Source organism: Phaseolus vulgaris, chromosome 1 (genome assembly GCF_051622355.1).
Source record: "Phaseolus vulgaris cultivar YP4 chromosome 1, ASM5162235v1, whole genome shotgun sequence".
In the NCBI taxonomy this organism is placed as follows: Eukaryota; Viridiplantae; Streptophyta; class Magnoliopsida; order Fabales; family Fabaceae; genus Phaseolus; species Phaseolus vulgaris.
In genome coordinates this window covers 34,327,560-34,399,648 of record NC_143498.1, presented here as the reverse complement: position 1 = coordinate 34,399,648, position 72,089 = coordinate 34,327,560, and the positions used below count along the sequence as shown (strand labels likewise).

General features: G+C 35.9%; 1 protein-coding gene and 1 pseudogene across 1 annotated transcript; one reads left to right on the top strand and one right to left on the bottom strand.

Moving 5' to 3' along the window:
• Window positions 1–39,552: 39,552 nt before the first annotated feature.
• Window positions 39,553–40,032, bottom strand: LOC137815876 (uncharacterized). Its single transcript, XM_068618985.2, has one exon. The coding sequence runs from the start codon at window positions 40,030–40,032 to the stop codon at window positions 39,553–39,555; it is 480 nt and encodes a 159-aa protein (XP_068475086.2).
• A 982-nt stretch (window positions 40,033–41,014) lies between these two features.
• Window positions 41,015–41,120, top strand: LOC137816800 (small nucleolar RNA R71; annotated as a pseudogene).
• The last annotated feature ends 30,969 nt before the right edge of the window (window positions 41,121–72,089 follow it).

Genomic DNA, 72,089 nt, shown 5'->3' with positions numbered 1-72,089 from the left:
GTTATATTTCCCACTTCATTTTGACCATTCGTTTGAGGATGATAAGAAATTGAAAATTTCAACTTAGTTCTAAGTGTTTCCAAAAGAATCCTCAAAAAATGATCTTCAAATTTTGGATCTCTGTCTAAAACTATGCTTGGAGATAAACCATTAAGTCTTACCACTTCTCTATAGAAGAGCCTATCCACAACCATAAAAATTGAATCAAAACCTTTTGTTGTCCTAGGAAGTCCTAATATGAAATCTATGCTTATGTCTTCCCATGGAGCACTTGCAAAAGGTAAAGGAGTATAGAATCCAAGAGGCATTTCTTTAGACATAGCTTTTAAACATGATATACATCTAAAACAATGTCTTTGGACGTCTCTTCTCATATGTGGCCAAAAGAATTTCCCTTTAAAAAGCTCAAGAGTCTTATCAACTCCAAAATGGCCTATGAGACCTCCTTCTTGAGATTCCTTTACAAGGAATTTTCTATGTATTCCTTGAGGTATACGAACTTTTCCTTCTTTAAAAAGATACCCCTCTTGAAGGCCACCACACCTCTTGGGAGGGCCTTGTTCATCCTCAATTGTGCTTCCGCTGATCACCAACAAAATCTCCAAATCATGAAGGCCTCTTCATCATTAGAAGAGTGCCTTCATTCTTGGAGGATTGTTGGTGGAATTTGCGGAAGCTTAATGGAGGTTCACAGACAAGGCTCTCCTAGAAGATGTGGCTGCCTTGGAGGTGCAGGTTAGGTATGAAATTAAAGTGGTGAGGCCATCTCTCTTTGGTAGAATAAAAGTTGAAGATCAATAGTCTAACCTTGAGAGGTTTTTGACAAGTAATGATATTGGCTCAGATTTGGCAACATTTCACTATTATATTAATCTTCAAATTACATGAGCCAAACCCTCTTATTTATTGTGTTTAGAGGGTTGAAAATTCAAATGAAAGTGGAAGGACATTTGAATTTGGAGCCAATTCCTAGTCCACAAGGGAAGTGTGACTTATTTTCTTTTTTTGCCACCTCCTAAATCTACAGCTACACCTTCTTTTTATGTCACATGGGAGGTGTGACTTATCTTTATACATTTTCACCTCTTATATCTATATCTACACCTCCCTTTATGTTCTACTAACAACTACTCAAAAGTAATTTACAAAAAGAGACATCCAATGATGCTTAGTTGACCCAGATCTTCTATTCGTTGGGCTTGAGTTGAAGCTTGAACTTGTATTTGGACTTAGGCTTGGGCTTCTTCTATCATGGGCTTGGGCGTCTTCCATCATCCCTTCCCTCTTGAAAAGGATTTGTCCTCAAATCCAATGCTTCTTCTTCTCCATCATTTGGTATCATGAGTTATGGTCTTCAAGAGATAAGTGCCTTATCTTGATTTTAATTTTGTGTTCTTCTTAATTCCTTGTTGTTCATCACTTCCATATTGTCTTGTTGTTTTTTAATTTTCGTTTTGAATTAGTGTGCTGTTTGGAAATTCCAATCGGTGCATCTTGTTCAATTGTTCTTGAGCAATCCTTGGGCAATTTTGTGTAGGATTCCATAGAATTTTGTGTTGTTGTTCTGTTTTTGCTTTATTTGAGTTTTTGTTGCAATTTTAATTGGTTCATATGGTTTGTGTTTGAGTCATTTTGATTTTTGAATTCAATTGTGTTTTGTCAAGTCATGTTTCTCCGAAATTGTCATCAATTCCATGTAGTGTTGTTTTTGATAATTTTGGTTGCTTGATTTAAATTTGAGTCCAGATTTATAATTTTGTGTTTGATCCTTTGGTGCATTTTAATTTTTAGATTTGAGTTCACGCTTGAGTGCTAGATCCACATAAGTTCTTACATATCAATTCCATTGTGTTTTTTATGTTTCTCAAAACTGTTTTTAATTCCAAAATTAGGATTCCTCTATTTTTGATTCTGGGCTGGCTGTTTTTGCTTATGAAATTAAAATTAGTTAGAGAAAAATTATGAAATTCTAGATCTAAACAGGTTGATGTGTTAGAAAAAAAAGGAAGAAGTAAGTCAAAATGCAAAATGAAAAAAATGATAAATCAAATACAAAAGTTGTGCATTTTGGCGCGAACAGAAACGATGATTTGGAAACAGATTTGAAAATTTTATCACAATTAATTGGTGCATTGTTTTTTTGTGGTTTAAATTTCAAATTCAAAGTCAAAATATGTAGCTCAGCATAAATATTTTAAGTCACGCATTTTGTGCCTAAAAAAATCCAGTACTATTGTTTTGGTTTTATTAATCAATTCTAGTGTCATTCCTTAGGTTCAATTTGTGTGCTACCTTTTATTGAGTGTCTTATTTGTTTTCTTGTCAAAATTATTTAATACTCTTTCAAGTTGTGTCATACAATTACTCCATTTGTTGTTGTCCTATTTCTAAATTAAATTGTTTCTTTGCTTTAAATTTGTTGACCTTTATTGTTGGTGAAAGTTTTTCAAAGTGGTGCTTGTTAAGTTTGGAATTAACCTTTGTGTTGGGTCCATTACTACTTAGTACGTATTGTTTTGAAGATTTAAATTGACTAAACTTGAGAGGTTGAGCAAGGGTGCTGCAGCAAGTGAGTTTACAAAACATACAAAGAGTGGGTACCAAAAAGCAAAAGAAGTTCATAGAATAGGAATTCTAAATTTCCTTTTGTAATCCAATTTCCATTATATTTCTTTTAAATTGTAATTTCATTAAATCTTGATTAATTAGTGGAGTAATTACGCATTAGACGGTGAGTGTGTCTTCAATGGCTCTAAGTGTCTAGAAGCGTCACCTTAGGATACGCTTAGCTTTAAAGCTTTCTAGTTAGTAAACTTTAATTGTGATTTGTTAATTGCTTTGCATAGTTTACTGGCTTTGTATTGTTTAATTGCTTTGCATTCTTCTTGCATAAAATTGTGTTTTCATTCTTTGTTGTGATCTAAGTGAATTACTTAGAGAAAGTTTTGTGAAAGTCATGAAGGATATATTCTAGCTAGGAAAGGCTTGACACTTAAGTGGTCCTAGTGATTCACCTCCCTTTCCTGGGAATCTACCTTGATTATTACACCTATCTTTCTTGAGGTAAATTACTTCTAACACAAAACTTTAATCATGTCAGCTCATTCTTCTAAATCTAGTGAAAGTGATCTAAAGTCCATTAAAACTCTTTTAAATCAAAAGGACTTTCAATCACTCTCATATATTTATTTGGAACATGAGGAACAAATCAAAGAGCTGAAAATGGGTAAAGAAAGGGATGATAACTCTAATAAAACTTTAAAAAGTTCACATGCATCTAGTTCTAAAAATCATGAATCTTTTGGGGAAGAAAGTCTTAGGATAAATGAATATTATCAACCACCCCTAGGCGAACTAGAAGAGAAAGATAAGAAAAAGAGCCCAAAAGAGGTTAGGGTAGATCTACATCATTTCCATGGAAAAGAAAATGTTGAAACATATTTAGATTTGGAAATAAAGGTAGAACAAATTTTTTTCAGCCACCATGTGATTGAGAAAAGAAAAGTACCGTTAGCCACCCTCAGTTTTTAAGAATATGCTAGGTCTTGGTGGACACAGACGGAAACTAATGTTAAAATTGGCAGAAATCAGAAATACTTAATTGGGATGAATTGAAGATGTGTATGAGAAGAAAGTTCGTTCCTCTTCCATATGTGTAAAAGAAGAAGCTTAGAGAAGAAATGAAAGAGCTTATGGAAAAAGGAAGAAACTTTATAAACGGAGAAAAAGAGTTTAAAGAAAAATTTCAAGCTCTTTTTAGAAAGAAAGAAGAGAAGGAGAAAAGAGAAAGAGAGGAGGACGAATGGAAAGCTAGAGAAGAGAAAGAAAACAGAGAAAAAGTGATGATAGAAAAGGAAAATACAAAAAACTCTTTTTCTGGAGTTGAATCAGATATCGATAACATTTTATCTTCTCTAGAAAACCCTTGTGAGGATGTGCTTGTAGAGAAATCTATGTTTGGAGTTGAACCAGATATAGATATAAATGTTTCCTCCATAGAAAATACAAAAGAATGTTTGACTAAAAAGGAAGAAGAGGAAACCAACAAAGAAGAAGAGTCTTTTATGACACCCTCTGAAAGCATAGCTGAGAAAGAATCCTTAAAGAGGGATTGCAATACTTTGAACTCTTCTTTTCAATTATATAGTGCCCACTCTTCTTTACAAAAAACTCAAAAATCAAACTTTGTGATGTTGTTTCCTAGCTTGGGAAATAAACAACACAAAGTGAACACAAATATTTTTGAAAGGGGTTTTATGCTATTCTTTAAAAATAATTTTAAAGATAAAAGGCCTTATTTTTGTTTAGTTTTCTCTTGTTTTAGTTTTCTTTTAACAAAGAAATTTATCTCATGTTTGTTTGATGTTTACTGTAGATTGACATTTGATCCTGGAGGATGAGCATAGTTGTCAAAACAGGAATAAGGTTGCTGCTCGAGATCAACCCTATATATCTGAGGACAGAACCTCTCAAAAAGGAGGGGATGATGGAAACCATTCAGCCACATACATCAACATAATGATGAAGAAGAAGAAGCATTGGATTTGATGACAAATCCTTTTCAAGAGGGAGGGGATGATAGAAGAGGCCCAAGCTCATGATAAAAGAAGCTCAAGCCCAAGTCCAAATACAAGTTCAAGCTTCAGCTCAAGCCCAACAAATAGAAGATCTGGGCCAACTAAGCATCATTGGATGTCTCTTTTTGTAATTACTTTTGAGTATTTTTTTAGTAGAACATAAAGGGAGGTGTAGATATAGATATAAGAGGTGCAAATGTATAAAGATAAGTCACACCTTCCATGTGACGTAAAAAGAAGGTGTAGGTGTAGATTTAGAAGGTGCCAAAAAAAGAAATCAAGTCACACTTCCCTTGTGACTAGGAATTGGCTCCCAATTCAAATGCTTCTCATTTGAATTTCCCTCCACTTTCATTTGAATTTTCTGCCCTTTAAACACTATAAATAAGAGGGCCTGGCTCATGTAATTTGAAGATTAATATACTAGTGAATTGCTGCCAAATTTGAACCAATTTCACTTCTTGTCTAGAACCTCCCAAGGTTAGACTATTGATCTTCAATTCTCACCTTACCGAAGAGAGATGACCTCACCACTCTCATTCCCTACCTAGCATGCACCTCCAAGGCCACCACATCTCTTAGGAGGGCCTTGTTCGTCATCCTCCATTGTGCTTCCGTCGCTCACCAACAAAATCTCCAAATCATGAAGGCACTTCTCCATCATTTGGTATCAAAGAAGCCCAATTATTACCCTAACTAGTAACTTTTAACCCTAACTAGTCATATTTTACAATTGGCCCAAATACAAGCCCAAAAACTTATGCTACTTGGCCCAAATATTTGGTCCAATTACTTTATGATAGTAGGCTCAATACATGGCCCATGAAATTCTAAAAAACTTTATACAATTTATTTAAGCTAAAGCTTGGCCCACAAATAATATTGACTAGTCAGTAGAAACTCAGTCTTCTTTTGTTCTTTTGACCAAAGCTCTAGTTTATGTTTTGATGAGTTGGAGGTCTTCTTGGATATGTTTGTACATTCCTTCACCATAGAGTTGTCCTCTTGGTTGGGCCTACAAAAATAAACAAAAGCCCAATTAGATCCATATTTGCAATTAAATCAATAAACAACCTCTAGGTCTTCATCCTCCTTATTATGGGATTGTGTGTGGCTGGACGGTTTCCATCATGTATGGTCTTAAGCAAGCTCTAAGGCAGTGGTATGAGAGGTTAAGTAACTTCCTCTTGTCTCATGACTATGAAAGAGGGCAGGTTGACAAAACTCTCTTTATAAAAAAATCAAATTATGCCATTATTTTAGTCCAAATATATGTTGATGAAATTTTTGGTGTTACTAATGATAACTTGTGTAAAGAATTTGTGGCAGCCATACAAGGGGAATTTTAAATGTCAATGATAGGGGAGTTTTCCTTCTTCTTGGGACTACAGGTTCAGCAATCAAAGGATGAAATTTTTCTAAGTCAATCCAAGTATTGCAAGGAAATCCTCAAAAAGTTTGAAATTGAGCAGTGTAAAGAGGCATCTACACCAATGTCCACAAGCTGCTACATGGATGCTAATGCAGATGGAATTGTAGTAGATCAATCCTAATATAGGGGTTTGATTGGATCTTTGCTCTACCTTACAGCCAATAAACCAAATATGATGTTTGTAGTATGCCTATGTGCTAGATTCCATTCCAATCCGAAAGAATCGCACCTTAAAGTTGCTTAAAGAATTCTAAAGTATCTAAAAGGAACATGCACTGTTGGATTATGGTATCCCTCTCATTCTCCTGTACATTTAGTTGGATACTCTTATTCAGATTTTGCAGGATGCAAACTGGATAGAAAAAGCACAAGTGGAACTTGTCATTTACTTGGCTCAAGCCTTATCTCTTGGCATAGGAAGAAGCAAGTCTGTGTAGCACTCTTCATTGCTGAAGCAGAATACATTGTTGTAGGAAACTGGTGTTCTAAGATTTTGTGGATTAAACAACTGCTTGAAGACTTTGGAGTAAAATTCAGCAAAGTACCTCTACTGTGTGCCAACTCAAGTGCCATCAATCTCACAAAAAATCAAGTTCAGCACTCTAGGACAAAACATATTGAGATCCGACACCATTTCATAAGAGATCATGTGAGTAATGGAGATTGTGAGGTTAAGTTCATTGCAACCGAAAGGCAACTGACAGATTTTTTCACTAAACCTTTGCCAAAGGACAGGGTCTTCTTTCTCAAAAATGAGTTAGGAATTCTTGACTCACAAACTCTATTTTAAATGTTATTTTTTTCCCCTCCTTGAGTCTATTTGTGAAGACAAATAGGGGGAGAAATTTATGGTTTATATGGTATGTACTATGATTTATTTGCTTTCTTACTTTGCTTTGGTTGCTACATACATATCTGTTGCACAAACACTCTGATTTGCACTTTTTCTTCACTGGTTTTCACTCTTATTTGTTGATTTTCCTTGTGAAAAATGACTAAGTGAAAGCTGGTACTATCGTGCTATTGACATCTGGACAGGATTACCTCTGGTAAATGCACCTATTGTGATTTTGCAGGTATTATCAAATTCAACCAGAACATCCCAAGCAAACCAAGGTTTTGTCTTCATCAAATAGGGGGAGATTGTTGAACCTTGAAACTTTGATGATTCCAAATCCAAGAAGATTGCTTAAAGCTAGGTTGATGCTTATGGGGCTTGGGTTCTGGGTAGTTTAGAATTTGTTAATCCACTCTTAGCCTAATCCAAAGCTAAAACAATTAAGATCTTTTAAAGAAAAGTGTTTTTTCAAAGTAAGTGAAAAATAACCTGTTGTTTCTACGATTCAATCGGTAGTTCTACATTTGGTGGTTTTGAAAAGGATTTTAAAAAGTTAAAATTGGTTGACCTTACAATCAAAGCCAATTCAATCGATTGAATCAAGTTTTCAATCGATTGTTTTTTGAAAAACATAACACAATTGGTTAAATCTGTTAAATCTATTTTGGCTTAATTCAAATCTGTTTTGGGGCTCTATTTAACTGCTAAAATGACTATTTTTGTGGATCTATAACTGGTTTTTGAATCTTTATTTTCACACATTAATTAGATTACGAAAATAGTTCTTAAGAGTTTTCAAAAGGCGCAAGATTGCTATATGTTTTGCCTTGGTTGAAAGAGTGGAATAAGAAGTTGTTGTTTTCTTCTTGTATCAGATGTAATCTTTCCTATTCATTCTTGTGTTTTTGTATACATTTGTAAATCTGTAAAGTGCTTGTGTCTTAAGTCAGAGGGTGTTCTGACATGTGGTGGTGTGTCAAAGAGGGTGAGTGTTCCTGCCAGTTGACTCGAGGGCCTTCGTACGTCGCACGATACTACCACGCCCGATTCTATGTGCCTTCGTTTGTGCCTTTCTTTCGATCAAACACCTGAAATCACAAAGCAAAGGGCGCCCTAGAGGCCGTTTGCATTCCGACACTCAAGTTAGTGTAGGGCTAGGAAACACCAAAACTGTTAAGTGTAAAGCTCTGTGTAGACTGTGTGTGTGAAGCGGCGCAAATGAATAGCGTACCTTATTAAGTTTGTTAGTTCCCTTTATATAGCTTAGGGTTTCCACTGTTTCCGTTACCCAAAATAGGTTTCCTGAGGGGGTGGGCCCCAACGCCACTTTTAACTAGCCTCCTCGTGCACCTGATCTTTGGGGTCACCCGTCTTGGGAGCGCCCTATCCATTCACGTGCCATGAATGCAGCTCACCGCTGGAACATGACCCTCAAAGGTCGTATCTTTTCCAGTGGCTCTATACTTGTGTTACACCTGAACGCGTCATCCACTCCACACGCATGGACTCTCGTGACCTAAGCTTCTCCCTTACTGATAACTGGTGTGTGGTTTGGGATCCACCTCTCGTGGCCCAGCTCTGTTGTTCGAGTCCTCGATGTCCGACCTCTCTACACTGCCTAGTGGAACATCGGTACATCCTGGTGACCGATGTCTGACCATTCTTTGGTTCCTTGGCGCACGTGCCTCGTGAGACACTATCCAATGTCGCTCGTGGGACCTCACTTACGTAGCCCCAACATTACTAGTGGTCAACGACCCCCGAGGACTGGTCGGTACACAAGCCCCCCAGTCTCGAGCTATAACTTGTTCAGCGAAAAGACTAAGTTCTCACCCTTGGTGACCTACGTGGCTTTGTATGACAGGACGTGGATAGTACGCCGAAGTGACGCCTCTCTGAGCCTGTTTTAACTGTGCACACGTGTTTTGATCAACAGTCAGGGCTTAACGTCACTTGCGCTTCTTAGTTTATGTTAAGTATTCGAAAACGCGCGCTTCCAATCACTGTTCCATCATTCTCAGAAACACCCTTGATTGCTTCGTGTTCTTCCTCGAGCGCTCTCGTGTCTCCTTCTACAAAGTCCAGAACTTTCATCCTACCTTGATCATAAAGTACAAACTTTACCCATTGATCGTCTTTATTTATCGATTTCGATGCTTGATAAAAGTCCGAGGAAAAATCTTTGGGTGAGTTTCAATGGTGTGGCAGGGAGAGTTCTCCTCACGTTGTTCCAACAATCTTATAAGGCCTTCAAAGGGAAGTTCTTCAGAGTGTGATATGATTCCAATAACAAGATATAGATGATTCTTTGACATTTTATGGAATCAACTTGAGTTGGAGATTGAATAGGCACTTTTATAGAAATGGATCAATGTTCTATGTTTCAAGAACTCACCAAAACTTGCGCCAATACACCAAAACTCACATGGAAGTCCATTTCTTGCCAATTGAATCGATTAAATTTCTTAAGAATGTAAATGAACCGATTAAATTGCTTGACAATTGAAATACATCGAACAAAAGCTAGTGATCCTGCCTGTTGACCGAAACGCTGGAGCTTTGCCTCGTCAAACTTGGATCGACTTCTGCGCCGTGTTAGCCTCCGTCCTTCACCACGATCCACCTCAAGAACCTGCAAAAGACGAAACGGCGCCGCTGCGGCCGATCACGCTCCGACGCCCAAGTCAGCAACTGAACCACCAATTACTTAAGAGTAAAACTCAAGAACTCTAAGGAACCGTGACCAGTTCTCTCTCAGTGTACTCAAGACTCGCAAGCGTAAAGAAAACAATCTGAACGTGCGTACCTCAGAAGTTCGTTGGAAACTCTTATATACCTGGGCACTTTCTCTCTCCTGGCAGTTACACATCTGGACACGTGGCTCGCATCCAGCTGTACACGTGCCATCATCTGGAGCATCCTTGACTTGGGCGCTACTTCTGACTCTTCTTTGGCTAAGTTACTTATGCATGATATACTCAGTGCATAGTTGCCTTGGAGCGTGATCTCTTCTGGGTGGCGAGTTTGGGTGCCTTCGTACACACCTTCCCTGTGGTCTCGCCGGCCGCCTTCATGATCTGCCCTACCTGCTTCACCATGTATGTTCAAGTGTGCTATCTCCTGAGCTTCCTCCTCTGGCCAGCTGGGAAATGACCATCTGCCTTCATCTTCGGCGATGTCCTCGTTTCGGCGATCTCTAATCACTTGGTCGCCTGGGTTCACATCTGGCGACTTCATTTTCAACCCGGTGACCGCCGGTTTAGGTATGCTGGAGATCGGAGCACGCCAACTTAATAACTGGCGACTACACGAACCCCCCGACTTCCTTCCCTTCTGCCCGCCAGGTGTCCCATCCAACACGCCTATATAATAGCTTGATGCCACGTCATCACTTCCGACTACCAGGGCGGTACAGCTAGTAAGAATGAAGATGAACCGATTAAACTCAGTAAGAAAGAAGATGAACCGAACAAAATAGCAAAAGGAGCTAAAACACCGAATAGAATTGCAAGAAAAGGCCTAAGACATGTTTAAGGAGTTCAAATGGACATGAAAATGGAAGAAATAGATGGAGAAGAAGGAAGACTTATGTGGTTGTAGCTCTTGGTTGATGAACACGCCACTTGAAGTGTGAATGCTCCAAGATAAGTGTGAAATGCCGCCACTTGAGGAACCAAGGCACTCAAGATGAGACTAGGAAGAGGAGAAGGCAAGTTCTCACTCACTCAATCACCAATTTGGGAGAGTTTTGTTACTTCAAAATTCAATTCTATTATTTGAAGGACCTAAGCCCTCCTTTTATAGGAGCAAGGGTCGGTCATGAAGCTTACAAAGCTTGCACCACAAGCTAACCAAAAGTCCCCTAAGCTAACGCCTATAGTAACTCATGAAGAGTCACCTTCTAGAAAATTATAAACTAAAGCCTAAAGATGCTTTACAAAAGAGGTATCTAATGTTTCCCTCTAAGCACCTTCCTAAAAATCTATATATTTAAACATTCTACTTTTTATACAAAAGACACTATAAAAAGAGAAAACAATCTACCACTACTTCCTAATTCTTTAAACTTGCTCCTTGTAAGCCTTTGAGGTAAGTTAATGTCTCCTTGAGCTTCTTCAACTTCGGCCTCTACCTCCTCTTGACCTTGATCTTCGGCCTCTATTTCTTCTTGATCTTGATCTCCATCAGAGTGTGTTGCACCGACCACGACCGCACCCTCCTAGATGACTTCCCACTCTACTGGGTGAGGAAATTAGGGTTCAAGAAACCTAGGACTCTTGAGGAACTAACTCCTCATGATCGCAAATTATGTCAAGTCCTTGCTAGCCTGGGAGCGGTGTTCAACACTGTCCAACTGATCAAGCATGAGTATGATGCTGAGGCCCTCAAGGGCTACATTGGTATCGTCTTCACCCTGTCTCGCTTGGTTGTGCCTATTACCATACTATTATGCTTGTACATTCTTCCTCTTTACATTCGTATGTTTACCCCCATGTTCTGGATTGCTTCCTAACCTCTTGTATTCTGAAATTTGGACATAGGTATGGTGCTGAATGAGGAGAAACGGGCCAAGCTGGCTAACGCCCTTACTCGTCGTCAAGGGGTGTCTGGGGTTGTGGGCACCTCTGCTCCTCACGCCCTTGTCTCTGTTGCTGCTACGCCCTCCCCTACTCCTTCCATTCCTATTGCCGCGGTCCCTCTTGCCGCCGCCCAAGCATCACCCACTCCGCCTCCCCGTGAGAGAAGGGTAGTGGAGATCAAATCTGATGAGGACTCCGCTGAAGGGCCAGTCTTTAAGAGGCTTAGGCCTACGATAGCGACGACCTCCCACTCCTCCACTGTTGGTCACCCGACATCGCTCCGAGACCAAACGCCAAACGCTTCCTCGCCCCCTGGCCTCCTCGCGCTTGAAAGTGGTGGTGAGAGCGCCCTTGCAGCCCCATCCGCCCCCGAACTGCCCGTTGTCCTGCAACATGCCCTCAAAAACTTCCAACTAGGGGTGACGGAGGACCCGGATGAGACCGCGGCGAGGGAAAGGCTGGGTCTCAACTTTGGCGCTCTCCTTGCTCAATCCAACGCCCTCATAACTAAGACTGAGGTGAAGGTGGCATTGGTAGAGGCCAAAGCTAAGGAGGAAATGACCTTGCTAGCCCGTGCATTCACTACCCGTGAGATTGCCCAGAAGCAGAAGTTGACTAGCCTCCGCCAAGCTAAAAAGGACCTCTCCAAACGACTTCATGACAAGGGCAAAGAGGCTGTCGAGCTAGAGGCCAAAATCCTGCCCCTGCGAACCTGGGCCATCGAGTTGGAAGAGGCGGCTGAGGCATCTAAAGTCAAGATGGCGAGGCTTGAAGAAAGGTCCACCAATCAAGAAGTGCAGCTGGGTCATGTAGAGGCTAAGCTCCTTCAACAAGCCGAGAGGTTCAAAAAGTTGAGGCTGAGCTGACCGAGGATGTTGTTGATCCCTATGTCGCGGGGTTCGAGGACGCCCTTGCTTAGGTTGCCTGCGCGCACCCCGAGATGGACGCCTCACCCTTCGCAGCATCAAACCGTGTTGTAGACGGGAAGATCATGCCAAGGGCTCCTCCCTCTTAGCTTGTACTAGGTTACCAACCGAAGAATTTCTATTATTTGTTTGTAACTTACTTGCTCGGATGCTTAGCTGCTTTAACTTCCTTGATCTTGATTTGACAAAAAACTGCTTTTTTATCTTACTCAACTAGTAACTTGTGGTGCCTGGTGTTGAACAAGATGTTTTGATGTCTCCAAATCCAAGAGGAAAGCTTGAAAACCTTGCTGCTGGGTGTGTGTGTGTGTGTTGCCTAGTTGTTTAAAACTTGTTAATTCACTCCTTAAGATGATCCAAGTTCATTTGAATCTTTAACCTTTTGAAAAGATGTATTTTCTAAAATGTTGTAAAAAATTCAACAGGTTGTTTTTCAAAACAACATGTTGTTTTACCTTAGCAGTTTTTTGAAAAACTTGGTTGACTTTGCTGTAAAACCAAAACAATTGATTGTTTCGACAAAACAACCGATTGTTTTCCTGAAAACCTTAACAGAATTCTATTAAGCAGTTTTAATATGTTTTAAATGATCCTAACTAACTTGGCTCCTTTATTAAATGCTTCTGACCACTTGGATGGTCTATATAAAGGTGGTTTTACGCTCTTAATCTTGGAGTAACAGAAAGAGTTTATCAAAACATTTTTTCAAGATTTGAAAGAGCTTTGGATTATTCTTAAGTGTGTGGAATAGGATTGGGTTGTATTCTGAACTTTAAGCTTTCTAATACCCAGGTGTATTCTATTCCCTTCTTCCTTGATTACTGTATTTCTGTAGTTGTGGTGCCAAGGAGTGTTGTGTGTTCTTGAGGTGTTCAAGATCAACATTCTTGAGGTGTTCAAGATCAACATTCTTGGTGTGGTTTTTCTTGAGGGGTTCAAGGTCACTACTTTGGTGTAGGGTGTTTGTAATCTGGTTTTGATTGCATAGTGGAATACCCAGTGGTTTCTGGGGACTGGATGTAGCTCTTGGTGTAAGAGTGAACCAGTATAAATTGCTTGCGTGCTTATCTCTTACCCTTAACTCTTTAAATTTTTTTTTTAAGTTGTTTTTATTAACTGCTGATAAAAACAACCGATTGTTTCGACAAAACAACCGATTGTTTTTCTGATATCATCTTAAAACAGTTTTGGGTATTTGTTTCCTTGGTTCTTTTCTCTGTAATTCAGCATTGATTTTCATTATAGCTTCAAATTTTGCGAAAATCCCTCTTAAACAATTCACCCCCCCCCCCCCCCTCTTGTTTAAGGCCATATATTCTAACAATTGGTATCAGAGCTTGGTTTTTGAAAGATATTCAAGTTTTGATCCTAAATATTTTTTAAATGGCTGAAAAGTTTTCTTTTGGGGAAGGTGCCTGTTTAAGCAAACCACCTTTGTTCTGTGGTATGAAATATGAATTGTGGTGCATAAGAATGAAATTCTTTGTTGAATCTATAGATAGAAAAATATGGAATGTTATTACAAATCTGAAAATGTTTTTTCTGAACGAGAATATCTTGATTGTGTAGCTATGAACATCATTGCATTTGCACTTGATTCTAATGAATTGCTCAAGGTTTCAGAATGTAGTTCTTCCAAAGAAATGTGGAATACCCTTGAAGAGTATCACAAGAATCCAAGGAGTGCCTTGATGGACAAAGAAGAATCTTCTGCTGAATCTTTCTCTTCAGAATCCAGAAAGAAGGTTTGTCCTATGACAAAAGAAGAATCTGGATCAAGTCAAGCTGCTGGGAACAAAAACTGTCAATACTCAAGTGATGAGAGTGAAGAGGAAACATTTAGGTTGTTGTTTAAGAAATTCAACAAGTTCCTAAAGAAGAGAAACAACAAAAGTGACTCATCCAACAGGTATGATAACAAGAAACCTATTGAGTTTAACACTAACAAATATACATGCTTTGGATGTTGTGAACAAGGTCATGTTAAAACTGAATGTCCCAACAAAGAGAGGAAAAACTTCAAGAAGCATGAGAAGAAAGAAAAATCAAGAAGAGCTTATAATGATGACTCATCAAGCTCCTCTTCAAGTGATGAAGAAGAAGCAAATTTATGTCTAATGACAAGACAAGAAAGTGACACAAGCAGTGTAAGTTCAAGTACTTCTATTAATTTTGAGAATTATAGTCAACTTCTTGAGGCCTTCAATGAGACTCATGAAGAAGCTAATAGGTTGGCCCTTTTGAACAAACGGTTGAAAGGTTTAAACAACTCGTTGGAAAATAGAGTCAAGATATTGGAAGAAGAGTTGAACAATTCAAAAACTGATTTTGAAAATTTGGAAATGATTTACCATAACTCTTCTTGTAAGTGTGTTGATTCAAGTTCTTGTGAAAATTGTGAATCTCTTCAAAAGAAGGTTCACTATCTTTTAAAAACCATGGACAAGTTTTCCAAAGGCCAATCCAATCTTGAAACTGTTCTTGCTTCTCAAAAATGTGTTCTTGGCAAGGCTGGGTTGGGGTTTAATCCAAACAGCAATAACAGATCTGTTTCAAAACCCTTTTCAAGTTTCTTTGAAAAAGAACCTGTTGTTTTATCGACACAACCGGTTGAAATTTGTCATTACTGCATGAAAAAGGGCCACACTATTAGATTCTGCAGAGTAAGAAGGTTTTTTGTTCCTAAAGGTATTTTGAAATGGGTTCCTAAGGTTTCTAAGGTTCCTACTAACATCATTGGACCCAAATTCATAAGGGGACCAAATCTTGCTTCTTAATCTTTTCTTGTAGGTATCCTTGACAGCCAAGAATTATCCTTGGACTTGAAGAATGACTGCTAAAGGGAAGTATATCAAGAGCAAAGACAATCTCTGTACCTACACTTTTCAATTGGATATGTCTTGTAGAGTTCTTTGAATGTTAAGAGACATCCTTGGCACATGCATAGTGTTGATCAAAAGAAACTTCAAAGAGAGTATGTGTGTTTTCATTTCTCAATTTATGTAAGTGTGCCTTGTGACCATATGAACATCTCAAAGTCTTCTTCTTGAGTGAATCTATTGGGGTTCTCTGTGCAAATATATGAACAGATTGCATACTGCATTTTCATCAATTTAAAAGGTATTTTTTGGTTATGAAAAATGTTCTTTTTTCTGTCACAGTAAAACAACCGATTGTTTTTCCTCTGGCACCTTTGTATAATGCTGCCAAGTTTGCTTATGCCTGATTAAACCATTTCTCCTTTTCAAATCTTGCTTTTGGTACATTGAATGTGCCTCAGAATCTGATAATAAAAGATTATATCCACTTGTTTTCTTGAAAGCTCTATGACATGTTCTATTCTTGAAATGTCAACACTGTTTGTACTGTTGGTCTACTATATTATCATTATGATTTCTGCTTTGTACAATCCTTCTCATTTTCTATTTGTGAGAGCAAATAGGGGGAACTGTTTATGCTTAATTTGGTTGTATAAGATAGTTTTAAAACTGATGTATTATGTTGTTGCTTCTCTGCACTTGAAAGCACTTGATTACTTCAATTTTTCTGGTTTTTCTGCTAATGTTGTATATGCAGAAAACTGGTTTGTGTGTGTCTTGTTATTTTGCTGCTATACTTGCTTTGTATATGCATCAACTCTGTGTTACAGGACCTTTCAAGTACAGGTGCTATGATGAAGAATGATCAAAGTAATGTTTATGGTTCAAGAGCATACACCTTACTCAAATTCTTGACAAGTTCAAATTCATGACCTATATAAAGTAAGTTGTATATGTTCATCCTATGCTTTTGGCTTCATAAGACCAAATGAGATTCTAAACATGCTTGAGGTAATGCAAAGGTATGAATGTATTTCATTATGCATTTCCCATCACTTTGAAAGATGATTTGCTTTGAAAAATAACTTTTTCTTGTTGTCTCAGAAAAACAACCGATTGTTTTCACGAAACAACCGATTGTTTTACCTCTAGCACATTTAAATAAAGTTTTTATGATTTCTTATGCATGATTACAACTCTTTCTTTTCTTTCATAACCCATTATGAGTCAAATATGCATTCTTTGTGCCTCTGAACTAGATCATAAAGAGATATACTCTTTGTTTTCCTTGAAATTCAAAGCTTTTTATGAATGGCAACCACATTGGTGGTCATGGGATTGATGAATATTTGTGAATGTATATTTGGAATGTCTGGAAAGTTTGCTCTTAATAGAAGAAAGAATATTTCTACCAAATCCACCTCTTGAGAAATCATTTAACCAACTTGAATTGCTGGATGAAGAAAAGATAGGGGGAGAAACTGTAGTCTCCTAGCTGAAATTGTTGGGGTCTATGGTACTTTGATTATGTTGCTGTCATAGCTCTGATACACCATAGATTTTTGCTGCAATTTTGATATGGTATCACAGGTTTGTTGTTGCAACAGTGCTGCTACACACACTGGTTTTCTAGTTTATTATGTTGCTGCTATATGCTGATTTTCAGTGCTCGGAATTCTGCTGTTTTTATCCCTTCTTTCATTCTATTTGAGAAGACAAATAGGGGGAGAATGGTGTGGTTTTATGTGTTGTAGTGCTGCTGATACACTCTGTTGTTATCTGGTTTTATCATGGTTTAAATTTTGTTGCTGCCATGCTATTATTCACCATAGTTCTGTTGCACACAAGTCTCTTTTTGGCATTGGTTTTTATGGTTATTTGACTGGTTTTTCTGCTTAAAAGCTTATGCAGAAAACTGGTTTTGTGTGCCTTGGTATCCTGCTGGTATGCTTGCTTTGTATATGCACAAATTCTGCTTTGCAGGACCTTTCAAGTTCAAAAACAACAACACAAACAAACCAGAGATTTGTCTTCATCAAATAGGGGGAGATTCTTGAACAAGATGTTTTGATGTCTCCAAATCCAAGAGGAAAGCTTGAAGACCTTGTTGTTGGGTGTGTGTGTGTGTTGTCTAGTTGTTTGAAACTTGTTAATTCACTCCTTAAGATGATCCAAGTTCATTTGAATCTTTAACCTTTTGAAAAGATTTGTTTTCTAAAAAGCTGTCAAAAATTCAACAGGTTGTTTTACCTTAGCATTTTTTTGAAAAACTTGGTTGACTTTGCTGTCAAACCAAAACAATCGATTGTTTCGACAAAACAACCGATTGTTTTCCTGAAAACCTTAACAGAATTCTGTTAAGCGGTTTTAATATGTTTTAAATGATCTTAACTAACTTGACTCCTTTATTAAATGCTTCTGACCACTTGGATGGTCTATATAAAGGTGGTTTTACGCTCCTAATCTTGGAGTAACAGAAAGAGTTTATCAAAACAATTTTTCCAATATTTGAAAGAGCTTTGGATCATTCTTAAGTGTTTGGAATAGGATTGGGTTGTATTCTGAACTTTAAGCTTTGTAATACCCAGGTGTATTCTATTCCCTGCTTCCTTGATTACTGTATTTCTGTAGTTGTGGTGCCAAGGAGTGTTGTGTGTTCTTGAGGTGTTCAAGATCAACATTCTTGGTGTGGTTTGCCAAAGGTAGTGTGTTTTTTGAGGGGTTCAAGGTCACTACTTTGGTGTGTGGTGTTTGTAATCTGGTTTTGATTGCATAGTGGAATACCCAGTGGTTTCTGGGGACTGGATGTAGCTCTTGGTGTAAAAGTAAACCAGTATAAATTGCTTGCGTGCTTATCTCTTACCCTTAACTCTTTAAATTTTGTTTTTAAGTTTTTTTTGTTGGGTCTATTAGTGTCTAAGTTCAAGAGGGGAGGGGTGAATTGAGCTTATAAAATTTTCGCAAGAACACACAATTTTTCAGTATTCCAGAGGCAAAAAGAACAGATTGTTTTTACATGAAACAGATTGATTCTTCAGAGCAGTCTTGGCACAATTTGAATTTTGTTCAATGTAAAATTGTGTTCAACAAGAAATATAACAGAACCAGATCAGCTTAATATTGTGAGGATGAAGGATATAGCTATGCTTAGAAATCAATCAAAAGTTACACAACACAAGGTTTCAAGAAGTATGATCCTTTCTCAGGTTTTAATGAATGATCAGTTTGTTTACAATTCACTTAAACCATTATATGCAGCAACCTTGTTTATGATCAGAAAACTTTAACAAATCAGGAAGAACAGTTTTCACTTAACCCAGAATTAACAGATTCAATTTAAAAAGAACAGATTTAGTTCTTAACAGAATTAAGCAAAAACCAAAAAAGAGTGCAGGGATGAGAATACAAGATACACACGTTTTTATACTGGTTCACTCATACAGAGCTACATCCAGTCTCACCTTACCCCAAGGTGGAATTCACTAAAACCAGTGCCAATCACTTACAAAACCAGCAGTTCTTGAACACTACAAGAACAACACACACAATGCTGAAAAACCCTATTTCAGCACACCTTGCACTCCAAGAAACCCTATCAAGGAGTGACTAACACTTACACCTTTACAAAACAGAATAAAGGAAAGATTACACCTGAAAAGAAGATGCAAGAACTCAAAACCAGTAGTTCAATTTGCTGCAGAACTGCACCAGCACCTTCACCAAGATTCAAGGTTTCCTAGAACAAGCACACTTGAAAATCTCTTTGGAAAACCTTTCAAAAAACTCTTTCAATCCTTCTTCTCACATGGAAGTTGTTTGATCTCTGTCAAAAGCGTAATTCCTCAGCCCTAATTCATGTGAGAGAGACTTTTTTTTATATAGAAAACAGTTTCTAACTTCTTTTCAAAAAACAGTTGAAAAGCAGTTAAGAAAACAACAGATTCAGTTTTGAACTTAACAGATTTATTTGTGAAAACTGCCAACTCAGCTTAACAGAAATAACTGTCTGAGTGGTACCTTTGGTGCCCTAACTAACTTGTGAAAAACCTTTCAGCACACCAAAGAATAAACCTGTTCTTTCACAGTAAAACAGATTAAAGTATAACACACAAGCCAGCTCATCTTAACTGAAATAACGAACTGAGCTTTCCCTTGGTGCCTTAACAGAAATTTAGAAAAGCCTTTTAACAGAGAAGAAATAAACAGATTCTTTCTCCATAAAATAGATTTATTTGTGTACTGTTTTAAAACTGTTAAAACCATTTTAAAAAGCTTTTCAAAAACCATTAAACGAAAGCCTTTTTAACAGAGAAGAAATAAACAGATTCTTTCTCCATAAAACAGATTTATTTGTGTACTGTTTTAAAACTGTTAAAAACATTTTAAAAAGCTTTTCAAAAACCATTTAACCACATCATGTGCTTGATCTAGACTTGGTTAGGCATCTAGGATAGGTTACACAGCAAAAGGCAATCATACACACTTACAAGCCTAATTACAAATGAATCTAAAAACCTATTACAATCTTCAAAGCACTCAAGCCATTTTCTTCATCAAACACACATCAAGCCTTGGTAGGGAAGAAGCTTCCTCCAGCTTCAACAGTTTTTATTAATTGCTGATAAAAACAACCAATTGTTTCGATAAAACAACCGATTGTTTTTCTGGTATCATCTTAAAACAGTTTTGGGTATTTGTTTCCCTGGTTCTTTTCTCTGTAATTCAACATTGATTTTCATTATACCTTCAAAGTTTGTGAAAATCCCTCTTAACCAATTCACCCCCCTCTTGTTTAAGGCCATATATTCTAACACCTGGCACCGCAATGCTTCTACTAGCGCCTTTGGTACACTGCCCTTGCTGTATAAAGCTAAAGGGGGGGTTTAACTGTGAACTAGGTCGTTCAACCTTGGCGTTCTCACTCGAGGGGGGAGGGAACCTGCCCTTCCACTCACGTGACCTTTAATGCAAGGGAAACAAGTTCTTAACTGACCTCAGCTTCGCTGAAAGGCGAGGAGGATTTATCTGGTGAACTATTTCGTTCAACCTTGGCGTTCTCACTCGAGGGGGGAGGCGTTCTCTACAAACCTGCCCTTCCACTCATGAGACCTCTAACGCAAGGGAAACAAGTTCTTAACTGCATTGTACAAAACTCGAGAAAATATTTCAATCGAAATTTATTGGGTGACCTCATTAAAAAACCCTTATAAAGGAAAAAGAGTGTCCCCTAATACAATGTACAATGTTATTGCTTAACTAAAATAAAACTTGAAGTTGACCGCATTCCATGTGCGAGGAATCGCGCCTCCTTCCAGTGTCTCAAGTCTGTATGCTTTGTCCCCAAGGATATCTGTCACTCTGAAAGGACCAGTCCACATGGGGGAGAGCTGACGTGGGACTATCAGGGCCGCCTTCTCCAGTACCTGGTATCTTTCCTCAGGCCCTTGCTATACTTTACTCACAAAGCATATGAGTTTCTGAAACTGGTCCTGTTCTTGAACAATGATTGAACTGATCGCCTGGTCGGTCAAATACAGGCGAAGTGGTGTGCTTGGCTGTACTTTGCACAAGACTGAAGGGTTGTCCAGGTACTCCTTCAGCCTGATGAACGCCTCTTTACACTGGATCCATACACATTGGGAGTAAGGGTGGCCCTTGCCTTCTCCAGATGACATGAATCCGGACAGGGCAACCATGCGCCTTTCTGGGTTCGCTTCTATCCCACGCTCGGTGAGCAAGAAACCCAAAAACTTCCCTGCTTCTATTCCAGACATGCACTTCTCGGGGTCCAGCTTCAGCCTATACTTAGCTATCGTTGTAAATAGCTCTTCTAACGCCAAATGTTCCTTTGCCCTCTGGTGGACAAGTCGAACCTTGGCAATCTGATCCTCTGCCGTTTGTTTGGGAGCGTTGCCAAGCTTGGAGACCTTTCCTCCAATCTCTCTTTCCCCTGCATCGCCGATCGGCTCAGGTGGCAACAGTGGGTTATGTTCTTTGCGCTCGCTCCCCCGGACGACTTCTTCGTGATTGATCTCGGGATGGGCGACCTCTTCCGTGCGCGGCGGTGCGCGCGTAGTGACCATGACTACCCCTCTCTTCGTTTTGAGGCTGCTTTCATAACACCTCTTGGCCTTCTTCTGGTCTGACTTGATGGTAATCACTTTTCCCGCCAAGTCAAGAAGCTTCATCTTCATGTGCCTCGTCGACGGCACCGCCCCCAGCCTATTCAGTGTAGGTCTACTCAGTAGCACATTATAAGCGGAGGGGGCATTGACGACGAGATACCTAATGTTCTCCGTACGGGACGCGATACCATCCGTGAAGATGGTCCTCAGTTCTAAGTGCCCAGGCACCTCCACCTGGTCTCCGCGAAACCGTAAAGGCAGCCAATGTAAGGCCTTAACATGTCAGGGGACAGCTCCAACTTGTTGAAAGTCGTCCAGAACATTACATCTGTCGAGCTTCCTTGATCCACCAGTACACGGTGCACCTTCCTCCCATTGGTTACTACTGAGATTACCACCGGGTTGTTGTCATGGGGAACAATGTCTTGGAGGTCGGCCTTGGTAAAGACAAGGTCGACATCAAAAGCATCGTCTGCCCTTTGTGCTTCTACCGTCATCACCGCTCGCGCGTCCCTCTTTCGTTGAGAAGCGGTGCAACCTCCTCCCGAAAAACCTCCCACAATGGTGTGAATCTCACCATGCACTGGGACTTCATGCCCCTGGTCACCCCCTGTCACCGCCACGTCCTCGGAGCCCTGCTTTCCCTGCAAGTAATCACCTCCACAAAAATCACACCTGATTGGTTGACTCTGACTTTGAGATGAATGAACAACATGTAATTGTTGGGGCAATTTAGCCATCTGTGCGATTAGTTGCTCAATCTGCTGCGTCAAAATTTTGATCCAAGAGTGCATCTTCTAACAACCTTTTTTTTCGAATACCTTGTCTATCATGTTGAACTTGATAATCAGTTGATGACAATGTATCAATAATCCTTATCGCTTCTTCTACGTCTAGAGCCACCATTGTGCCACCAGCTACGGCATCTAAGAGCATCTTTGTGTTATCTGAGACCATTAAGGAATATGCTCAGTTGATAAATATCTTCAAACCTATGATTTGGGACTTTTCTAAGCATCATTTTGAATCTCTCAAATGTCTCACAAAAAGATTCATTTACTCCTTGTCTGAACATAGAAATTTCAGACTTTGCTTGATGTAGCAAGAGATTGGAAAAAATCTTTGCAGAAATTTTTCCTCTACATCCTTCGAGCTAGTGAGGCTCTAATTTGGAAGTGATTTGAGTCATTCATTAGCTTTACTTGCCAATGAAAAAAGAAACAAACGCATATAAACATTTTCAATATCACCTGATTGAAAGCCCATTGTTCTCACTAATTCTTAAAATGTAGATAAATGTGAATATGGATCCTCATGATCCATTGTTGTAAATTGATAGGTACTGATGAGAGTGAGAAAAGCGGGTTTTATTTTCAAGGCCTTGGTGGTAGCTTGCATTGCAATACTAGAAAAATGCCTTGGCCCTTGGTACATGACATAATCTCCCAGTGTCCTCCTAGGAGGTGGTGCTTGCTCTTCTACCATGTTACTTTCCTCCTGAAAAATATTGTTAGTAGGAAAAGAAGAAGTGATTGAGGATTCCTCTCTAGTGTCTCCTTCCCTTTCTTTTGTCTTTGTCTTTCTATTTCTTTTAGCTGCCTTTTCAATATCTGATTCAAATAATAATTGGTTTTTGGCAATTTGACCTCTCAATATCATATAAAACAGTTAATTCAAGAGTTAGCACAAGGATTCATTAGCAGTAACATAATAATTTTTTTCTTTAAAAATTTAAAACAAAAAAAATGAAATCTGCAAATAAAATATGAAAATAAAACAAATCTTCAATTAAGAAAAATAAAAACAATAAACAAATATAAACACAATCAATCAATATAAACAAAAATTAATAACCATTAACAAAAAATAAAATCAGTTAGACTATTCACAAACTGTTCCTCGACAACGGTGCCAAAAACTTGATGACTTTTTACGGCAAGTGCACCGCGTTGTCAGAAATAATAATGTGTCCCTAAGAACGGATATTGAACCCACAAAGAACAATTGAATATTCAAGTAAAAGATTCGCTAAATATCTTTTGATTGATATTGAGGACCGTATAAAAATCATATATATCAATTTCTCGCATATAAAATTATTAAGGTGTTTTCTAAATATTAATTCCAAACAATTTTACAAGTAAACTGCAGCAGCCAGGATTCGAACCCAATTCTTTCCAGTGACCAGGGAAAGCATTGACCATTAGACCAGACAAGTTCTTTGGTCATGTTATCATTTTTATTATACTTATACATATTAATATAATTAATAATAATAATAATAAAATAAATTATATTTATATTATTAATATTTATTAATATTATTCATATTATTAATATTTATTAATGTTATAATTAATATTATTATTAACATTATATTCATATTATTAATATTATTATTAATATTATTCATATTATTAATATTTATTAATGTTATAATTAATATTATTATTAACATTATATTCATATTATTAATATTAATTTTGATATAAATATACATTTAGATATTTATTGTGTGTGTATAGTAGTTTTATTTGACTTGAGTAATATTACTTTTATTCGGATATAGATAGATAGAGAGAAAAAGGAAGAAATTATATAATATTAATATAACTTTAATACTATAAATACATATATATTGATTAATATATTTCTTTATTTAATCATTAATTTTTTAAAACTCATGGTTAAATTTAAATTTACTTTCATATTATATATATATATATATATATTAATATAAAATTATTTGATATCTTATTTTCAAATATAGGTTATTATAGGTAGTTGTGAAGTTTTTGTTAGATGGCTATATAGGTGCTTGTATCTTACACTTCTTTTCTGATTTGAGATTCTTGTATAAGGATTGAAATATCCTTAAAATGTTTTGTTTAATTTTTTTTATTCTTTGTCGATAAAAAAAATCTTATTTTCAAATATTTACTTACATAGATTAAAATTGATATAATGTATAATTTTTAAAATATTTTAAATTATAAATTATTTAATCACTTTGTCATTATGATTTATATTATATATTAGTAGAAAGGGTTATTTAGTAACAACCTTTTACATAGATTTATGGAATAATTAATATAGTTTAAACTATAATGATATGCTAACTAGTAATCTGTATTAGAGATTTAATTAATAGTTAATGTAAAAGTCATCATTTTATGTTAAAATATAATATTGTTTGTTGACAATATTCTTTACTATAACACACAAGTAAAACCAACTACCTATAATGAACTTAATTAAGTCAATATGATCGTAAAATAATAATTAATATGATAGTTGATTTTAATGTAATAGGTAATATGATGACTATGAGTATGACATATATTAAATTTGATTCATACTAATAGATAATATAATAAATTATGTTTAGATTCAAGTAGATTGTAGATAAATTAAATGTGATTCATATGTTAATATTGTTAGTATCATTAATATTGTTAGTATTATTATTATTGTTAGTATTATTAATATTGTTAGTATTGTTAGTATTATTAATATTGTTAGTATTGTTAATATTGTTAGTATTATTAATATTATTAATATTGTTAGTATTATTAATATTATTAATATTGTTAGTATTATTAATATTATTAATATTATTAATATTGTTAGTATTATTAGTATTGTTAGTATTATTAATAATAATAAGTATAATAAAAATCATAATTAAACTAAAGAATTTGCTTTGTGTAGTGGTTAAATTTTACTTGGTTGCTGAAGAAATCTGGCTTCGAATCTCATTCACTGCTAATTTTATTTTATGGTGCTAATATTTACATACGGAATTTAATCTGTATGTAATTCGCGTTTTTCTTGTAGTGACATAAAAAGGCCCAAGGTCTCTAGCGTTATCTCACTCAAGCGAGATATATCTCCCTTGAGCGAGATGCTCTGCTACTGATTTGGAATTTTTGTGCACTTGTGCGTTTCAGGGCCTTCCAACTTTCTTCTTTTAGCTTATATTATTCTTCTTTAGCCCATACATCTCCATTCTTCCCTAAAAACCTGAAATTAACACCAAATTTGGAATAAAATGCCCGTATTCAAATAAAGATCATAAAATACGTAAAAAGGTATAAATTCATAAATTAAGGGTTACTTTATATTTATTTTAACAATTAATACTCATAAGTGCCTATATTTTAATATGAAATATTACTTAAATTAGGCACTTCTCAATTTTCCATATCAGGTGCCTTATCAACAACAACTTATGTTCTGTGATAGTTGATAGGGGTAGTTGTGTTAATGTGACAAGTACAAAAGTAGTGGAGAAACCTGGCTTACCCACTATCTCTCGTACAAATCCCTATAAATTACAATGGCTTGGTGAAAAGGGTGAATTGATTGTTAATAAACATGTCCTCATAGCTTTCTCCATTGGAAAATATAAAGATGAGGTATTATGTGATGTTGTGCCCATGGAAACAACACATGTTCTTTTAAGAAAGCCTTGGCTATATGATAGAAATTTTTTACAATATGGCCTTACTAACAAAATTTATTTTCACTTCCGAGGGCATAAGGTCGTACTAAAATCTCTTTCTCCAAAAGAGGTAAATGAACCAACTTAAAATGAAACGAAAGAGAGGAAATGAAAAAAAAATTAGAGAAAAATAATGTTATCAAAACAAACCTTCTCATCTCTCTCAGGGAAATAAAAAAGGTAATGATGGCTCGAAAAGAGGTATTTATAGCTTATCCACAAAAACATTTAAAATTAAATTCTACTCTAGATAGTTCTAAGTGTTTGGATTCTTTGTCAAAGGAATTCCAGGATGTGTTCCAAGATCCTCCTAAAGGTTTACCACCTCTAAGAGGTATTGAACATCAAAATGATTTTATTCTTGGAGCTTCTTTACCAAATCGACCTACATATAGAACCAATCTGGATTAAACCAACGAGATCCAAAAACAAGTCGAAGGTTATTAGAAAAGGGTTGGATCCAAGATATCATGAGTTCTTATGCTATGCCTGTCATTATTGTCCCTAAAAAGGATGAGAGTTAGTGTATGTGTACAGACTGTTGCGCCATAGACAATATAACCCTCTGAGTCTTATCTTTGCAGATAATGTTGCAAGTGATGACTCACTTCCTCACTCATCTTGGAGCTTTCTTTCCCCAAGTGGCGTGATTCCTCCCATCTCTTCACCTCCATGATTGCTTCATACACATAAGAACTCCTTTCCTCTTATCTCTTTCAGTTCTATTCCATTTTTTTTTGTCTTTCATTCTCTTTTATCATGCTTAATTTCGTGTTCTATTCATCATCGAGTGTGTCTTTTCTTTTTGCTCTTTGATGAAAACCTTCGCACTTACTTAACCACTTGGTTATGTTTGTATCTAGTGGCAATCCTCACTGAGTTATAATCTTATCTTACTAATCAAAATCTTAATCCAAGTAAAATCTATAAAAAAACATGAGTAATTGCAAATAAACTCATATCAGTTACTCTGAGAGATTGGAGTTATGTTTATAAAGAAAAACATGAATTTGATAGAGTCTTGTATGAATATGAAGCCATAGTTGTGTGGTGTGAAAATATTGATAAAAAGTCTTTTTGTGCTTCTTCATTTTATGATTACAATAGTGAATTCCCTCATATTCAGCAAGGAAGAACGTTTGAAGATCAACTATCTTTTCTAAGGCTAGTGTAATAGTACTCCCTAGATGACTTCACCACCATGTTTCATCAGGAATCTGAATTTTTTTTATGGAAAATGGTTCAACACATTCTTCATGGTGTCACTAGACATTACAATTTATGCCAGTCTTCCTTTGCTGAGATCAAGCCTTTACTAGACCTAGATGTTGAAGAAGTTGTTGCTCATAGATGCTTAAGGGAGGAGCTATTAAAGGGAAATGTCATCTTTGTTCTTGAATGACATCTTGCTACTACGAATACATTTCCATAATGAAGAACTAAGTTAAAAGCTATTATAAATGAGGCTGAGAAAATTCTTGATATGGGTAAGAATGCTTCAACCGAGGTACCTATTATTGTTAATGTTCATTATCAGTTGGAAAAAAGATGATGTGTAGATTCCATAAGTTGTTCAGGATCATGTAGATGTTGAAGACCATGAAGAAACTGGGGATCTTAAAGATGTGTAACAAGATTTTGAAACACTTGAAGAGGTCTCTTAACTTTTGGAAGTGGTACCTTCTCCTTGACCATCTACATCTGATGCAGTTTTTCAAGAACTGTTGGAAAACATGTCCAACAAAATCAAGTTGATCATCTAATAGGCTTTCCAAAGTGAGAGAGACATTGTTCAAGAGTTTCTAGGATGGAGGAAAGACAGAACCAGAGGCTTCAACAAGTTGTTGCCTCTTTTGCTACACAGATTAAAAAAATCCTTTGTTGAAATCCCCAATCAACTAAGAACCTAGTTTGCCCCTCCTCCACCATCTTAGCAGCCACTTCAACCACCATCACTGTATTGATTATTTCTGTTCTAGGAACCTTTTTTCATGATGTGAAAAAGGGGAGAAATGATTCTTTGATTTTGTAGTTCTTTTGGTCTTTCTATGTTGTTCTTTGTTTTTTTTTCTTGCTTTTTAAGTTTATTAAAATTATTTGTTTAATTTCATTTTCTAAGTACTTGCTTGTTTATTTCTGTACACATAACACATGAATATAATACATCTTGCTTCTTTATGTTGTACACTATTAAGTGTTTTCACTCACTACGAGAAAAGTGGGTATTAACTAAAAAAAAAATCGTATTCCTAATGGATGTTATTATAGTGAGAACAAAGAAGAAAAATAAATTTTAAGGATAGTGTCGGCCAAAGAAATGGTACACCTACACTAATAATTATAAAATTAAATATTAAACGTAGATTTAGCCCACGCTACTATTTTTGTGAAATTATAAAAAGAATAAAATAACAATAATAAAAGTTAGCATCCAAAACATGAACCCAAGTAAGGAAGGCCACGGATTAAAAAAAATTAAATTTATGAAGGCTTAGCAAATGCAAAAAAAAAATTATATTTTATTTATCTTGTGGGTCTGGGTAACACAAGACTGAGGTGGAATATTTATTATCTTAACCATTTATTTAATGTGAAAAAAACATAATGGTCCTACATATATAAAAAAAATATCTCTATATAAGTTGAAATTTTTTTCTCAAACCCACAATCCGCACATCCTCCTTCTTCTCCCCTAAATCCCCTCTCAAAATTTTGGAAACCCTAATAACCCTTCTTGTATGTTTGACTCGGCGAGAGTTTGAAGGTGAAAAGAAGTTGCAAGACCCTAATAACCCTTCTTGTAAGACCCTAATAACCCTAATTTTGGAAACCCTAATAACCCTTCTTGTATGTATGACTTGCAAGACGGGCATGCTTCGTCGTTCTTGGTGACAAAGAAGTTGCGCAACCAGGTTTCACCCTCGTTTTTCATTGTTTTTCACTGTACATATCTCTCGAAATTGTGATAACTTATGATCCTCAAATTTCTAGTATCTATTTCCACATTGATATTCTAAATTGCAGCTCAGGGAAGGTTGAAGAAATTCGAAGGCACATCTTCAATTTAAGAAAATCATGTGTGTGAAAATATTGTTATGGAAAAAATAATTTTATCTCCATTGTGTTGTCATTGATGGTCTAAACAAAATAGACAGGGAACTTTGTTACTCTAACCATTCTGGAATCCTGACAAACAAAACATGGTTGTTACTCTTCGATTATGTAAGTTTTTGATCTAGAATCTCCATGGAGAGAATCAAAGTCTGCAGTTATATTATTTTCTTCAGCCCATTATTCAATTGTTGGCTTGTTAATGTTAACAACAACTAGGTATGTCTCAAAACTATTTCCATAAATCCATATATAAAATAAAGTCTCAAAAGAAATAATATGAATATAATTCTATACACGTAATGAAAAGAAATTGAAATTAAAACTTTCATTTCTATATTTGCACTAAAATAAACCTTTTGATATCATTCACAAATGTAGATGCTACAACATTTTTCAACATAATGTAGGCCAAATAATTTAACAAAAGCTTGAACATAAACATTCTCTAGGTGTTCAATAGCAACATATTTTTTCTTCTTCTTCTTCTTTTTTTTTTTTTTTTTTTTTTTTTTTTGGTTTAGGGTTTTCAGGATGTTTATTTTTTTCCAAAAATTGAAGCAAAAATCATGTTAAAAATAAAGAAAATATTTTTGAATTTTTTTTATTTGGGCCTAACAAGGATTAACATTGATCATATATATTCTACTCATTGGAAAATAAGGAATCACGTAGTTTTTAATGATAAAAATTGTTTGATTGTGTGTTTGATATTTTTAAGTTTTGGAAATTTTATGTTTTTTTATGATTCACGCTTATGGGAGTATAAGACACGCTTATGGGAGTATAAGACGGTGCGAGCAACTATACTTAATACCCTTTACAGATCTTATAATAAATGGAGATTATCTTTGCACCCATACTATTGATTATTTGCGTGAATCTAATTTGAAGATTTTTCTTTTAATTTTTCGAAAAAAGTATCAGTAGAAGATGATGCATATGATAATTCAAATAATCGTATTAATATTGTTCAAATGCAAGGCTAAAACAAGAAGGGGTTAAATTGTTTTTGCAACATTATCGCAAAGACTGAAATTAGATTGAAAAGATCAGTTAAATCAATCAATTGATTTATCTGTTCAAACAATTTTGAAAAAGTATAAACCAGTTGTTTTGTCGGAACAACTAATTGTTTAATGCATTAGAATACACAAAAACAATTTATATAGCAGATTATCAAAGTAAGTAAATAGAGATTTATACTGGTTCACTCTTAACCAAGAGCTACATCTAGTCCTCAGCTCACCACTAAGAATTCACTAGGTCATTAAAACCAGATTACAAATCATAACCAAGAGTGTTGATCTTGAACCCCTCAAGAACACACAACATTTTCAGCCAAAACCACAGTTTCTAGAAACACTATCTAGAACTATTTTATACCACAATACATAATTGAAAGAAAGAATTAGAATACACCCGGGTTTTACAAAGCTGTAGAATAATAGAATAGAAAACCCAGATTCTTAGTTCACACATAAGCAATGATCCAAGACTCCAAAATGATTACAAAACTCTTTGATCTTTCTCTTGAAAACATTTTCAATAAAACTTTTTTCTTCTTTTTGAAATGATCATAAACCAGTATTTATATAGACTTCAAAAAATGGTTAAAATTGTTTGATCATTTTGAAATCTGTTAGAAGCATTTAAAAACAGTTTTGAAAATCATAACAAAATTCTGTTAAAAACACTTCATTGATTTTTAAAACAAACTAATTGATTTCTTTTTCTGTTAAAACAAACGAATGCAGAAAATGCATATAACACCGGTTCTAGGAGACATATAACATTGGTTCCCTCAAAGATGTAGATCTTAGCAACGTAAAATGCCAATCACATATAAAACTGGTTGTAAAAACCAGTGTAATATGTACCAAAATCTGAATATCTGATAATATGTCACAATCGATGTAATATGTAACAATTTTTTTTTATAAATTTATTATAATGTGCTTTTTCCCAAACCTATAAATTTTATAAAACTAGAATACCAGTCAGATTGATTTGTATGTACAAAAATATGAAAACATGCAATTGAAACTAAAAAAAATTGTATAATTACATCTAATGAAAATGTATACATATGTACAAATTTACAAATCTTTACATGTTTTGATTCCTAATTTGTAGGAAATATTTGGACCATTCTTGACGAATTTGTTCAAGAGTTTGTGTGCTTAGTGGCTCGAATGCATAAAAAAGCAGAGAAATGTAATAGTATATGTAGCGCTTGGGCAAGATTACTCCAGAAAGCACCCCTTGTTTATTTTCCTAACTCGCCTAGGCGAGATATACTATGCCAAGGCGAGGTTCCCTACATAAAAAATGATTTTTTACGTCGTCAAACACACCCAGGCAAGACATATGATGCCTAGGAGAATTTCTCTGCATAAAAACATGGTTTTGTTTAGGAGTAAAAATCAAAACAAAGACAACAAATCTTCATAAAACTCAAATATGTACTGGGTTGCCTTCTAGTAAGCACTTGTTTAACGTCTTATAGCTTGACGCATGTTTCTCTAGAGTTCGTTTGAAAGAATCAGCATAGTGAGGTTCTCCTTCTCATTACCCAAGTATGGCTTTACCCTTTGACCATTTACTACCCAACTTCTATGTGATATTGGGTTTTTAACTCTATTGTTGATGGAGTATGCCTTCATTCGATTTGTGTTTTCTTTGGAGGAATAGCGGAAGCATCAATGAAGGAAGATGAACAAGGAACTCACGCAGAGTTTTGGTTTCCTTAGAGGTGCATGCTAGGTGTGGAGAGTAAGTGGTGAGGCCATCTCACTTGGAATAGGTGAAAAATGAAGACTAAGTGTCTATCCTAGGGAGGTAGGAGACAATGAGTGAAATTGGCACAATTTTGGCAGAAATTCACTCTTCATTAATCTTTTATTTACATGAATCAAGCACCTCTATATATAGCAAGAGAGGGCTGGATTTGAATAAGAGAAAGTAGAGGGAAATTCAAACTATTCTAGTTGCAATTGGCGCCAAAAAGAGAGCACATGGAAGGTGTGACTAAGGTGGATGTTCACTTCCTTAATGGGCTTTCTCATGACCGGCCTAGATTAAATTAGGTGTTTTAGAAACCCTAATTTTAATCTAGGTTGGTAATTAGGACCTAATATTCAATCTAAATATCTTACAATTAAAGTTCCTAGTCTAATTTTGACAAGAAAATAAAATCTTCTCTACACTATTTAAACTAGAATCTAGGCTTCTTCAAACATGTAGAGACTGCCATCAGTAGCAGCATCCCAGTCCTCTTGTATCTCCTTTACCATAGACCTACTTGTGGGCTCTGATCTTCTAGTTGTTGGGCTTGTACTTGGGCTTGTGATTGGGCCTCTTCTAGTAGTTGTTTATGTTTTGATGAGTTGGAGGTCTTCTTGAATATGTTTGTACATTTCTTCAACCTAGAGTTGTCCTCTTGATTGGGCCTACAAAAATAAACAAAAGCCCAATTAGACCCATATTTGAAATTAAATCAATAAATAACCTCTAGGTCTTCATTTTCCTTATTATATGGTTGTGTGAGGTTGGACGATTTCCATCAATTGCTCCATAAGGTTTAACCCCCTTCACAATATAAGGACTAGACCATTTAGATTTTAACTTTCTAGGGAAAAGTCTCAATCTGGAGTTGAATAATAACACAAATTTACCAATATGAAAAATTCTTTCCACAATCTTCTTGTCATGATATTTCTTTGTATGTTCTTTATAGAGATTTGAGGAACTATAGGCATTTAATCTCATCTCTTCAAGTTCCTATATTTGATGTTTTCTCTTTTCACCAGCAACTTTAGCATCTAAATTTAAAGTTTTTAATGCCCAATATGCTTTGTATTCTAATTCCACTGGAAGATGGCATGCTTTCCCATAGATCAACTAAAATGGAGTAAGAGCAATAGGAGTTTTATATGCAGTCTTATAGGCCTACAGAGGTTCATCAAGCTTGATTGATCAATCTTTTCTGAATGAAGCACTACTACAAAAAAGCCCATTTACGACACCAAATACACATCGCTTTTATTGCCAAACGTTGTCCATCAAAACACGATGGCATTTTTGAAATTACAATGACTGTAAAATGGTGGTTGTGGGTGAAACCGCCATTTAAGACCAAAGTACTTTAGTCTAAAACGACGATTTTACCTAAGAACCACCATTTTACACTCATTTTATTACCCTAATTCGAAGCGTGTCACTTACGCTTTTCTTTTTCGTTTGTCTTTTCCCTTGTTCTTACTCTCGTACTCTGGTTCTTCATCTCCGTTGTGACATTTCCATACTATAGGCCTATAGAGGTTCATCAAGCTTGATTGATCAATCTTTTCTGGATGAAGCACTAGTACAAAAAAGCCCATTTACGACACCAAATACACATCGCTTTTATTATCAAATGTTGTCCATCAAAACACGATGGCATTTTTGAAATTACAATGACTGTAAAATGGTGGTTGTGGGTGAAACCGCCATTTAAGACCGAAGTACTTTGGTCTAAAACGACGATTTTACCTAAGAACCACCATTTTACACTCATTTTATTACCCTAATTCGAAGCGTGTCACTTACGCTTTTCTTTTTCGTTTGTCTTTTCCCTTGTTCTTACTCTCGTACTCTGGTTCTTCGTCTCCGTTGTGACATTTCCATACTGTAAGTTCTTTATCCTTCACATTCACTCATTGCATTTTCCTCCATTGCTTATTATTTTTTGTTTCTCTTATTGGTTTCTCTCCTCCACTGGTGAAGGTTTTCTTGGTTGTCATCACTGTTTCATTAGGTGGCACCACTGTTTTCATTGGTTTCTCTACTGCCACCACTAGTTTTGTTGTTGCTGCCCTTCACCACCGTTTCGCCCTTCACGCACAAGGTTGGTGGTGTTTTTTTATTTTTTTTTAATATTGTTTTTTAGTATTATTAATTTGTATATTTAGTATTCATTATAATTTTTATTTATTATTAATTTATCTTATGTTAGATTTTAGGTTATTATAGTTATTAATTTGTTATATTGTAATTAAAGTAAGATTATTTCGTATTTATTAATTAATTTACATGGTAATTATAGTGATATTTTGTAATTATATTATTTAGTATTTATAATTAATTTAATGATTTTTAATTAGATTATATATAATTTATTGCTTTTTAATTGATATTCTTTATTATTTATAACTGTAATTAAATTTTTCATTTGTATATAGCATGTATATTTATAATTCTTTTATACTATTGGTATTGAATCCGGGGGTGTTCGACCCTCGGCAATTAATACATGTTAGTATTGAGTGCAGGGTGTTCGACCCTTGACCAACGTGAGGTTTCACACGCATTAGTGAACACGTGAATGACCTTTACAGAATATAATGGATCGAGATTGAATTAACTTCGTTCACATAAGTGATAAGTACGAAAGAGGAGTAAAAGAAGTTATACAATTTGCGCAACGTAACGCCAACAGTAGTGGTCATGATGGAGTAAAGTTTAGGTGTTCGTGTGTTAATTGTTTGAACGGAAGGAGATTGTATGTTAACAAAATCAGGGAGCACATACTCAAAGGTGACATGTTGAACCTAATGGTTTGTAATTTTTGTCTTTCTCTTTTCATTGTTTATCAATATTAACTTTTAATTTCTATTTAATTATAGTGTAATAGACAACTAAAAGGCTACGAATGTGGCTATTACATTATGCAATGGATGGTTACCATTGTAGGAGCAGACATTAAAACAGATTGGGAATAGGTAATAATATTTAAATTATTCTTTATAATTCTTTAACATATATGTATCTTAACACTAATTAATGTAAACCTTATTTTGTGATGCAATTCTTTACGGATGAGAACCCATTGCCTTTGTTCTCCATAGATTATGTGAGACATGTTTGGTCCACATTTCCTTAATTTCTATAACTCTAGGATAGCTAATCATAGTATAGGAATTAGATAGATAGATAGGAATATGTATTAGTGTTTGTAATACATTTTTTCAGTATATATAATTTGATTCTCTGAATTTATGTATATGGCTGGCAGGATTTTAATTTAACGGGTTAATTTAGATGGGAAAATGCATTAAACATACTGAACTAAAAAACAAAATTCCCATAATACACGACAGTTACAACCATAACTGTCGTTTATACCTCTCGGGGCACCATTTTAGACCCCCATCTTTGTTGAGCCTAAGGATGGTATAAAACGGTGGTTATTACCATAACTGCCATTTTATACCTCTTGCATGTATTGTATTTGGCAGTGCAGGGAAGGGTAAAAAACGACAGTTATGATAATAATCGTCGTTTATGTATGCCATTAACACAATGGTCAAATAGTCGTCGTTTATGCCTTAAGAGAATAGACTACGTGTTTAAACAAAACAATTCAAGAGTCGTCGTATTAATGCTAAAATAACCGTCATTTTTCACCTTTTCTGAATCAGTGAGGCCACTGTTTTCTCGAATATTTTATTTATTTCTCTATTGGAAACTTATGCTTGCCCATTTGTTTGAGGATGATAAGCCAAAGATACCTTATGACTAATCCCGTAATGTTCTAAGACCTTCTACCATTAGGTATTACAAAAGTGAGAACCAACATCACTTATTAACACTTTAGGAGTACCAAATATGCAGAAAATAATCCTTTTAAGAAATTTAATGACTGTCTTGGAATCTGCATTTTGCGATGGAATTGCTTCAACCCATCTAGAGACATACTAAACTGCCAATAATATATATTCATTTGAAAAATAAGATGACAAAGGTCCTATGAAATCAATGCCCTAACAATCAAAAACTTCAATTTCTTGAATGTTTTTTAATGGCATCTCATGTCTTATAGAAATTCTTCATGTTCTTTGGCACCTATTACATCTTTGTACTAAAGCATGAGTATCTTTGAATAATGAAGGCCAAAATAAACCTGATTGAAGAATTTTTTGCAACTATGCTTTCCCCATTAAAATGTCCTTCATATGATGAATTATGGCATTGCCATATAATTGTCTTGCCTTCATCTAATGGGACACATCTTCTCAATATATTATCTCTACCAAGTTTAAACAAATGAGGGTCATCCCATGCATAATGATTAGCATATTTAAAAAAATCTTCTTTTGTGTTAGTCCAAATTCTCCGGGATTGCTGTAGTAGCTTTAAAAATGGTCATGTCTGCAAACCATGGCCTCTCCTTGATTACCAACAACTTCTCATATGTGACTTTAATGAGAATTTCGGGTTCCAATGTTGTTACCTCTTCATTTGTTAACCTTGACAAATGATCAGCTACATTGTTCTCACATCCCTTCTTATCTCTCATTTCTAAATCAAATTCTTGCAACAAAAGTATCCATCGTATAAGGCTTGATTTAGAATCTGATTTATTCAATAAATATTTAATTGTAGCATGATCAGTAGAAACAATAACTTTAGAGCCTATCAAATAAGATCAAAAAATTTCAAGTACATACACTATATCAAGTAATTCTTTTTTTTTGTAGTGTAATCACTTTTAGTTTCATTTAAAACCTTGCTTGCATAATGTATAACTTGAAAAAATCTTTATTTCCTTTATCCTAAAACTGATACTGCATAATCACTAGTATCACACATTATCTTAAAATTAAATTTCCAATCAAGAGCAATTATGATAGGTGCGGTAATGACTTTTTCTTTCAAAATGTTAAAAGCAATTATGCAATCTTGGAGATGTCCTTAATAAATCTTCTGTAGAATCCATAATGCCCTAGGAAACTTCTGATTCCTTTAATGTTAACTAGTGGAGGTAGCTTCTCAATGACTTCAACTTTTGCTTTATCTACCTCAATCCCTCTATGAGAAATTTTATGGCCTAAGACAATTCCTTATGTGATCACAAAATGACATTTCTCCCAATTTAGCACAAGATTTGTCTCCACACATTGCTTCAGCACGATGTCAAGATTTGTTAGGCAAGAGTCAAAAGAAGACCCAAACACAAAAAAAATCATCCATAAATACTTCAATGCATTTCTCGATCATATATGAAAAAATAACAAACATATACCTTTGGAAAGTTGTCGGAGCATTACATAACCCAAATGGCATTTTTCGGTAAGCAAAAACTTCAAATGGGCAAGTAAATGTTGTCTTCTCTTGATTTTTTTGATTCACCACAATTTGATTATAACCTAAATAACCATCCAAAAAACAATATTATGTCTTATCTACCAATCTTTCCAAAATTTGATCCATTAAAGGTAATGGATAATGATCCTTCTGTGTAGTTTGATTTAGTTTACTATAATCAATGCACATTCTCCATCCTGTAACAGTTCTTGTAGGAATTAATTCATTCTTTTCATTATGAATAATTGGCATACCTCCTTTCTTAGGCACCACCTGTATAGGAATAACCCAAGTGTTTTCTGAAATGGGATAAATCATCCCTGCCTCTAAAAGCTCTTGCACCTTCTTTCTAACAACTTCCTTCATAGGATGATTCAAGCGCTTTGTAGGTTGAGCTATAGGTTTAAAATCATGCTCCATATGGATTTTATACTTACAATATGATGGGCTTATTCCTTTCAAGTCAATAAAAGTCCATCCAATAGCTTCTTTATTTACCTTCGGCACTTATATTACTTGTTGCTCTTCTTTTTCTGATAAAAGATTGCTTATGATAATTGGTTTCTCTCCATTCTCATCAATAAAAACATACTTCATATGAGATGGCAACTGTTTTAATTTTATTTTTCGAGGAGGACTGACTTTATTTAACTCTTGATCTTCTGGATTCACTACAATTTGATTATAACCTGAATAACCATCCAAAAAACAATAGTATGTTTTACCTTCCAATCTTTCTAACATTTGCTCCATAAAAGGTAATAGATAATGATCCTTCGCGTAGCTTGATTTAGTTTACCATAAACAACTCACATTTTCCATCCTGTAATAGTTCTTGTAGGAATTAATTCATTCTTTTAACTATGAATAATTGTCATACCTCCTTTCTTAGGAACCACCTAATGAGAACCTAGGAGAGAGTGCGCATACTGATCAAGCTCAGCGTCCTAGGAGGATGACTAGGAGCATGCCTCAAGACACAGGGCTAGGTCAGGATTCTCCGGCCACTACCTCAGCACCTAGCTTGCCCCAGAGGATCACAAGGAGTATAGAACAGGCTTTGGGTGCTAAGCATCAATTGGTTTCATTATTTTTAATTTCAATAGAATTAGGTGTCATTAGCATAATAGGGAGAGTGTGCTTATCACATGGCCTTTTAGGGTAGGATTTTGACCTACTTTCTAGAACATTTGGCTTATAGGTGTGACATTGACTTAGTCAATGATCTAGCCGCACCTTTATATGGTCTTACCATCCTATCCCTTGCTCCTTGTGTTTCCAAGGCACCTTCACCTATAAATAGGATGCCTACCTCATTGTATTTCACATGTTAATTTTGAATAGAAAATTTACTCTGCACAAATTGTGTAAGGTGTTTGTGAGATTTGAATCCTCTTAGATAGGACTTATCTTGAGTAGTGTGAGACTCTCAAGTGGCGGCCCTTCACTCATCTTGGTGGCTACCACACCTCAAGTGGTGTGAATCATTCTTACAATCACTCCATAAGCTACTCTTTTTCCACTCTTTTCAATTCATTTCCATTTCCGCCTTTCTTATATGTCTTTATCTTGAATTCTTTCTCTTGGTTTTGCTATTGTTATATGCTTATGGTTCATCATTTGGTTTGGCCATGACCACCATTGATATTTACCTTATTGCCATTTCCATTCCACATTGCATTCCATCTATCACTTTACATTGATTTTTCATCTTTGCCTTTTGTAAGTGAACCTTCACACTTACTTAACCATTTGGTTAAGTTCGTATCCTATGGGAATCTTCCTTAGGTCTCACCATTAAATTTCTAAAATCCCAACTCTAAGTAAAGAGTCGCCATAAAATGGAATCATCTAAAAATCAACTCATATCACCACCTGTACAAGAATAACCCAAGCGTTGTCTGAAATGGGATAAATTATCCCTGCCTCTAAAAGATTTTGCACTTTTTTCTAACAACTTCCTTAATAGAATTATTCAAGCGCCTTGTAGGTAGAGCTATAGGTTTAAAATCTTGCTCCATATGGATTTTATGCATACAATATGATGGGTTTATTCCTTTCAAGTAAATAAAAGTCCATCCAATAGCTTATTTATTTACCTTCAACACTTCTATTACTTATTGCTCTTCTTTTTCTGATAAAAGATTTCTTATGATAATATGTTTCTCTCCATTCTCTTCTATAAAAACATACTTCAAATGAGATGGCAGTTGCTTTAATTCTATTTTTCGAGGAGGACTGGCTTTATTTAACTCTGATTCATGAAAAACCTCTTTATACACTTCTTTTGCCTTCTCCAGATCTTTCAAACATTCCTTGATTTCCTTTTCTTCCCATACTTCTAGATCTTTGTTATTATTGATGATTGCTTTCATCAAAGAATCATCCACATATATTTGCATTTGATTTTCCAAATATAGTTCATCAAGTGTATCCATTCTAAAACAATCTATTTGGTCAATCATATGTTTCATAGCTTCAAATACATCAAAGCTAACTTCTTCATCTTGTACTCAGACTTTCAACTTTCTTTCATCCACATCAATCATAATATTTTTAGTTTTCATAAATGGACGTCCAAGAATGAGAGGTACTTCAACATCTTCCTCTATGTCGATGATTACAAAGTCAACTCGAAAATAAAATTTGTCTACCTTCACCAAAAGATCTTCAACTATTCCATGTGGATACTTTATTGTTCTGTCAGGTAATTGCAATGTCATCCTTGTAGGCAAGATTTCCACATCTCCAATTTTCTTCAACATAGATGGAGGCTTGAGATTAATGCTTGCACCAAGAAATAGTAATGCTTTACCCACAGTAAAATTCCCTATTGTGACTGGCAAGGTAAAACTTCCAGGATCTCTAGATTTTTGTCGCAAAGATTTTTTAATGATGGCTATGCATCTTGCTTCTAATTCCACAATCCCTTGCTCCTTTAATATTCTCTTTTTTGTCAACGGATCCTTCATAAATTTGGCATAAGTAGGCATTTATTCCAAAGCTTTAGTAAAAGGAATATTTATCTCCAGTTGTTTCAGAATTTCACAATATCTAATAAAATGTCCCTATATATTCTTCCTTGAGAGAGCATGTGGGTAAGGTAAATCTAGTATTTTTTTATATTCTTCTTTTTTCTTTTCTTCATGTACACTCTCTTTTTATTTCTCCTTTTCTTTTTCCTCTTCACTCTCAATTTTTCTTTCCTCAATTTTTTTCTCTTCATCAACAATCAAATTATCATCAATCCCCTTTCCTATAAATATTCCACTTCTAGTAGTGACTGACTTACATTGCTTCTTGGATTTCTTCAATTGTTATGCAATATGTCCCATTTGTGTCTCCAAAATTTGAACAACGACATCAAAGCTCTTTTGGTTGGACAATGATGTTTGCATAAATTTCTCCAAGGTATTCTCCAATATGCTTATTCTCTCTTGGGATGAAGGATATAGTGGTTGTTGTTATTGAAAGGAGCCTTGCTTAAAACTTTGAATTTGATTGCTTCTCCAACCTTGAGAATTATTGTTGGAGAACCCACCTGGCCTTCCTTGATTTTCCATGTAATTTACTTCTGCTTCAGATGATTTTTTTTTTACAAGAACAATGACCATTGGGATTATCACTTCCACAAAAATCACACCTTATTATTGACTCTCACCCTGAGAAGATTGCAAAGCTTGTAATTATTGGGGTAATTTAGTTATTTGTGCAGTTAATGTTTCAATTTGTTGTGTCAGAATTTTATTCTGATCCAAGAATGCATCTGAAGTATTCAACTCTAACAACCCTTTCTTTTGAATACCTTGTCTGTCATGTTAGACTTGATAATTTGTTGATGTCAATGCATCAATAATTTTTTTCGCTTGTTCCAAATCAAACACCATCATTGTGACACTAGCTGCAGCATCTGGGAGCATCGTGGTATCAGATCTGACACCATTATAAAAAATGCTCAGTTGAGCAATGTCTTCAAACCCATGGTTTGGGCATTTTCTCAACATCATTTTAAATCTCTCCCATGTATCACAAAAGGCTTCATCTGCTCCTTGTCTGAACATAGAAATATCAGACTTTGCCTTGATGTAGCGAGATATTGGAAAAATATTTGTAAATTTTTTTTCTTTGTATCCTCCCAGCTAGTGAGGCTCTGACTTGGATGTGATTTGAGTCATGCTTTTCCTTTCCTGCCAATGAAAAAGGAAATAAATTCATATAAACATTTTCAATATCACTTAATTGAAAGCTTGTTGTTCCCACAAATTCAACAAATGTGTCCATTGTTGTAAATTGATAGATACTGATAAGACTAAGGAAAACAGGTTTCCTCTCCAAGGCATTGGTGGTAGTAGGTATTGCAAGACTAGAAAAATGCTTTGGTCCCTACTGAATGGCGTAATCTCCAAGTGTTCTCCTAGGAGGTGGTGCTTTCTCTTATTCCATGTTGCTCTCCTCCTAAAAAATATTAATGGGAAAAGAAGTGGTTGAGGATTCTTCTCTAGTGTCTCATTGTCTTCCTTTTGTCCTTGTCTTCTTGTTTGTTTTACCTGCCCTTTCAATCTCTAATTCGGATAATAATTGGTCTTTGGGAATTTGACCTTTTAATATAAAATAAGACAACTAAATCAAGTGTTAGCACTGTTGGATATCTCAACTAAATATGTTTGATCAAGCCACAATCCTTGAAGAGAAAACTTGTTGCCTCATGAAGATTCTGGGAAGCTTAGTCTAGTCTTTGGGTGTCTTGATTTATCTTCTACCTCGAGAATATGATGAAGGGTTCAAGCACAAGACTTTTTTTCAATTAGTTAAATTGTTTTCATTAACTAAAAGATTTTTCAATCAATTGAAAATGCTTTCAACTGGTTAAAATTTCGTTTTCTGAAATTCTGCAGTTTTTCAATAGATCAAATATGTTTTTCAATTGGTTAATTTTATTTTTATATGAAAAGTACAATTTTTCAATGATTATTTATAGAAATAATCAATTGAAATTTATCTGATGATTTTATCTCTAAAACTAGTTTTGTTTCCAAACTTTCAGTTTCAACTATTTCATTTTATTAAAAATCTGTGTGAAACTAACTAAGTGTTTTTAGAAAAATCAACCTGTTATTTTCTTTTTTTAACATGTTGTTTTCTTAAGAGAATTCAAAACTGTTTTAAAATCTATTGTCGTTTTGAATCTATAAAAAGGAGGGTTTGATTTCTGAATGGATATCTCTTCACTACACACATACATACTTGTTTTCAAGCTTGAGAGAATTCTAAGTGAATTATTTTTTGGAGAGAATTAAGTCTTTGAAAGATCTTGGTGCTTTTACTTTCATCACTTCTTGAGGTAAAGGATTCTTCAAAGTATGTTGTTGTTTGGAGGTCCCTTTTGAGTCTTCTAAATCTGTATAAATGAGTTTTCATTCCATGCTCTTTATTGCCTTTTAGTTTTTGTAGTTCTGCTTCTAAGGAAGTGTTTCTTAAAAGAGGTGCTTTCCTGTAATAGAGTTTTACAGGGTGTATTTTAGTTCTTGTAGAGTTAAAGAGTTGTTCTTGAGTGATCTTTTGTAAAAAGATTTTTGTGATTTAGTGAAATCCATCTTAGTGTGAGATGGGATTGGATGTAACTCAATTTTGAGTCAACTAGTATAAATCTTTGTGTGTTTTAAAGCCTTCCTACTTACTACTTTCATTTTCTACGTAACTATGAAAACTGGTATGAAAATTTAACCTATTGTTTCGAGAATTAATCAATTATATTTTCTACCGTTTATGTTTTCCAATTTCTGAACCGATTTATTTCTACATTGTAACCATTACTTGTGTGACTGGTTTTCTGAAACAGGTTCTCAAATATTCAAATATTTTAGCCTTATTAAATCATAATTTTAATAGGTTATCTTGTATTTGTAATTTGTTAAAACTTCTATTTGATAGTTGAGAATTAAATTTTCTATTTTCTAGGTTAATATGTAGTTTTGGTTAGATAACTAAAGTTAGAAATATAATCTGTTGATTTCAAAATTAATTTGTTAATTTTTCTTCTTGAGTGAATATCTTAAAAAAATCAAATATTTTTTAAGAGAATATTTCAATCAGTTGTTTTTTATAATAACCAATTGATTTTCTGAATTTGCTTTCTGCTAAGAAAAATTCAATATGTTAAAACAATCAATTTTTTTCAGTCAGAATTGTATAAATTTTCTTTTGCAAAAATATACCTAAATACAATTCATTCGTCCTCTTGAACTTAGACTATTAGTAACTCAACAAGTATAAGGATTCACTGGCATTAAAACTTTAAACTTTTTAAAATTTAAAATAAATAAATTCAAATAAATTCAAATAAAATCTAAAAATAAAATAAATAAAAAATATTGAATTAAAATAAATTAAATTAAATTAAAACAATAAAAAAAATTAAAATCAATTAAAATATTCATAATATTTAAGAATTTGTTGGTAGGTTGTTATAATGATTGCAAGAATTATAAAGAAAGCAAGTCAAAGAGTTTGTTGGTTCAATTGTGAAAATTGGGATTATGGTTCATCCTTCTTAATCTCTTTTGTATTTTTAAAAGCACAGTAATATTCTATCATTTGATTGATGTTGATGCCATATAAAAGTCATTTATATCGATTCCTCGCATATAAAATTATTAAGAGAGTCTCCTAAATATCAATTTCTCTCATATTTATAAAAACTCCTTAACATTACGATTAGATGTTGATAGCAATTAACATTTCAAATTTATTCCTAACATTCAAATATGTAAGCATTGTCATTTTGGTTAGAAACTTAGAGAAACTTTTCAGTCAAATCTAAGGATCTTGATCATGGTAAACAAGCATTACAAATAAAATGACAATACCAATCATCAATCAAGAACAAAATATTATATTTAAATATCACCTCAATACATAAGAGTTTGAACAGATTACTCACAATCCCAAAGGGTAGAATTAACCACTCATATGGGCCATTACAAGCATGAAAAACAAGAAAAGAAGATCCAAGATGTTTTTCCTTGACGAATGCCTCCTTTAAGTTTTTCTATCACCTGTTATTTTCCCAATTGATGTCTAGGTTTATGCCTCACGCTTCATATTTAACCTAGTTGGGCTTGGGCTAAGTGACTTCTCGCCTGGGCGTGATTGAACTCGCTTGTGCGAGTTTGACCAAAAAAAGCCCAACGACTTTGATCTCGCTAGGGCGAGATCCTCTGGGAGCTTTTTGGCTTGGGCGAGTACTGGAGCGTTCCAGCTTTCCATTTTTATTTTTTTTATTCTCTTTTTGCCCTTTCATAAATTTGGGGTTATATTATAGTTATTTTATCAATTAACATTCATAAGTTCCTGTATTTTAATATGAAATATTACTAAAATATGGCACTTACCAAAGGTGTCAAAAGAATCAGATGTGAACGACTTAGGTTAGACGGTCTCATAGAAGCGTCTCATGCATAAATCTGATAGAAGATTATATTGATGCGAGTAGGCTTGAGTAATGAAAGCCGAAGTTGCTTCTCTAAATAAAAATGGGAAATAGAATCTAAGTAAAAGAACTAGAGAATAAAATCTAAAATGCCTCAGACATAGAATTGGAAGCTAATTATCTAGAAAAATAAGAAAAAACAAAATTTGCAACAAAACTAGAAATAAATCCAATAATTCTGGAAAGTTGAAAACTATGAAATAAAAATAAACAATATCTGAGAAGAATATAATTTGAAATCCATGGAACAAAAAGAGATATAAATAAATACAAGTTTTAAGGAGAAGGCATTAAGCTCCACACAACAATACATTCTTATAACAAAGCATCACAACTTTCTTATTGTCTACTGTACTAGGCAGGAACTCGGTCCTCGGTCTTGGACCAGCTACTACTCGGTTCTCGGGTAGGGTAGAAGTCAGCTCGACAATGGACCTGGAGTCAAGGTAGCGATGTTGAGCTTGTTTAGTTAATGAGCCTGATTTTATAATGATGTGCTATGATTTAAATTCAAGTTGCATGTGCTTAAAGATAAAATATAAAGAGATATTTTATAAAGATATAAGATAAAATATAAAGAGATATTTTATCTGTTGCGCGTACATGTTTGTTGCACGTAAAATACCTGTTGATAGATGTTGTTAACCCTAAAAAGATAGGGAGGTGTATGTATAACAGAATATGGCTTGCAGTTTAGCACCTAAAGGTCATTGGTGCACGTGGCAGGTGGTTTTCTGTTAGAGATATAAGATAATGTGCTTATTTTCAATTAATATTTGTTTATCTAAAGTGCAATAGTTGCATGTGCGGTAATAAAAAGGGGTTGAAACCCTAGGTGAAGGTACGTTGTTTTTACACACTACACTGAGAATTATTGTTGCTTTTGTGAGCCCTTACTGACTTGATCGTCGGAGTGCGATCGACCGTTAGGGCACCCTCTGTCTTAATAGGTACAACATCTAGACATTAAGGAAAGCACGAGTTCCACCACGAGGCAGACGGAGTCCAAGTTCGCCTTCAGAAGTTTACCAGCAACCAAGTCAACTGGCAAGAATATAAATTGAAATCCATGGAACAGAAAGAGATATAAATAAATACAAGCTTTAAGAAAAAAGGCATCAAGCTCCACACAACAATACATTCTTATAACAAAGCATCACAACTTTCTTATTTTCTACTTTGTAATTTTTTGGTTGCCTCCATATGGAAGCTAAAGTCTTATGGGTTGGTTCTCTTGTGACTTGACAATGAATTTTAAGGTTCTTGCGATTAAGGTTTTATTCATCATTACATGTAATAGGTTGCACTAAATGGTCTAGTCTTTTTTAGTTCTAATTTCTATTATTGAAATTGTTTTTAAACGCATGTTGATAATTCAGTTTTTTTTTTAATTGGAATTCTTGTTTAGTTTGCATTATTTTGAATGAACTCTTATTTTCTTAATTCAAGAGGTAAAAGACTAAAAATCTTATGAGTAAATGCATGGAAACCGGTAAGATACTAAATGAATTAATAATTCATGTATCATTAATTAGATTTTATTAAATTGATTGACGCGTGTTTGCTCAATTTAATTTTGTTTGGAAATTGAATGAATAATACATATGTCAACTTATGTTTATGTTAACTTAAATATGTTTACACTTATCATTTGGTCATCAACAACACATATTAGATGAAGTGAAAAAATTGAGGTGTTATATTATCTGTCAAATTAAGAACTTGCATTTTGCATGATACGTTATTTTTATACAAGTGTATCTCATACGCAACTTTTTAATATTTCATGTTTCATTGTATTAAGAACTTAGTCAAAATGTTAGGGATATTATAATTTTTCTCTAACAGGGTGAAAATAACGTGAGTTTGATTGTACTTGTCCACATCCCGAAAGTAAAAATTCATATATATATATACCTATCGGGTATATATTTCATCCTGTCCCAATCAAGTAGTAGGTAACATATACTCATGTTTGTACCCACTCATGCAGTGTTTCAAATACTAATTAAATATTTTTCTTACAAAATAATTAAAATCATAGCAAAAATAAGATATTATTATGGATTCAATGACAAAATGACACATATTTTCTTTTCTTCAATATCAAATTTCAAGGAAAAATTATAATTGCCTAAATCTTAAAATGGAGTACCAAATAAAAATAGCATAAATTTCAAGTAATTATATAAAAGAGTAAATGATTGCATTATAATTGAAATTTCATGACTACTACAACATCTATTCATTATTTTTGAAAATGTTGAGAAGGGTATTCATTATTTTTGAAAATGTTGAGAAGGGAAGTACTGTGGGGATTTGTGTGAGCTTGGTAGACCTCAAATGAGTTTAATCATTGAGAGAAAATAAAAATTGTGTAGCAAAGTAAGAGTTCTTTTGATGAAAACCATCTAGCCTCGAAACTTTCGGTTAAGAAGATAAACGAAGATCAAGACTTACTGAAGAGATTGTAAAGTCTTTTTCTTCTTCTTAGCCTTGTAAAAATTGTATAGAGTAGTTCAGAAGTTTTGAGCCTTGTATTTCGAGCCAAAGTAGAAAAAATGTAAATAGAAAAGAAAGTAGAGTGTAAAATAGCAAAAAAAGGATGCAAATATAAATGTAGGCACGAAAAACATGAGACTCCACATGTCTTCTCCTCAATGGAGAGGATTTGCACCAATAAAGTGGCGACACATGTCACACTCTCTCATTTGAGAGGTTTTGAGAGACTTTCTCCTATAAATAGGAGTCTCCTATACATGATTTTAAACTTTGATTTGAGTAATGAAATGTTATCCAATTGAGACACTTTTACTTGTTCGAAGTTCTCTATAGAGTTGTTTCTTGCTAGACAAATTTCTAGACTTCTCCTAGTAGTGTTGGCATAACCTCACTCTAGAAACTAAGTGTTATCCTAACCTCACTTAGATTCACCATTATAATTTTCATCTCTTTCAAATTTTTACAATTTTTTGTGCTTCCGGAATAGTCTTTCAATTTTTTACAATTTTTACAATTTTTACGTTAAACAGTTTGAAAAACTTGTTTACAGTCGGGCTTGCAACCTGACTTTCTTTGATGAGTATGAAAATTCAATTTTAGAATTTGGATTTGAATGCAAGGAAAGTAAGATAGGGAAATCAAATTGGGTAAGCTGAATTGGTGGAAGTTGAACCGTGATTGTGGTAGCTTTTGCAATTAAAAAAAATGGTTGCAGTAAATTGTGGGGATTCACGACAAATTGAAGTGCATGCGTGAGAATTGGAGTGCAGGAATAGGCAGCGTGATTGAAGAATTTTATTTTAGTTGAAGGGGAGTAATTGGGCCCAGCTATTTTGGGCCAGCTGCATATGGGTCTATGCACCATTTAAGAAAATAAAAAATAAAAATTAAGTGAATTGTGCGGCGGCAGCAAGAATAGATGCTGGATCAAAGTTTAACGTGCTAGAAGAATTTTAATTGGCTGCAGTGACAAAATTTGGGTCACGCTCAATTAGGCCATAATTTTTTTTGGTTTTCTTTGCACCATTGATTTTTTTTTTTTTTTTTTTTTTTTTTTTTTTTTTTTACTTTTTGTAATTCCATTCTAGTGTTAATCTTTAGGGGCTTCCTTTGAGTGCCAAATTTTTTTACAGCCTTTAATTTTTTTATTTTAGTCTTTTAAAACACTCTTTGAATTTTGTCATAATTCTAAATTTCTTGAGTTTAGCTTTCTTAATTTTGAGCTTTTCTTGATTTTGAGTATTATTGATATCTTGAGATGAAAATTATTTCTTAGTATTATCTTTGGAAAAGGTTAACTAACATCTTTGGAAAAGGTCACAGAGAATAAATAATTAGAAGTTCAAAATAAGAGCTAAATACTAGAGTGAAGAGAATAGTGCAAACATTGGGAGAATTTTTAATTTTGCTTTTCATATTAATTCTCTTGTAATTGTTTGATACTACTAGTGAAATTAATAATTTGTGTAGTCGTAGGGTTCATCTATTTTAATTTCATCTTAATACACTTAGATAGTGAGTGTATCTTAATAAGTCCACATGTGCTTCTAAGCCTCACTTAGGATTCGTGTTTTAGAGTCTTTTCAAAGTTTAACTTTCCTTTTAAGAAAAAATAATTGGAGTTTTCATTAAGGAAGACTGGTGAAAGTTAACCGAGGGAACTCTGTCTAGGAAAGACTTGGTACTTAAGTAGTCTTAGTGACTCACCTTTCTTTCATGGGACTGAACTTGGAAACACTTTGGCCTTTTAACCTTTTTGTAAACTGCTGATTTTCAAAAATCAAATAAAAATAAAATGAGTGCTAAAGAAATACTGGGAAGAGTTCAAAACCATGTTTGCTTAATACATGCAAAATGAAGGAAAATCTAGGAGCAAACATCATGAGGATTATTGTCATAGAAGAAAAAATTATAACCCTCATTATTCTATAGATGCTGAAGTATACATTCCCTATTCTGCTGGAAACAAAAATGTTAAAGAATATTTAGAATGGGAGTCAAAGCTTGATCAAACTTTTAAAAAATACAAAGTGAGGTCTTGCCTGATGTTAGAATTTGTACAAAATCAAAAGTAGAGTATTTGAGTGATTTAAAGGTGTGTATGAGAAGAAAATTTGTTATATCTTCATCTGATAGAAAAGGAAGCTTGGAGAAGAAATGAAAGAGTTTGTTAAAAAAAGGAAGAAAATTTGTAGATGGAGAAAAAAAATATGCTAGAAGAGAAAAAGAGTTTACAGAAAAATTGCAAGCTCTTTTAAGAAAGAAAGAAGAGAAAGAAAAAAAGAAAGATAGGAGAAAGTAAAGAGAGAGAAAGTGATGATAGAAAAGGGAAGTACGTAAAAGTCTTTTTCTGAAGCTGAACCAGCTATTGATAACATTTTTCCTTCCATTACAAACCCTTGTGAGGATGTGCTTGAAGAAAATTATGTGTCTAGAGCTGAACCAGATGTAGATATAAAATCTTCCTCCATAGAAAAGCCAACTAAAGAATTGATTAAAAAAACAAGATGAAGAGGAAACCAACAAAGAAGAAGAGTCTTTTATGACATCCCTGCAGGCATAGTTGAGAAAGAATCCTTAAAGGGGTATTGCAATACATTGAACTCTTCTTTTCAATTATATAATGCTCATTCTTCTTCACAAAAATCTCATGCCTAGCTTGGGCAATAAACTACACAAAGTGAACAAAAATACTTTTAAAAAAAGTCGTGTTTTTCTTTAAAAAAAATTATAAAAATAAAGGGTGTTACTTCTATTATGTTTTCTTTTGTTTTAATTTTCTTTTAATAAAGAAAATTATCTCATATTTGTTTGATGTCTATTGTAGATTGACATTTGATCCTAGAAGGAAAAAAAATAAACAGAGGTTGTTATTGTTGAAGATGGGAAGCTTTGATGTGCCAAATCCTCATGAAGCTTAAAGCTGTGCGATGTTTTAGGTTTAGGTTTTGGTTTGGGGTTTAGAATCTTTGTAAGATCAGTTTTGAATCTTAGACAAAGCTCATTTTAAACTTTTTTAAGAGATTAAAGTGTTTTTCCATGCAAAGGGAAAAACAACCGATTAAAGTGTCGAGATAATCAGTTGTTTGTAACTTAGCTGGCAAAGAAGGTTTTAAAACTGTTTTATAACTGACAAGAGCATTCAAGCGGTTAATTCGTGATTTTAACCGATTAAATGTGTGTCCTTGTAACAGCTTTTTGAGAATCTGTTTTAACTGATTTAATTGTGTAGATTTGCTTTAACGTTAGCATTTCAAAGATTATAAATATGTTTTTGATTCAAACGTTAAAAGATTGATGAAACAAAAACTTTTGATACTCCGAGCTGGGATTGATTTGAGAGATTACGAAACTGTTTGTGAAAAGGTTTCAACCATGTTTTTAACAAGATTGCTTTGTACTTTGCTGTCTTTCAAAGAACTGATCAATAGGGTGCTGGTGTATTGTGTTTTACCAGGTGCTTTCTAATCCTATTCAAGTTCTTGTAATTGTTCATATAACATTTTGTATAATTGTGTGAAATCCTGTAAAGTTAGTGGGATTCTGGCTTGAGGTGTGTGTTGTGTGCAAGGAGGGTGAGTAGGCTTTGTGGGATTCAAAGTCACCTCTTTGTGTGTGGTGTTTCTGTAATCTATGATTGGTTGTATAGTGAAAACTCAGTGGTTTGACTGAGGATTGGATGTAGCTCTGTGATAGAGTGAATCAGTATAATCTCTGTGTAATTCTCTCTATCCATTCTCTCTATATCTGTTTGTATTTTTCCGCTGTCATAAACAACCGGTTAAACTGCTATTTTAACCGATTATAATTATGCTTATGTTTCTGTTTGGTAATTTGATTAGCTTTCTGAATTGCTTTTCTGGGTTGATTGAAAAAATTTTATTCTAAGCCACGTATTTGTGAAAATAGTTTGAAAACAATTCACTCCCTTCTTGTTGTAGCCATCAAATCTAACAATTGGCATCAAGAGCAAGGTTCTTGAAAGTTATTCAAGTTTTTTTATTTCTGGTTTTTTGAAAATCTTGATGGCTGATAAAAGTATTTTTGGGGAAGGTGCCTCTTTGAACAAACCACCTTTGTTCTGTGGTCAAAACTATCCTATTTGGTGCATAAAAATGAAATTCTTTATTCAATCCTTAGATAAGAATATTTGGAATGTTATTTCAAATAATACCTATGTGTATATGCCTGAAATTAATGAATCTTCTATAGAACCTCTTGATTGTATGACACAACATATTATTGTGTCTGCTCTAGACTCTAATGTACTGCTCAAGATTTCATAATGCACTACAGCTAAAGGAATGTGTGACAGACTTGAGGAATTGCACAAGAATCCAATGAGTGACTTGCTAATTAAAGAAGAGTCATCTGCTGGCTCAATCTCTTCTGAAAATAAAGTGGAAGTCTGCTTAATGACCAAAGGAGAATCAGAATCAAGTCAAGTAAGTACAACCTCTTCTAATAAGTGTGAAAGTTATTTTCAATTGTTTGATGCTTTCCAAGAAATACATGAAGAAGCTAAGAGATTGACTTTTTTGACTAACCGATTGAAATGTGAAAACAACAAGTTGAAAATGAAAATCACAGTTTTGGAAAAAGACTTGAATCAATCAAAAACTTATTTAGAAAATTCTGATTTGCTGCATGAAAAATCCTTTTGCAAATGTGATTCAAATTTTTGCAAAAACTGTGAGTCTCTTCAAGAGAAAGTCTTATATCTTGTGAAAACAATTGATGTTATTTCGAAAGGAAAATCAAACTTTGAAAATGTGTTGGCATCCCAAACATGTGTTTTTTGGAAAATTTGGCTTGGGTTTTAATCCCCAAAGCAAACAATGTGGGTCCACAAAACCTTTTTCAACTTTCACTAAAAAACAATCAGTTAAAGCATCGAAACAACCGGTTGTTTGTTGTTTCTATTGCATGAAAAAGGGACATTCTGTTAGGTTCTGCAGAATCAGAAAGTTTTTTGTACCTAAGGGTATTCTGAAATGGGTTCCTAAAGAGCCTAATGATTCTTGGAAACACATTAACACCTATGGACCCAAATTCACAAGGGGGCCGGATTTGGCAACTTGATTTTGTTTCTTTTGTAGGATTGTTTGGAGAGAAAACAACACCTATGGTATCTAGATAGTGGTTGTTCAAAACATATGACAGGTGATGCATCCAGGTTCATCAACATTTCTCTCAAACCAGATGGTCATGTAACCTACGGTGACAATAACAAGGGAAGAATTCTCGGCAAAGGTACAATAGGTAATGAAAGTAGTTTGCTTATTCATGATGTGCTCTATTTTGAAGGTTTGAAGCACAACTTGCTTAGCTTCAATAAGCTTTGTGATAGAGGTTATCAAGTGAGCTTTAGGACCAACTCATGTGAAATTCGCTTACCTAATTCAAAGGATGTTCTTCTCATTGGTAAGAGATCTAGCAACATTTATCTACTTGATATATCTAGTCATGCTTCTTTAGATTGTCTTCTATCAAAGCATGAAGAATCTTGGTTGTGGCATAAAAGATTTGTTCATATTCATATGAATCATCTAAACAAGCTTGTATCAAATGAACTGGTTTATGGCTTACCCAAACTCAAATTTGAAAAAGAACATGTGTGTGAAGCATGTCAAAGGGGGAAACAAACTAGAAAATCTTTTCCTTTGAAAAAATGTGTTTCAACTTCAAAACCCCTTGAAATTTTGCACATGGATCTTTTCGATCCTTCTAGGACTATGAGTCTTGGAGGAAATCTATATGGTCTTGTTGTTGTAGATGACTATTCCAGGTACACTTGGACACTCTTTCTACATATAAAGAAGGATGCATATTCAGAGTTTAAGAAGCTTGCAAGGAAACTTCAGAATACATGCTGCAGCAACATAGGAACCATAAAAAGTGATCATGGAGGGGAGTTCCAAATCGAAAAGTTCATTAGCTTCTACAAAAAATTGGGGATTTCTCATAACTTCTCTGCACCAAGAACACCCCAACAAAATGGTGTGGTGGAGAGGAAGAACAGGTCTCTAGAGGAGCTTGCAAGGACCATCCTAAATGATTCTGGTCTACCAAAATGCTTTTGGGCTGATGCTGTGAGCACTGCATGCTACGTGATGAATAGAGTGCTGATTCGGCCTATACTGAAGAAAACACCTTATGAGTTGCTGAATGGGAGAAAGCCAAATGTGAGCCACCTAAAAGTCTTTGGTTATAAGTGTTATGTCCTTAACAATGGCAAAGAAAGCTTAGGTAAGTTTGATGTTAAGTCGGATAACAATATATTTTTGGGTTACTCTCTTAATAGCCATGCTTATAGAGTCTTCAATAAAAAGCTTATGACTGTGGAAGAATCCATTCATGTTATTTTTTATTAGACTAACAATTGTGAACAAGCTACAGCTAAGATCAATACAGAGGAGGATGATCAAAACATCTTTTTAAAGAATCTTGACAGCAACACAAAAATTCAACCGATTGAATCCTCGATTCAACCGATTGAAACTTTACAACAGGAAGATCTGCCAAAAGATTGGAAGGTTCCTAAGGATATGTCCATTGACAACATCATAGGTCAAACCCACAGGGGAGTTTCAACCAGAAGGCATGTAGCAGAGTTCTGCAATCACTTTGCATTTGTTTCAAAGATTGAACCTCAATGAGTGTGTGAAGCTTTGAAGGATGAATTATGGACAACAGTTATGCAAGAAGAGTTAAATCAGTTTGTAAGGAATGAAGTCTGGACTCTTGTTCCGAGAACCAATCAAATGAATGTGATAGGTACCAAGTGGGTTTTCAGAAACAAATCTGATGACTCGGGCGTCATTACCAGAAACAAAGAGAGACTAGTGGCCAAAGGATACAATCAAGCTGAAGGCATCGATTATAATGAAACCTTCACACCTGTTGCAAGGTTGGAAGCGGTAAGGTTGTTATTAGCTTTTGCCTGTATGAGTGGTTTTAAATTGTTTCAGATGGATGTGAAGAGTGCATTTCTCAATGGGTTCGTGAATGAGGAGATATATGTCTCACAACTACCTGGCTTTGAAGATCACAAACATCCAAAGTGTGTATACAAGCTCAAGAAGGCATTGTATGGCCTCAAACAAGCTCCACGTCAATGGTATGAGAGGCTAAGTCTTTTTCTTTTATCTCATGAGTATGAAAGAGGTAAAGTAGATAAGACTTTGTTTATTAAGAAGGCTGCAACTGATATTATTCTAGTACAAATATACGTAGATGATATTGTATTTGGCTCGTCTAATGTGAAACTTTGTGAGGACTTTGTCAAAGCTATGCAAGGGGAGTTCGAAATGTCAATGATGGGAGAACTCTCATTCTTTCTCGGCCTACAAGTTAGGCAATCCAAGGAAGGAATCTTCATATGCCAATCAAAGTATTGCAAAGAAATCCTTAAGAAGTTTGAGATGGAAGCTTGCAAAGCAGGAGCAACTCCAATGTCAACTAACTGCTACTTAGAAGCTGATAAAGCTGGACCAGAGGTTAATCAAACCATGTACAGGGGTTTAATCGGTTTACTTCTTTATCTAACTGTATGCAGACCAGACATCATGCTTGTTGTGTGTCTATGTGCTAGATTTCAGTCTTGCCCCAAGAAATCACATCTCAAGGCTGCAAAAAGGATCCTTAAATATCTAAAAGGCACAATCAACATGGGTTTATGGTTTCCCTCTCTCTCTCTCCTATACATTTAGTTGGTTATTCTGATTCAGATTTTGCAAGTTGCAAATTAGATAGGAAGAGTACAAGTGGAACATGCCACTTGCTTGGTTCAAGCCTCATTTCATGGCATAGTAAGAAACAAGCGTGTGTAGCCTTATCCACTGTTGAAGCTGAATACATAGCAATTAGTAGTTGTTGTGCGCATATTCTATGGATCAAACAACAACTTGAGGATTTTAGAGTAAAGATGAGTAAAGTTCCTCTTCTATGTGACAATACAAGTGCCATTAACCTGACAAAGAATCATATTCAACACTTGAGGACCAAGCACATTGAAATAAGACACCATTTCATTCGTGATCATATAGCTAATGTAGATTGTGAGATCAAGTTTGTTTCCACAGAAAGACAACTGGCTGATATCTTCACCAAACCTTTATCCAAGGATAGGTTCTACTCTTTACAAAATGAATTGGGAATTCTTAATATGCATGCTTTATCCTAGTTATATTCTATTATGTTTTGACTATTTGATGAGACAAATAGGGGGAGAAGAGTTGAGAAGGGTTGTTGGAGCTGTAATGTTCTTCTGTTGTTGTATTCTGGTTTTCAGCAAAATTTCAACCTGTTATCTGTATTATAACCGATTGTTCTTATGCAATTTTTGCTTATTTTGAAATATGACTTATAATGCATATCTGTTTGGACTAGTCTATTATGTGTTTATTCAGTGTTTGCAGGTTTTAACAGATTCTAAACAAGGAACATTCCTAAAAGCATCCCACAAATTTGTCTCCATCAAATAGGGGGAAATTGTTGAAGATGAGAAGCTTTTATGTGCCAAATCCTCATGAAGCCTGAAGTTGTGTGATGTTTTAGGTTTAGGTTTTGGTTTGGGGTTTAGAATCTTTGTAAGATCAATTTTGAATCTCAGACAAAGCTCATTTTAAATTGTTTTTAAGAGATTAAAGTGTTTTTCCATGCAAAGGGAAAAACAAATGATTAAAGTGTCGAGATAATTGGTTGTTTGTAACTTAGCTGGCAAAGAAAGTTTTAAAACTGTTTTATAACTGACAAGAGCATTCAACCGGTTAATTCGTGGTTTTAACCGATTAAATGTGTGTCCTTGTAACAACTTTTTGAAAATTTGTTTTAACTGATTTGATTGTGTAGATTTGCTTTAACGTTAGCATTTCAAGGATTATAAATATGTTTTTGATTCAAACGTGCAAAGATTGATTTGAGAGATTACGAAACTATTTGTGAAAAGGTTTCAACCAAGTTTTTAGCAAGATTTCTTTGTGCTTTGTTGTCTTTCAAAGAACTGATCAATAGGGTGTTGTTGTATTGTGTTTTACCAGGTGTTTTCTTATCTTGTTCAAATTCTTGTAATTGTTCATATAACATTTTGTATAATTGTGTGAAATCCTGTAAAGTCTTTGGAATTCTGGCTTGAGATGTGTGTTGTGTGCAAGAAGGTGAGTAGGCTTTGTGGGATTCAAAGCCACCTCTTTGTGTCTGGTGTTTGTGTAATCTGTGATTGATTGCACAGTGAAAACTCAGTGCTTTGAGTGAGGACTGGATGTAGCTCTGTGATAGAGTGAACCAATATAATCTCTGTGTGTAATTCTCTCTATATCTGTTTGTATTTTTCCGCTGTCATAAACAACCGATTAAACTGCTATTTTAACTGATTATAATTATTCTTTTGTTTCTGTTTGGTAATTTGATTAGCTTTCTGGGTTGATTGAAAAAGTTTTATTCTAAGCCAAGTATTTATGAAAATAGTTTGAAAACAATTCACCCCCCCCCCCCTCTCTCTTGTTGTAGCCATCAAATCTAACATTTATCATTGAGCATCATTAAGATATGAGGACATATCCTTTTCAAGAGGTATGGAATGATGAAAACCATCTAGACTCGAATCTTTCGGCTAAGAAGATAGACGAATATTGAAACTTACTGAAGAGATTGTAAAGTCTTTTTCTTCTTCTTAGCCTTGTAAAAATTGTATATAGTAGTTAGGAAGTTTTGGGCCTTGTATTTCGGGCCAAAATAGAAAATGATGTAAATAGAAAATAAAGTAGTGTGTAAAATAGTAAAAGAGGGGTGCAAATAGAAATGTAGGCAAGGAAGGCATGAGACTCCACATGTCTTATTCTCAACGGAGAGGATTTGCACCAGATGGTGACACTTGTCACACTCTCATTTGAGAGGTTGAGAGACTTTCTCCTATAAGTAGGAGTCTCTTCTACATGATTTTTAACTTTGATTTGAGTAATGAAATATTGTCCAATTGAGACACTTTTACTTGTTCAAAGATCTCACTAGAGTTGTTTCTTGCTAGACAAATTTCTAGACTCTTTTAGTAGTGTTTGCCTAACTCCACTCTAGAAACTAAGTGTTAGCCTAACCTCACTTAGATTCACCGTCATAATTTTCATCTCTTTCAAATTTCTACAATTCTTCATGCTTTCGTAATAGTCTTCATCATCCATAAAAGATATTCAAATCAAAACAATGAATAAGAAGACCTACAAATGAAGATGCAATTTAGTATTGAATCAAAAGACCTTTTATATTTATGTGCACTTATATGTTAATCAACACCATGATTCAGAAATGGAGGAGTAGAACCACTAATTTATTTATGAAAATCTCATGAGAAATGGATTGCATGTGAGTATGAGTTGAAATTGGTATTTTAACATTTATTATAAATCCTAAACCCTAAACTATAAACCCTTAAAATGCAAACTTCCCAAAATCTAATAATATTTGTTGAGGATCGAATACCCTTGACTCAATGCTAACAAGTTTAACAAAACAATATTTCTACTTCTTTACAATATATCTAATTTACAATTAACAAATATTAATTGAATATAATAACATAAATAAGAGAGAATTTAAAAAATCTAACTTGGAATAGAAAGGTTAAGCAGCGATAGGATCGGTGAGGGAGACATGACCAATGAGGGGCAGAAGGTGGTGATAGGACCATTAAGGGGACATGACGCGACAAGAAGCCTAGTGAAAGGGCATGAGAATGCGACGACAACAAGATTAAACAAACATACCACTGTTGCTTTGTGTAGCTTGTGGGAGACAGTGCAAGGTGAACGAACCAAGGTGAATGACAAGTGAACGCGGGGACAACGACAGAGAAGCAAAGAATTGCAGAAGAAGAGTGACAACAAGAAAGAAAATGGGTCACATTGGGAGTTATAATCGCAAAATGATTGAACAAACACACCATTGTTGCTCTGTGTGGCTTGAAGGTGTGAGTGCAAGGTGAACAACAAGTGAGCACGGGGACATCGACAGAGCGGTGAAGAACTGCAAAATAAGAGTGAGTACAAGAAAGAAAATGGGTCGCGTTGGAGTTATAATCGCACAAATGATGACGGTTCTACATGTAATAGTCATTGTTTCCCCCTTTCCGCCACTTTTAACAATGGTTCTTGAAAGCAACTATCATTATTTCTCTAAATTTGAATTTTTCTACTATCGTTCTCACCTACCCATCATCAAAAAATGGAATTTTAACTTATGCCTACAATAGTTGTTCTCTCTATAAAAGTGTGAATACTTTATAGGCCAACATAGCTCTAAACATCTTCATCTACAAGAAAATTTGAAATTACCTAAAACAAAAATCCATAGGTAATAGAGAAAATTTGTAAGTAAAAGAAAATTACCTACGGACAAAAATGCGTAGGTAAAGTTACCTACGAATATTATTATTATTTCATTTCTTATTATTATAATTAGTCTTATTATTATTATTATTATTATTAATATCACTACAAGAAAAAGGGTTTTAACAGATATTAACATAATCTTAGGAATTGATTTAATTAACGAAGATTTTGTTAACCTTTGTTAAGTTTCAAAGGTTATTCTAAAACCTCAACAAAATAATGGAGGTTTTTCTAACCTTTGTTAAATTCCAAAAATTTATTTAAAATCTCAGCAAAATAACGGAGGCTTTTTAACCTTCATTAAGTTTCAAATGTTTATTCTAAAATCTTAACAAAATAACCGAGGTTTTTTTACCCTTCGTTAAATTCCAAAGATTTATTATAGAACCTCAATAAAACACTCAAGATTTTTCAATAAACCTCAATAAAATTTTGAAAGTGTAACTATACACTACAAATAAGTTTTCTAAAGTTTAAAAAATTTATTTTAAAAAATCAACAAAGTAGCCTTGGATAATAAGTATTTCAACATATTTTTTTATGATTGATGATAGTTTGTTTATATAATTCTTAGTGTTCCTGCCGGTTGACTCGATCGCCTTCGTACGTATCACGATACTCCCGCACCCGATTCTCTGTATCTTCGTTCGTGCTTCTCTCGATCTAACACCTGAAATCACAAAGACAAAGGTCATAGAGGCTATTTGCACTCCGATGCTCCAGTCAATCTTAGGGCTAGGAAACACCATAACTCTTAAGCATAAAAGCTCTGTGTAAATTGTGTGTGTGAAGCAGCGCAAATGAATAGCGTACCTTACTAGATTTATCCTTACCCTTTATATAGTCCAGGGTTTCCGCTGTTTCCAATACCTAAAATAGGCTTTCTGAGGGTGAACCCTAGCGTCACTATTACCCATTCTTAGGATAACCTAGCGCGTAGGGCTCCCTAACTGGAGTGCGACCTCTGACGCAATGACCACCTGAATGCCACCTCGTGCACCTGATCTCTGGGGTCACCCGTCCTGAGAGTGCCCTAGCCGCTCACGTGCCATTCCCACTACGCGCATGGAGTCTCGTGGCCTAGGCTTCTCCCTCACTGATAACTGGTGTGTGGTCTGGGTCCACCTTTTATGGCCCAACTCTACTATTTGAGTCACCGATGTCCGATCTCTCAACCCCTCACTATAATGTTGAGGACACATCAATACATCCTGGTGATTGACGCCTTACGAGACACTGGCCAACGCCACTCCTGGGACCCAGCTTACGTGGCCCCATCATTACTAGTGGTCAACGACGCCTAAGGACTAGTCGGTACACAAGCCCCCCAGTCTCGAGCTGTAACTTGTTCAGTGAAGAGACTAAGTCATCGCCCCTGGCGACCTACGTGGCTCTATGTGATAGGACGTGAACAGTGCGTCGAAGTGACGCCTCTCTGTGCCCGTTTTAATTTGTGCACACGTGTCTTGATCAACGGTTAGGACTTAACATCGTTTGCGCTTCTTAGATTACGTTAAGTATTCGAAAACGCGCGCTCCCAACCACTGATCCATCATTCTCAAAAACACCTTTGATTGCTTCATCTTCTTCCTCGAGCGCTCTCGCATTTCCCTCTACAAAGTCTAGGACTTTCACCCTATTTCGATCAAAAGGTACGAACTTTACCCATAGATCGTCCTCATTTATCGATTTCGATGCTTGATAACTGCCTGGGACTGTTTAAATTCCTTGCATTTTAAGCTTTCTCTGATTTTCCTCCGTTCCTCTATTTTTCTGGGTTTTCTTCGAGTGTGGGGTTTTTTTGGGTTTTCGTTGAGTAACGCCATAGCCCCTTTCTGAACCTTCGTTTCTCGCTTTTTCTTGTTTTTCTAGCTTTCTTAGACATGGCTCAAACGAAAACGACATCCAACCCTCCACTCTAAGTAGATTACGAAGCCTTGTACCCCTGGGCCTCTACGAAGCTTCTAACCGAGACCTCTACCCTCACCTCTAGCGAGGATGTGAGGAAACACAGGGATGGAGAGCCTGACTTGTAGGGCGTGTCTTTGGTCATGAGAGGGACGCTTAGGTTTTCGTCCGACCCTGTGCTAAGGGTGAACCTGTATGCTCCGACGAACGGACCTACGATGGAAAGCCCTACATTTTCCTATACCAAACCGTCTTCAAACGGATTAAGCTGCGTCTGTTAGAATATATGGCTTTAAACTAGAGGTGATGAGAATCAAGTAAAGGAGGATTTTATTAATGAAGGAAGAGGCCATTCACCATCACACTTGAAGTTCTTCCTTCTAGTCTTCTCAAAATTAAAAGAAGACATAAAATAAAGAGAGGCCCAAGCCCAAAGCCCAAAGCCCAAGCCCAAGTCCATCCTATAAAGGGCAAGGCCTAGTATTAAATAATAAAGAATATTGTTGAAGGTGCTTAGAGGGAAACATTAGAAACCTCTATTGTTAAAGCATCTTTTAGTCTTTAGTTAGGAGTCTTAGGGGGGGTGTGTTAGTAGATAGGTGTAGGAGTAAATAAGGAGGTGCCAAAATGAGAGAAGGGATCACACCTTCCTCATGCATTGTTTTAGGCGCCAATTCTAGAAGCTTTTTAGGAAGGAGTTTTTGAATTTGTGTAGCTTGCATTTCAGCACCTTAGGCTATAAATAGAGGTGCTCCCTTTGTATTTTTCAGATTTGAATTTTAGAGAAAAGAAACTATACTCAAATTTTGAGTGATCATTGGAGAGCTTTTGAGCCTTCTTCTCTAGTCTCATCTTGAAGGATCCATGGTGTCCTCAAGTGGCGGCAACACACTCATCTAGGAGCATCCATCCTTCTAGTGGCGTGATCATCCAACCTTTCATCCATCTTCATGAGCACTCTCTTCTCCTTCCTTTCTTCTTTTGTTATTTCCTTGTCTTAGCTTGTTTCCTTGTTGAATTTGGTTTGGCAGTTTCAGCTGTAGTTTGTGTTGCTTCGGTTCTTTCTTTATGCCTTGCTGTTCTTCATCTTTCTTCTTCATTTTCCAGCTTTTTGTTCGGTTCATTTTAATTTCCAGCATTCAATTTCAGTTTGCTTAGCTTTTGTGCCTTTTTGTTCGGTTCAATTTGACAATAATTGGAACTTCTATATGAGTTTGTGTTTTGGCACTAGTTTTGGTGAGTTCTTGTTCATAGAACCTTGATCCATTTCTATGATAAAGTGCCTAGCTCTTAACCAACTCAAGATGATTCCTAAGAATGTCAAGAATCATTCTAATTGTGCTAGTGGAATCACATCAAGAGGGGGGTGAATTGTTTAAAGAGAGTTTTCGCAAACTTTTCGTCCTTGAATGAAATTACTTCGAGAAAACCTTGATTAAGAAATCAGTTTTTCAAAACATAAAGCAAAAGGCACAACACTAGTAAAAACAATCGGTTGTTTTACCGAAACAATTGGTTGTCTATACCAGTTAACAAATATCAAAACTAAATTTAAAGAGTTAGGGATAGAGAGAATGCACACAGATGTTTATACAGGTTCACTCCAAATCCAGAGCTACATCCAATCTTCTCAGAAACCCTGAGGAAATCCACTAAGCAATCACAACTTGATCACTTACACCACAACCAAGAAAGTGATCTTCAACACCTCAAGACACACACTCTTCTTGACCAACACACCAACACTAAGATTGTTGATCTTGATCCCCTCAAGAACACACAGCCAATCTCAGCAAACACAGAAACGAAAACTTGTTTCACAGAGTACAAGGCTTACACTTGTTACAGAAGATAATCTGAAATCAATACAAGCAGAATCCTATTCCACAAACTTTGATCAATCACAAACTTTCAACAATCTCAACTCTTTTAAAAAACTGAAAAACTCTTAGCAAAAAAAACTTGTAAAAGATTGATTCTCAAATCTGTTTTTCTGAATATATTCAAAGATGTAGTTTGTTATCAAATCTTAACAAACTCTTAAATTTCATTAAAAGATTGGTCAAAGCATTTAATGACTGGAGCGTAAGCAGTTAAATCATTTAAAACTCAGTCAAAGATAAAACAGTTTTTCTGTTATGGTCCCAAAACAAACAATCGGTTGTTTCCTCGAATCAATCGGTTGTTTTGGTTTTAACAGTTCAACCATTTGAAAAATAGTTTTCAATCTTTTCTCAAAACATCTAAGTATAAACAATCGGTTGTTTCGACAAAACAATCAGTTGTTTTAACTTAGTTTGAAAAACATTTTACTTTCAAAAAGATTGAGAATGCCTATGCTTTAGATTCGATCAAGGGGTGGATTACAACACTCAAACTACCCCAGAGCTAAACTAAACCAGCACAGCAACTACCAGCACAGCCAAGGCTTTAACATCCTTAAAAGGGTTTGGATTCTTCAAAGCTTGAACACCACTTGGTTCAACAATCTCCCCCTATTTGATGAAGACAAATCCTTGGTGCTTGTGTTTGATCTGATTGAATCTGAAGCAGTACCTGCAAAAATAGCATTTATACTACCCAATGTTTTTTACAGCAGCAGGTTAGATTTTTATATATTCAAGGCATAAAACATGATAAACAATCGGTTGTTTACACGAAACAGTCGGTTGTTTGTATCAGCAGCAGCAGAAAACACTTTTATATCAAAGATTTTAACAGATTATTCAGTATCAGATAAAGATATACAAGAACCAATTAATTCTCCCCCTATTTGTCTCCACAAATAGACTTTAGCATGTATTAAAACAGATTTAGGAGAGATTATTAAGATCAAGGATACCTAACTCATTTCTTAAGAAGAAAAACCTCTCTTTTGGTAAAGGTTTTGTGAAGATGTCAGCTAACTGCAGTTTGGTCTCCACAAACTTCACTTCACAGTTCCCATTGTTTACATGATCCCTGATGAAATGATGCCTTATCTCAATATGTTTGGTCCTTGAGTGCTGAATTTGATTTTTGGTAAGATTGATGACACTTGTGTTATCACACATCAAAGGAACCTTGCTAATTTGTAAACCAAAGTCTGCAAGTTGTTGTTTGAGCCACAGAATCTGTGCACAACAGCTTCCAGCAACAATGTATTCAGCCTCAGCAGTAGAGAGAACAACACATGCTTGCTTCTTGCTATGCCATGAGATTAGGCTTGAGCCAAGAAGGTGGCAAGTGCCACTTGTGCTCTTTCTATCTAGCTTGCAACCTGCAAAGTCAGAATCTGAATAACCAATTAAATGAATTTGAGAGTGAGAAGGATACCATAATCCAACAGATGATGTTCCTTTTTTAGATATTTCAGAATTCTTTTTGCAGCTTTGAAGTGTGACTCTTTAGGATTTGCTTGATATCTTGCACATAGACACACCGCAAACATGATGTCCGGCCTACTAGCTGTTAGATAAAGCAAAGATCCAATCAATCCTCTGTATTTTGTTTGATCTACACCCTTTCCAGCAGCATCCGCATCCATGTAACAGCTTGATGGCATTGGAGTGCTTGCTTCTTTGCAACTCTCCATTTCAAATTTCTTGAGAATCTCCTTGCAATACTTTGATTGACTTAAGAAGATCCCATCCTTTGTTTGCTTAACCTGCAATCCAAGAAAGAAAGACAGTTCTCCCATCATAGACATTTCAAACTCACCTTTCATTGCAACCACAAATTCTTCACACAAACTATCTTGTGTAGCACCAAAGATGATATCATCAACATAGATTTGCACAAGAATTATTTCTGCATTTGACTTCTTGATGAAGAGAGTCTTGTCTACCATTCCCCTTTCATACCCATGAGATAGCAGGAAGTTGCTAAGCCTCTCATACCACTGTCTTGGAACTTGCTTCAGTCCATACAAAGCTTTCTTCAACTTGAAGACATGGTTGGGATACTTATGATCTTCAAAGCCCGGTGGTTGATCTACATAGACTTCCTCATTGATGTAGCCATTCAAGAAGGCACTCTTGACATCCATTTGGAAGAGTTTGAAACCACTCATACACGCAAAAGCCAGTAGCATCCTCACAGCCTCCAATCTAGCAACAGGAGCAAAGGTTTCACCATAATCTATGCCCTCTTCTTGATTGTAGCCTTTGGCAACTAGCCTTTCTTTGTTCCTGGTGATCACACCATCCTCATCTAGCTTGTTCCTGAAAACCCATTTCGAACCAATAATATTCATTTCATTAGTTTTAGGGACAAGAAACCATACCTTATTCCTTGCAAACTGATTCAACTCTTCATGCATAGCTTCAACCCACTTCTCATCCTTGAGAGCTTCCTCAATTGACTTTGGTTCAATTTGAGAGACAAAAGTTGTGTGCCTGCAGAAGTTTGAGATGGAGCTACGTGTGGAGACACCTTCCTTTATCTGCCCTATGATGTTATCCACTGACAGATCTCTAGGAATCCTCCACTCCTTGGGCAGCTCACTCTGTTGCAGAATTTCAATCGGTTGTTTTTGCGAATCAACCGGTTGTTTTTCTGCACAGATTTCCAGCTTCTCCAAACTGATGCTCTGTTCATCTTCTTCAGCACTGGTCTTTGGGATTTGATTGATTCTGCGATCTACCTCATCAAAGACAACGTGAACTGATTCTTCTACAGTCATCAACCTCTTGTTGTAGACTCTATATGCATGACTTGTGAGTGAATATCCTATGAAGATACCAAGGTCCGCTTTCTCATCAAACTTTCCCAAGTTTTCCTTTCCATTGTTAGGAACGAAACAGCTGCAGCCAAAGACTTTGAGATGACTGATGTTAGGCTTCCTTCCATTGAAGAGTTCATATGGAGTTTTCTTCAAAATAGGCCTTATAAGCACCCTATTCATCACATAACATGAGGTGCTCACTGCATCTGCCCAAAAGTACTTAGGAAGTGATGATTCACTAAGCATTGTCCTTGCTAGCTCTTCAAGAGACCTGTTCTTCCTCTCTACTACTCCATTCTGTTGTGGTGTTCTTGGAGCAGAGAAGTTGTGCAGAATCCCCATCTTCTCACAGAATTTGCTGAACTTCTCATTCTGAAATTCTCCTCCATGATCACTTCTAGTAGAATCTATGTTGCTGTTCTTTGTGTTCTGCAACCTTCTTGCTAACTTCTTAAAAGCAGAAAAGGCATCACTCTTTGATTCCAAGAAAAGAGTCCAAGTGTACCTAGAAAAGTCATCAACAATAACAAGAGCATAATAATTTCCACCAAGACTCATAGTTCTTGAGGGTCCAAAGAGATCCATGTGAAGAAGTTCAAGAGGTTTCAAAGATGAAACAACATTTTTAATTTTGAAAGAAATTTTCACTTGTTTCCCTTTTTGGCATGCTTCACAAATGTGATCCCTCTCAAACTTGAGTTTTGGCAGCCCAATCACAAGATCCTTTGAAATTAGCTTGTTCAAGTGATTCATGTGAATATGAGCAATTCTTCTATGCCAAAGCCAAGATTCATCTTGCTTGGATAGAAGACCTCCAATTGAACATGGTGAAGAGATATCTAGAAGATACACATTATTAACTCTCTTACCTACCAACATTACCTCTTTGGTGTTGGGTAGACAGATTTCACATGTGTTTGCCTTGAACATCACTTGATATCCCTTGTCACATAGTTGGCTAATGCTCAGCAGATTATGCTTTAGGCCTTCTACATAAAGAACATCATGGATTACCAAGATGTCTTTGTCTCCTATGGATCCTCTCCCAAGAATCCTTCCTTTGTTGTTGTCTCCGTAGGTGACATGACCCTCTTGCTTAAAGGAGATGCTCATGAACTTTGATTTGTCCCCTATCATGTGTTTGGAGCATCCATTATCCAAGTACCACAGTTGCTTGCTCTCCTCCAAGATTTCCTACAAAAAAGATTTTCAAGTACAAAGATTTGGTCCCCTTATGAATGTGGGTCCATTTGGTTTACACTCATCAATTAAAGCTTTATTACTCTTAGGAATCCACTTCATAAGACCTTTAGGAACAACATATTTTCTGATTTTACAGAACCTCACAGAATGGCCTCTTTTCATGCAATAGAACCATGTAACAATCGGTTGTTTCGATGGTCCAATCGATTGTTTTTCTGGCATTTTCGAAAATGATTTTGAAAATATATCTTGTTTGTTTTGTGGATTAAAACCCAATCCAGCTTTTCCAAAAACACAGTTTTGAGATGCTAGAACACTCTCAAAGTTGGATTGGCCTTTAGAAAGCTTATCCACAGTTTTAACAAGATAGTTGACCGTCTTTTCAAGATTTTCGCAATTTTCACAAACTAGAGTATCACACTTGCAAGAGGAGTTTTTGTAAATGATTTCAAGATATTTAAAATCTGTTTTTGAATTTTCTAATTCCTCTTCCAGTGTCTTGACTCTGTTTTCAAGCCAGTTGTTCTTTTCTTTTAACCGATTGTTCAAGAGAGCCAATCGGTTGGCTTCTTCATGTGTTTCTTGAAAGGCTTGAAGCAATTGACCATAATTTTCAGAGTTTGGGGAGTTTAATGAACTTACACTACTTGAGTCATCCTCCTTTCTGGCCATGAAGCAAAGGTTGAGGCTTTTCTTATTTTGCCTTCTTTTCCTTCTTGCTTGACTCTTTGTCATTGCCTCCTTTGGTTCATTGTTCCATGAGCAGCCTTGAGTGTGTCCCACATATCCTTAGCAGTTTTGCATTTTGATATCCTGAAAAACTCATTAGTATCTAGTGCAGAAGCTATTATGTTTTGAGCAGTACAATCAAGCTTGGCCATCTTACATTCATCATTGGTCCATTGAGACCAAGGTTTTGCAATGAAAGAACCATTCTTTTTAAACTTTGGAATGTAAGGACCATTCTCAATTGAATCCCAAATTCCTTGATCAATAGATTCCATAAAGATTTTCATTCTTGCTTCCCAATATTTGTAATTCAATCCACAGAATAAAGGTGGTTTGTAGATTGAAGCACCTTCCTCAAAAGATAGTTTTCCAGCTATAGAAATTTTTTTTTGGATCAACTTGAATAACTTTCAAGAACCAAGCTCTTGATGCCAATTGTTAGAATAAATGGCTTTAAACTAGAGGGGGTGAATTGTTTAAAGAGAGTTTTCGCAAACTTTTCGGCCTTGAATGAAATTACTTCGAGAAAACCTTGATTAAGAAATCAGTTTTTCAAAACATAAAGCAAAAGGCACAACACTAGTAAAAACAATCGGTTGTTTTACCGAAACAATCGGTTGTTTTACCGAAACAATCGGTTGTTTATACCAGTTAACAAATATCAAAACTGAATTTAAAGAGTTAGGGATAGAGAGAATGCACACAGATGTTTATACTGTTTCACTCCAAATCCACAGCTACATCCAGTCTTCTCAGAAACCCTGAGGAAATCCACTAAGCAATCACAACTTGATCACTTACACCACAACCAAGAAAGTGACCTTGAACACCTCAAGACACACACTCTTCTTGGCCAACACACCAACACTAAGATTGTTGATCTTGATTCCCTCAAGAACACACAACCAATCTCAGCAAACACAGAAACGAAAACTTGTTTCACAGAGTACAAGGATTACACTTGTTACAGAAGATAATCTGAAATCAATACAAGCAGAATCCTATTCCACAAACTTTGATCAATCACAAACTTTCAGCAATCTCAACTCTTTTAAAAAACTGAAAAACTCTTAGCAAAAAAAACTTGTAAAAGATTGATTCTCAAATCTGTTTTTCTGAATATATTCAAAGATGTATTTTGTTATCAAATCTTAACAAACTCTTAAATTGCATTAAAAGATTGGTCAAAGCATTTAATGACTGGAGCGTAAGCAGTTAAATCATTTAAAGCTCAGTCAAAGATAAAACAGTTTTTCTGTTATGGTCCCAAAACAAACAATCGGTTGTTTCCTCGAATCAATTGGTTGTTTTGGTTTTAACAGTTCAACCATTTGAAAAACAGTTTCCAATCTTTTCTCAAAACATCTAAGTATAAACAATCGGTTGTTTCGACAAAACAATCGGTTGTTTTAACTTAGTTTGAAAAACATTTTAATTTTAAAAAGATTGAGAATGCCTATGCTTTAGATTCGATTAAGGGGTGGATTACAACACTCAAACTACCCCATAACTAAACTAAACCAGCACAGCAACAACAAGCACAGCTAAGGCTTCAACATCCTTCAAAGGGTTTGGATTCTTCAAAGCTTGAACACCACTTGGTTCAACAACATCTCCCTCTTATTCGAGAAAGCATTGTTGACAGAAATCAACGTGGCCCCCGCCCAGCTGCATCCCAACAGCTAGGCCTTCATGAGGGCCTTCTCAATTCTGTGCAACCACTTTGGGCATCTTCCTTCAGTGGATGTCTTCCTCAATTTCTTCGAGGCCAAGAGTCCTGGGAAGAATCTCTGGGTGAGTTTCAATGGCGTGGCAGGGAGAGTTCTCCTTACGTTGTTCCAGCAATCGTATAAGGGCTTCAAAGGGAAGTTCTTCCGAGGGTGTTGCACTGACCACAACTGCACCTTCCTGGATGGTTTCCCACTCTATTGGGTGAGGAAACTAGAGTTCAAGAAACTAAGGACTCTTGAGGAACTAACTCCTCATGATCGCGAGCTCTGTCAGGTCCTTGCTAGCTTGGGACCAGTGTTCAACACTGTTCAACTGATCAAGCACGAGTACAATGTTGAGGCCCTCAAGGGCTACATTGGTACCGACTTCACCCTGTCTTGCTTGGCCTGTTACCATACTATTTCGCTTGTACCTTCTGCCTCTTCATACTCGTATGTTTACCCTTGTATTCTGCATTTCTTTCTAACCTCTTGTATTCTGAATTTTGGTATAGGTATAGTGATGAATGAGGAGAAACAGGCCAAGCTGGATGACACCCTTGCTCGCCGCCAAGAGGCGTCTGGGGCCACGGGCGCCTTTGCTCCTCCCACCCCGTCTCTCCCACTGCCACGCCCTCCCCCACTCCTTCCACTCCTATTGTCGCGGTCCCTCTTGTCGTCGCCTAAGCATTACCCGCTCCGCCTCCCCTTGAGGAAGACAAAGGGGTAGTGGAGATTGAATCTGATGAGGACTCCGCAAAGGGTCCCCTCTTCAAGAGGCGTAGGCCTATGATGGCGACGACCTCCCACTCCTCCACTGCTGGCTCCCCTGCATCGCTCCGAGGCCAACTGCCAAGCACTTCCTCGCCCCCTGGCCTCCTCGCGCTTGAAGGTGGCGGTGAGAACGCCCCTGCAACCCCATCCGCTCCCGAACTGCCCGTTGTCGTCCAACATGCCCTCAAAGGCTTCCAAACAGGGGTGACGGAGGACTCGGATGAGGCCACAACAAGGGAAAGGTTGGGCCTCAACTTTGGCGCTCTCCTTGCTCAATCCAACGCCCTCATAAGCAGGACTGAGATGAAGATTAAGAAATAGGTGGCACTGGTAGAGGCCAAACCTAAGGAGGAAATGGCCCTGCAGGCCCATGCGTTCACCACCGGCGAGACTGCCTTAAAGCAGGAGTTGGCCAGCCTCCGCCAAGCTGAAAAGGACTTCTCCAAATGGCTTCATGACAAGAGTCAAGAGGTCGTCAAGCTTGAGGCCAAAATCCTGCCCCTGCGAACCCGGGCTATCGAGTAGGAAGAGGCGGTTGTGGCAACTAAGGTCAAGATGGCGAGGCTTAAAGAAAGATCAACCAATCAAGAAGTGCAACTGGATCATGCGGAGGCCGAGCTCCTTTAACAGGCCGAGATATTCAAGAAAGCTGAGGCTAAGCTGACCGAGGACGCTGCTGATGCTTATGCCGCTGGGTTCGAGGATGCCCTTGCTCAGGTTGCCTGCACGCACCCCGAGATGGATGCCTCACCCATTGCAACACTGAACCGTGTTGTAGATGGGCAGATCGTGCCAAGGGCTCCTCCCTCTTAGCTTGTACTTGGTTACCAAACAAACAATTTCTTCTCTTAATACATTATTCGCTTGTAACTTACTTGTTTGGATGCCTCAGACTCTTAGCTGCTTTAACCTCCTTGGTCTTGATTTGTCTGAAAAAAACTCTTCTATCTTGCTCAATTATTAACTGTTGTTCCTCGCCCCACGATGCTTCTAACAACACTTTCGACAACACTCGAACTTTAGGTAGCGCGCTTCCCCGTCCAATCCTAGCATGTACTCCGTTAGGCAGGGGGGTTCACCTATTAACCTGAACTGACCCCGCCCTTGCTGTATAAAGCCAAGGGAGGGTTTAACTGTGAACTGTGTTGTTCAACCTTGGTGTTCTCACTCGAGGGAGGGAGGTGTTCTCTACGAACCTACCTTTCCCACTCTCGAGACTTCTAACCCAAGGGACAACTTATAACTGACCTCATCTCCGCTCGAAGGCGGAAGAAGAGTTATCTGGTGAATTGTTTCGTTCGTTCTTGGTGTTCTCACTCGAGGGGGGGGGTGTGTTCTCTACGAACCTACCCTTCCCCACTCGAGACTTCTAACCCAAGCAAACGGTTCGCAACTAACCTCATTCTCGCTTAAAGGCGAGGAGGATTTATCTGGTGAACTATTTCGTTCAACCTTGGCATTCTCACTCGAGGGTGGAGGTGTTCTCTATGAACTTACGTTTCCACTCTCGAAACCTCTAACGCAAGGGAAACAAGTTCTTAATTGACCTCATCTTTGCTCAAGGGCGAGGAGGATTTAGCTGGTGAACTATTTCGTTCAGCCTTGACGTTCTCACTCGAGGGGGGAGGTGTTCACTACGAACCTACCTTTCCACTCTCGAGACCTCTAACGCAATGTAATCAAGTTCGTAACTGCATTGTACAAAATTCGAGAAAATATTTCAATCGAAATTTATTGGGTGACCTCATTAAAAAACCCTTATAAGGGAAAAAGAGTGTCCCCTAAGAACCATGTACAATGTTACTGTTTAACTGAAATAAAACTTGAGGTTGGCCGCATTCCATGTACGAGGAATCGCGTCTCCTTCCAGCGTCTCAAGCCTGTATGCCCCATTCCCAAGGGCCTCTGTCACTCTGAAAGGACCAGTCCACTTAAGGAATAACTTGTTCTCTAGTTGATAGGGGTGGGCCTTCGGCATCACCAGGTCGGCGACCTAGAACTGGCGAGGCTTTAGCTTCGAGTTGTACTTGTACTCCAGCCTTCTCTTCAACGCTTCAATTTTGATTCTTGCTTCCTCCCTGACTTCATCCAGTAGGTCCAGGTTCACCTTTCTTTTTTCGTTGTTCTCTTCGCCACGAAGTTCAAGAAGTGTGGCGAGCTCTCCTAGATCTCCACTGGAATCATCGCGTCTGACCCATACACCAAGTTGAAGGACGTCTCTCCAATGGTGGACTAGGGAGTGGTGTGATAAGCCCACACTATTCTAGGAACCTCCTCTGCCCAGGTTCCTTTGGCCTTCTCAAGCCTTCTCTTCAGACCTCTGAGCAGGATTCTGTTGGCAGACTCGACCTGCCCATTCGTCTAGGGGTGCTCGACTGATGCGAACACCTGCTTTATTCCAACCTCTGAGCATAGCTTACCCAGCTGTTGAGTTGCAAATTATGTGCCATTGTCAGAAACCAAGCGTTTCGGTACCCCGAAGCGGCACACTATACTCTTCCATACAAAGTGCATGATCTTGTGGGCCGTGATCTGGGCCACGCGCTTAGCCTCAATCCACTTCGTGAAGTACTCTATGGCGACCACGAGGTACTTCATATGCCTTATCGCCGGAGGAAAGGGCCCCATGATATCGATTCCCCATGTA

Coding starts and splice junctions, on each gene's coding strand:
- LOC137815876 (XM_068618985.2), bottom strand. CDS start 40,032: ATGCCTACTTATGCCAAATTTATGAAGGATCCGTTGACAAAAAAGAGA.